The sequence below is a fragment of the Platalea leucorodia genome (assembly GCF_965183815.1).
Source record: "Platalea leucorodia genome assembly, chromosome: 6".
Lineage (NCBI taxonomy): Eukaryota > Metazoa > Chordata > Aves > Pelecaniformes > Threskiornithidae > Platalea > Platalea leucorodia.
The window spans coordinates 18587326-18658822 of NC_138828.1; the positions used below are offsets into that span (position 1 = coordinate 18587326).

Below are 71497 nucleotides of genomic sequence, written 5' to 3' on the forward strand. Positions count from 1 at the left end.
GATGCATTTGTCAGCCGGCTTGTTTGAGGCTGCAGGAGCTGAAGGGCCTCGGATCCAAGACTCAAAAGGGAAGGAACGGGAAAGCAGGGGAGAGGCAGGCTCGATGATCTCTTTCTAACCTTCACGATTCTATGATTCTATGATTTTGCTTGCTTTACAACACACTTACTGTACATGAGACTTGAAGTACAGATACCCTGGAGGGGGGGCTCTAAGGGCAGAGCTGCAAAAATAGTCGATGAGAGAAGGGCTTTGCATGGCCCATGCTACAATGGGAAGTGGAAAGGGGACCGTGGGGATTCGAAACCCGTGCGTGCGGGGGGGAAAGGGACAGCGAGGGGGGATGCGCGAGCTTGTGGCGCGGCACAGCAAGCTGCAGCTTAGTGAAAGGCAAGCAAGGAACCTGTGTGTAGAGAGGAGGGAGCGAAAGGTGTAATGCAAGGGGGAGGCCTGTATTTAGCCCATCTTTGACTTTGCTTGAAGGTTGGTGTCACTTGGCTGGAAAAGGAGTGATTTTGCAGCTAATCTCATTCTTACAGCTACAACCTTAAGAGGAGGCTGAGGGGAGACCTTATGGCTCTCTACAGCTACCTGACAGGAGGCTGTAGCGAGGTGGGGGTCGGTCTCTTCTCCCAAGTAACAAGGGATAGGACGAGAGGAAATGGCCTCAAGCTGCGCCAGGGGAGGTTTAGGTTGGCTATTAGGAAAAACTTCTTCACCGAAAGGGTGGTCAGGCACCTGACCAGGCTGCCCGGGGAAGTGGTTGAGTCCCCACCCCTGGAGGTGTCTAAAAGCCGTGTAGAGGTGGCACTTGGGGACATGGTTTAGGGGTGGACTTGGCAGCGCTGGGTTAACGGTTGGACTCAATGTTCTGAAAGGTCTTTTCCAACCTAAACGACTCTATGATTCTGTAAGTAATTGCAGAGGGCAACGAAAGGGTCGCTTTTCCGTTCTGTCAGCTCCAGGGAACTGCAGCAGCCACGCGGCACTGCAGGCTGTGCGCCATCCACTCGGCGGGGAGCACACGCTGGAGCGAGCACCGTTTGGAGAAGAGGACAGGTTTGCCCGTCTTTGGAGAGGAGACACGTTGTACAAGTTGCTTGCAGCGACAGTCAGGGATGGCCTGAAGTCTTGAGGGGCAAAAGGTAGGAAATGAATAGCAGGCTTCGCTATTAAGGACAAAGGAATGTAAATTCTTGTTAAGAAATCTCCACCCACTGTGCATGCTATAGGAAATACAAGACAGGAAGATTTCTGCCCCAGTTTTATTTTTATTTTTTTTTTTTTACAACGCCTGCTTCAATGAAAGATTGAAACAGTCAAACAGACATTATAGGCTCATACCATTTACAATATTTACATAATATACATTTTTTTTGCTCAATGGGTAATTATAGCAACTTGGAGCAAAAGTGCAAGGGAGAAGAATCACTGTGTAAAAAGTTAAACTTTCCTGTTGATCACGTTGCAATGCCTGAACTAACGGAAGTAACAAGTGGGGTAAATGCACTTCATAGTAAGCAAGTGTAGTTGTCACTTCACAGTGACAGGTCCTGCTGAGCTTTATTTACACCAAGGCCAAGCCAGCAGGAAGCTATTACTCTATGCAGAAAATCGATGAGTGAGTTCACAAGTGATCCTTTCTTCATTTTAACATTGAACAGCAGAATCGCAGTGTTGAACTTTCTATTGTGCAAATAGGTAGCAATTAATTTCAAATGCTCTGTTGTATTAAATCCTAAAATATATTTTAACTTCCTTATTATACATGCTATAAAATCACACTAAAAAGTTCAAGTTTCCAAAGTAACAATTACCTTTCTCTCTATATATTCTATATATAATTTTTAAATTTTTAATTTTTCTTTTTTAAAAATACCCAGATAGATATACCAGCTCCAGTACGGCTGTGTTTTTTCACCTACCAAAGTCCCGTACATAACCAAAGCCTCATCTGAAAGTCAGTTTTCCAGGTATGCTACTTTGGTCGCCCTCTCATTTTCCCTTCCCTTCTTCTTAGAGCACCTTCCCACATGCCCCACGCCCTGGCTGGGCTACCGTTTCACCTCAGGCTGTGCTGCCCTTCCAGTGGAAGGGCTGGAATTCAGTCCCCTCCAATTAATAAGCCAAGTCACACGGCCACTGACGGACAAGCGGCTGGTGACATTTTTCACCTCTTGGAGTGTTCCTTCAATACAGTACTGCAATCTCCAGGTCGGACATAATTTAATTCTGTCAAACACCTAACATCAACAGGAATTACTTCAGACCTGGATTTCGTTTCATAGCCATGTACGGGGTGCTTTTCCGTACGCAAGCTGTACACACGCTACAATGGCCTAAGTGCAAAACAGGGAGCACGGTGGTCTCAGCTGCATGGTGTTCAACAAAAAGCAGTCTGAATTTTACAGATACAGTTTATCACTCACCCTACTGATTTTCTCCATGGTTTTATCCTCAAGTAGCACCAACCATTTACAATTTTCACCTTTAATATATATAGACATACACCTTTTAATATTTTATATATATATATACACACACACACATATGTGGCATCGGTACATTCACCGCAGGAGAAACTTATTTACAATTAGTTGGAAAAGTTAAATTGTATCAAGTTACAATATACCAAAACAAAATTGGCATTTGTGCTTTCTGTTTGTACAGGAGTCATTTTTGTCATTTCAAAAAAAAGTTTATATTTTTATTTGCATCAAGACATGTCACATGATGAAAAAGGTTAGAAAACAGCTAGGATTGAGAATTAGAGCATCAGCTTTCCTCATGTGCCCCATGAAGTCTACAGAATAGCTGCTTTCTATAAAAATTCTCTATTCGAACACCTGTGTGGTTACCCCAGCTTGCTTGAGGATCTTCTCAATAAGTAATAACACACAGCAGAAGAACCATGCATCCTGTCTTGCACTGCGCACATTCACGAGATAAAAGTTTCTGCCTTCACTGAGTAACATGTTAATAAAACAGCACGTAAACTTCACTTTTTACTCAGGACCTCAAAGTGCTTTTAAAAAGAAGGAAATCCCCCCATTCTACACAGTAGCTAAGAGGCACAAGGAATAAGGCTTGAATTACTGTCTTCAGACACTGACCAGGCCGTGGCAACCAAGGGCTTAAACTCCAGCTTCTCCCCAATCTGTTTACTGAGTTGGAGAATCCCATCTTCTCAGGCAATCTCTACTCTGGGATGTAGACGCTTGTTTATAATCTGTAACATTAACCAAAAAACTAGCAGCTCCACAGCCCAAACAGCCCAGCCATACTTCAGGAAAGGTACTTTTCTCTTGAAAGCATGAACAGTTTCATAAGAAAGCTGTTGAATTAAAAACAGAGCTAAGTTTAACCTTCATAGCGATTTAGTAAATACAGGTAGTCTGATACAGCAAGCTGTAAGTACCTCTTTGACTGGGCTAACAAGTATTTTCTGGCCAATTGTAATTTCAGCACTGGGCTACATAAAAGTGACCACCTGCCTCATCTGTTTACGCTTCAGTAACCACTGGAGACCAAAAAAGTATTGCTAAGATATACAATATTAAATAACTCACTAAAAACTAACAGTGAATTTTATTTGGTTTTGGGTTTTTTTTTTAAATACAAAGCCTGTCAGGCTGGGTGCTGAAGGAAGACTGCTGCCATCCACTTCAGAAAGTAAAATATACAGCAGGTGTAGTGTTACTTTGCAAGCAGTCTAATTATTTTAGGAGTAAGAGATCTTCTGTGTCCTAATAGGAAGTCACAGCACATTCACAGTCATTTCAGGAAACATTCACCTCTTCTAGACCACAAACTACTCTTCCTTTAGCTATTATCTATGTGCACATTTGCAATGCTTTTCCACAGGCTTCTTGGAAATGGAGGTTTCTTCTAGTCCTCCGTTTTGACAAACTACCCTCTCAGAGACGGCTGCAGGATCCCTTTTCCAACAAGGTGAGATTTCAGGGTTTTATACACGCTTAGTTGTTGCTCAGGCTGAAGTATCAATAGCTGTTTCAGTAATTTGCTGGGATTTGGACCCCTGTCAGTGAAAAAAAAAAAAATTTTGTGAGCAGCAGCTCTAAAGAAACTTTTTGACAGCTTTCCATTCTCCCCTTGCTGCACAAACAATGCCTTCCCTTTTCTGGGGACACCAAGTTATGGATTTCTCCCAGTCTAGCTCAGAATGCATGGGCGAGCATTTCTGGCAAAGCACACTCCTTAGCGCAATCTGAACAGAAACTAAAAAGCATTTCTTGTATTTGCTGTCAAATGGGGATATTAAGAAGGCTTATGACAAATAAGATTGACTGATTCATCCTTAATCACTGTGGTCAACATTTTTCATCAACAGATCTTTTTCAGTTTAGTATCTGTTGCCAGATAAGCTGTGTACTATTGAAATAAATGGAAAGTTGGCCAAGTTGGTAAAGAAAACCACAAATTAAACCAAGCTTTTCTAAATAACAGCCTCATCTTCAGCTAGTTACCTATTTACAGTCTACTTCTAAGATCGACCGAATACGAGGCAAAGAATCTGTTGCTGATTAGGTATCTAATAATTATTTAGCCATATGGATTTACAAAATGAAGGGCATGTATCACTTTGGACACCTACAGCCCCTTGATCCCCCCTGCCCCAGGAACTAAAATGACTGACTGTAAGAGAATTGTCATTCCCATGATTTCTTCTTGAAAGCTGGTGTGGTTCAGGGAAGATGAGCAGTATTTTTAAGAAGTTGTCTCCTTTCTTTAACCACAGCATTTTCATCTTAAACAAAATATCCCAAGTCAAGTGATAGAAATATTGAAACTTATAGGAAGAACTGCAGTCTCACAACCTACAAGGTCTTCAGGAACCACACAGGGAAAGCAGATGCTGCAGCAACCCTCCTGCCCAAAACCCCATCCTCATACCTTTCTGTAATCAGTAAACTCTAGTAAAACTTTCTGGTATTTAGGGTACACGGGTTACCTTTAACAGCAGTCACAAAAACATTAAGGCGTAGCTTGAACCTGACACAAATCCTAGGCAGTGACATATGTTTTCTTAACAGTTCTGTATTTGAAATCGTTGCATAAATCAGATTTAGAAACCTGCAATCTCCGCTATGCTAACCGTGCAGAACGTAACTCATATGAAGTAACTATGGTACAGCTCCTATGCAAGCTTAAGTAGTTAATACTGTAAAAAGCCCATACCTTATGAAACTGGTGATATAGACGTGAACAAAAGTGGCCATCAAGTACTGACAATCAAAGCGATCCATTATCCCACCATGCCCAGGGATTGTGTCTGCGAAATCCTTTTGGGTGTGAAGGACAGGGAGGGGGGGGAAAAAACCCAAGATGGTCAGTGATTGCGATGAAACACACTAACGATCACTTGCTGCTGTCACTTGACAGCAGCACATTAAGGCCGCAATTAAGCTACGGTTTCACTGCACTGAGCCAAAAGTTCGCAAGAGCCTCCTTTGCTAAAGGAGTTTTTAACTGCAAAGGTGAGTCAAGGGGAGACAAGAAAAAGAAGAGATGAAGCAACTTGTCCACAGTACCACACAGCAGGACAGCGGTAGGTCAGGTGCAGGTTTGCCAGTACTGAGTACACTTGCATGCCTATATACGCTTCATTTTGTAGCACGCCTCTTAAGCTAATAGCTGTCGTTTCTTGCCTCTGCAGAATCTAGTTCTCCTCTTTAATACTTCTGTTGCTTTATCCTGTACTGGTAGCTGCTGCTGAAGCACTTGTTACCGGGGAATATTCCCTGGTATTTACTATATTTGCTACAAGAGAAGCAGTAACCTGAGGATTCTTTCCACTTCTAACACTGGCTTTGCAAGTCGTACTGCCCATTCACCTGCCGTTTTTTTCCGAGGGTTCTTGGTAACCATAGTTAAAAACCATCATGTGTGCATACAATATAAATATATTTAACAGAATCAAAAAACCCTGTAGTGAAAAAATTATCACTACTTAAAAAAAAAAATATTTCTGATGCGAACAAAGCTCGATCCGCTACATTTGTGTTACCTGATCTTGTTTGTAGAACAGCTCTATCAGTCAAACTACCCTCATATATCCTCTGTCATCCACACTCACTTGTGCACTCGCCGGGTGAAAACCCTGACCTTAGTCACATGGGGCAACTGCCAGCAAGTTAAACCAGTCCTGTGCCGGTGCCACTCCAGCCCTCCAGCGCTGGGCAGGCATGGAGTGTCTAACCCAACCTACGCGCTGCCTTCAGTAACAATTCTGCAATATCCCTGTCTTCCTGACAGTCCTTTGGTCACCACCTTGGGGCCCAGAAGTATTAAAAAAAAAAAAAAAAATCTACTTTTTAATGTTCTACTTTAAGAATAAGTGCTGCTTTTCAGAAGGATTTTTTTCTCCAAAAAGCCCTTCTTCACACAAACAGTCTTTTGCTACCTGGATGTACAGGTACGACAGCGCACGAGGCTGTAGCTAGCAAAGTGCCGGACAAGCGCCTTGGACCAGCACAAGAAAGAGGTAGGTACAAGCACACGTACGGGAGTTCAGCACAGAGAGGTTCATATGCTTCTGTGCAAAGCACATGCCAAAACTGGTGGACATAGGGAACAACAACAAGAACAACAACAAGCAAGAGGATAAGAATTACAGCAGTCCTACCAAGACATAAAGAAGGTCGGGAGAAAATTTGGGGCTGCCCTCTTCCCATTACTCCTGCTGCCACTTAATACCAGCCAGGGACAACACTGCCACAAGCGACAGCGCACACCTTGCAATAAACAGAGGTTAGCACGTCCCATCGTTTGCCAATACACACTCTCGTTACAAGGCGGCACTGCATTGGCAAAGGCAGCCAAACATCTCATGCTTTGGTGAACCCAACAGGTCAGCATCTGCGTACAACACAAATACCGTCGGTAAAACACAGCCAGTCACAATCTGAAGGGCAAACCACCGTTGGTGCGTCTTAGGCATCTACAGATTGCCTTTATGTCAAGCATAACATCTCACATCTTGCTTCTCTAAACCACTTCTGCAACACGACTTGGAAGAGTAGTTACCAACCAAAATATGAAACCAAATTATTCTTAGATTTCCAACACTAAAGTCACATGCTGATTATGCAAAGTTTTAAGAATAACACGTATACCTGATAAAACTAAGTACTGCTGCTGATGCTTAAAAAACAGCTCAAACATCATCACACCTTAGCAGAAACACTAGGTACTATAACGAACAATTAAAAAAAGAAAAAAAACCAACAAACCCAACCCAGCAATTTCTCTAATTCAAAGCAAAAACCAAAACAAAACCAGCTTACAGGAGTCATTACACACCTTGATTTTGAAAGCTCTTTTAAATCCACTGGCGAAGAATCCTCCGAATGGCCCAAGTAATGAGGCAAATGTTGACAGTGCAATGCTGTGCATCTGAAATGGGTACATATTCACCGTTTCCTACAAGAAAAATAATTAGCACTGTATTTCAATATGTTTGATTGTAGGCATTTTAAGCTTAAATATTTTAAAATGGGGCTGTTACAGAGCAAATTTCCACAAAGCTCCAGTTTTCCTGACACAATACTGTAAAGAAAGGAAAAGTGGACACACTGTAGAAAGCTGCTGAAAGGCCTGGCCTTGTGAACAGGGTGAAGTATTTGGGGTTGCCAGAGCAGTTAACTTTGACAAATTATGTGGTTTTCAGCCCATCCCTTAGTTGATCATAGGGAATACAACCACTAATTCCATAACGTATGATGGGACTCTCTAGTCTTTCCTAGCTCTGCTTTTCCAGCTCCATTTCCTGGAAACAAAGGATCTTTCCACAAATTCCTATTATTGTTCTAGTAAGTGGCCCAATGCTCTCCACAAACTTGTCACCTTCATGCAATTCACTGTCACTTCCTTCAGGTGCTCTCACAAGCTAGATATGAATTTTGCACTAGTCCACCATACTGTCACCTTTGCATACATACGGCAATAATGGAGATAGAAGGTTTATCCCCATTAATACTTTTTGGGTTGTATTTAAACAGATATTGTTCCCCCCAGCCTGTTCACAGACTTGAAATATGTTTTGATCCATTCAAGTTCTTACAGATAAGGGAGACTTCATTGGCAACAGGAACCTATTTTCCTTCCTGACAAAGATTAGAAAAAAGGGGTTTTTTGGTTGGTTGGGGTGTTTTGGGTTTGTTGGGTTTTTTTGATTGGAGTTTTTTGGTTTGTTTGGGTTTTCTGGTTTTTGGGGGTTTGGGTTGGGTTTGTTTGTTTGTTTTCTGTAACTTAGCTTTGAGCACTTTCAGGTCAATAGTACAAGCTCCAGCCTTTGAGGGAATGCTATGCTGGCCTCCTGCCCGAGAGCAGAGCACACCTCACCTGGCAAGTCTTGATAAACACCATCTGTAGCTGAAAAATCCTGTACCTTGTGTTTCTAATTTGCATCACAGCTGGCCAACACCAATTAACTTCTTGACTACTTTGTGCAGTTATCTTACGACATCTTTCTTTTAGGCTAAACTATTCAGCTGGTCAAACAGAAAAGTTTATGAGTTGGAATTAAGTCAATTTTGTTGGGAGAACACAAGGCTCGACATCTTTTGACGCCAAGCAAAATGTCTTCCAAACATAACATGTGGTCATACTACTGAGAGAGAACATCAGGAACTGAGTAACAGAGGGAAAACCAAAACCAGACTGTTGCTCAAACAAGTAGATTGAATTTGACTTTCTATAAGGAGTGCTAAAATTCTAAATTCTCTCCTCAAAAGGCTTGTTAGAGCCTGGCAAAAGTACTCCAGAAGTGCACGTGGAACTACCATCTCTTTTTAGGGTTAACTGACAGCTCTCTATTAGACTGGCACAGAGCTGGGCATTCCCATCTCCTTGCCCTTTACCAAAATACATGATATAGCTGGACACAGTAGGGTTTCTCTCTGCTCAGTCCACATTATGTTTTTGTGCAGAAAAATTCTTATTAAATTTGCAATCAACCCCACAGTCCCTGAAGCAACAGTACGTTCATTTGGTATGAAAATATTGGAGCTCCTAGATGGAATCTTACTTTTCTAAGTGTCAACTGTACCCATTAATTACTTTTAGTCTTAGGTTTGGTTGCTGCAGCTTCCAGTTTGTGTTTTCTTCTTGGAACCACATCAACTTTTCTCCTTCAGTGTTACACCTATGTCACCACAGGTAAAGCCCGCTGCCTTCCCTAGTGCTGCGCACTCGCTCTCTGTGCTGAGCCATGGCACATGCGAGGGGAGCGCTGCAGAACCCACTTGTTCTGCGTTTATCCCAGTCACCTCCTCTTTGCCTTAAAGGAAAGACAATGACAGACTGCTTTGTTTCTATTTGGTGTTCTCTTCCTGTCAGAGCGCCTGTGGAGCCTGTGACTTCGGAAGCACTGCTTTGTATAGTAGGATAATTGATGACCCATTTCCTGACTGGTAAAGATTCAACAGCTCACTTCAAAGAATTTGCAGGCTGGCTGTGAGGAAAAGGGTCAGTGACTACGTTACATGGAACTATTACTGGTACTCCTTTTTCACTCAGCACGGAAGTAATGGCACCAACGCACAAGATGCCATGTGGTGAAGAAAGTACGAGTCCAATGCTAACAGCAGTTACACACGCTGAAAATGGAATGAAGTTCTACAAGATTACTTAAGCTTGCTACTAATCTGGGTCATAACTAGCCTTTGTCCACTTTCCACAAAAATTGAAAGGTTGCTCTTCAAAAATAGGTTTGTCTGCAAAATGCTTAAGTGACACCCATTTCCAGCACCAAGAGAATACAGGCCACAAGAGCGCAGGCGGGTTTGCTCGGGTGACTCCAGCAATGCATTTCAGTTCTGCTTGGGTGACCACCTCCCCTATCTGAGCAACAGAGGCGCTCATGGCATCGATTCGGTTCTTACCCTTCAAGCCTCACCAGCATTCATGTATCTTTCTAAAAAGGCTTAGAAAACTATTCAAGCTGGGAAGTACGATTTCTGTTTTAACCAAAGCCTTGGTTTTTTCCTTACCCATCCCAGCACAGCCTGAAGCAATGGTGGCACAGAGTACTTCTTCATCTGAAAGAGCTCTGAAGGTTCACACTCTGTCACAAATCTGTTGCTTTCACTGTTGTATTCCACAGGGCAGACAAAGTACTGATGTTGAGCCAAAAAATAGGAAAACTGAAAAGCAAAACAAGAACTCCTGAAATAGGCATTTGTTGTTACAGTCAAAAATCATGCTGTAATGGATGGCTTTGTCATCGCAAGCTGAGGATAATGAAAATCTTTTTAATAACAGAGCGACCCAGAATGGATTAAAATTGGCCTGTTTAAGTTGGAGAGTGCCTCAACAAGGCAGACAAATGTGGATGTTCAATGCGCTTAGTGATGATTTCCCAACTTGTTTTCCTTTTCACAGGTCTCAGATTCATATCTACTGCACATTTCTGCATTATAAAATCCCAAACTGTTAGCCACTCATCATTTCTTTGCAGTTCACTTCTCCATTAAAACTTGAACTATCGCTTCTACCAAGTTTGGCAGTTACGAGTTCTGCTGACCTTGGTGATAAATTACTTATCAGAACAGTTACTGTAAAGTTATTATCTTCCATGCATATCATCAGTGTAAACGGCTTCTCAGGAGAAATGTCATTATAAAGTAATACAAAAGTACTACTTTACAAAGCATAAATAATGCTATCAAGAAACTTCAATTTCAAAGTAGGGATGCAACTAATAGATAAAATAATTTCAGATATAGTAACAGTAATGGCAAAAATGGTCAATATAACCTATTCAGGAGAGGTGCAAGCCTTGCCTAGCCTTTCCAGCTAGTTACAAATTGGCAGAATTCTCTAGCCAGAAAAACCCCTAACTCTTAGGCTTTCAGCGGTTTGACATGACCAAATTTGTCAGTAATTTTACTTCAAGTAAAAACAGGAGGTTGAAGACTGAACCTGTACAAGGAAAGTCTCGTGGTTACTTACAATAAATCCAAATACAACTGTGGAAAAGAAGCCTCCAATGAACCCTTCCCAGGTCTTCTTGGGAGACAGCTAGGCACAAAAGAGATAGCATTAACCTCATTAGTTGCATCACTGAACCCTTTTTTACTCTATTTCTGGACCTTGTTTGTGAAAATTAAGCTCCTACTTGGTTTGTCAAAGGTATGTGTGAAATACTGAATGTCAGCAGCTGCAGCCACTGAACATGATAAAGAGAGGAGTATGGCTAGGACCTGTCCCAGGCAAGGAGAGGGGAAAGGGCCACAGTCTGGTTGGTGCCACTGGGCAGCTTGAGGGAACGGAGAGCTCCCTTCCTGTCTGCTGCTACCACCTGGAGGCTGCTGCCTGCCTCTGGCCGCAGCTGACCCTGATTGAACAGCTGAGTTCCTTCAAGCAGAAGGCTTGGAAACCTGCACAAGCGTGCTATGGCTCTGTGGAGACCTCTGCTAGCAACTGCATATTTAGATAGCGACAGAAGCCTGCGTGTGAGACAACTACTGCTGGGGACGCTCCTGGGGAGACACTAGCTTCCTACAGACAGACTGGCAAACTAATACAGCAAATAACTGCAGGCCTAGAGAGACCAGCATAGCAAGCTATTTTCTTCATCAAATTCTATCACATTTTCAATTTAGGAGCAGCTTAATATCAGAACCAACTAAACACCCAGAAGTTAACAGGGCAACATCACGAAAATAATAATTCATGGCTTTCTGTGGGGTCTAGCATATTCTACCAGAATAGGAAGATTACTACTTGCGCCCTTCTCAGTGCTACATCAAAAAGACCAGACAAGGAACAGGTTTATATGACCTAGCAGCTTATTTCAAATTACAGTTTCTGGACAGTAAGCATGCAGTTAAACCTGCATATGAAGCCCAAAAAGCAAGCGATTATAAATGATGATGCAATAGACTTGAACTGTATTATACTGTAATGTCAATATTACGTTCACATTAATCCCGTTCCACTTACAAATCTTCAGAAACAGGACAGTCAATTTGGTTATTTTTTTAGCAAAGATGTGTATCATGCAGTACAGCGGAAAGTATTTTTTCCATGAACATGTTTCTGAACAAGTATCAAAAATGCTATAAATTGTAAAAGCTTGTTAGTGAGGAAGTGCCTAAGGACATACCTTAATTAATGGAGTTCTGCCAAAGAAGAATCCAAAAATGTAAGCGGTAATATCATTGCAGATAACACTTGAAATTGGAACCAGAAACCTAGAGAAAGACATTAAAGTTTCATGGAGAAAAAGAAAAGCTGCCCAAACCTAAATACATGACAGAAATTGAAACAGCAGCATTTCTTTCTGGGAAATTTTTCTGTAGTATTTAGAAGGAATTATGTTTCATAACTTATTCACCTAGCTCCCCCATGAGCCACACATTTAGCTAGACTGGTTTTAGTCTTCAGCCGATCAAGACCATTACAGACCCATGTTAGTTCAAGTTAAAATATGATTTTGGTGCATAAGCTTAAAATGTAAACAGGCTGGCTTTTTGCTTATCAGGCTTGAAGACTGGTACCACAGTTAAGAAGAAATCAACAGATATAAACATGTTAATGTTATTGGTAACATCAAAACAAGCAAATTCCTTGTGAAGTTTAATGATACCTAAATTTAAAAAAAAAAATCCTTTTTTTTCCTCTTGTCAGTTTGGAGCAGCCTGTGTTAGCTTTCTAACTGTTATTTGCATGCAGACAACATCTGAATTTGTTACTTACTCAAGCCTATTAACCTCTTTTTTTCCCCCTTTTCAAAGCAGGGATGTATTAATAAGCTGAAAGTCAAATTTTGTGACCATCTGCCAAATTGCCTAGCACCACTGGAAATAAGAAATAGTAGGCTAGCAAGGCAACTAGGTTCAGTTTTTGGCACATGAACATGATCACTATGAAAATAATTTGTTTATACAAACTTTGTCAAAGGCTTTGCGTTTTCTTTCTAACTATGAGCACGTCTTTTCTGCAATAATCTCCCCAGTTGTACATATAGCAGGAAAAGAAAAAGGAGAATATGCAGTATTATGTCCTTGGAAGAACACAAATCATCTTCCATGTGCTTCTTCCTTCTTTCTCGACTTGTAATTTACCCTGTCCCTAAAGAACAGGGGGGTGGGAAAACACAGCCTCTCTTTGGGGAGCGGTTTTAAGTAATCAAGTTTAACTGCATCATCAGAATTTAATATATTGCTGGAAATGGGGCATTAAGATGACTCAACGATACCCAAGATTTAAACTCTTTGAATACTTTAAGCAATCTGAATTCATCTGAACAGGTAAGGCAGCAGGGAAGGCAGCCAGATTGGGGATTTCAAATTAAATGGTCCAGCTTCAATAGTTGTGAGCAACGTGAAGCTCCTAAGCAATTGAAAAAGAATTGCTGGATATTCATCCATTCAGCAAAATGCTATGAAAACGATTTCACCAAGCTTGCAAGCAATCCTATTCCTTGCAAGTAAATGAAGTAGTTGTTCAAAACTATCATACTTGTGGCTGTCAATCTAGTTCGAGAGGTTTCTGCTTCCTCTCCTGGATCCTTTACCTCATTGTTCCCAATTCCCCCGACTCTCCTTCCAACTAGACATTAAAGCTCCTTTAATTCATGCTGCTTTAACTGTTCCCACGATTATTCCCTAACCAGATCTATGTAAAAGAACCAACCTTTCATTGCAAGAGAGTTACAAATCAGTTTATTACTGTCCCCTTACCAGATCATGCCTTCAAAGAGATTTTGGATGACAAGATGAGATTGAGTTACAGTGATCAGCAAAGTGACATGAGTCCATGCGAACTGTTAACAATGCAACAACACAACGGTTAGTGAAAACACCGATCCATACACCTTGATAAATACTGGCGTGTCAGCTAGAGGAGCTTACTTAGGAGCTCAGAGGAAAGACCAGTTCTAGTGATAATGCAAGAGATGTGTGCATACAGTATATCACAAGTCAGCTGGCTTTCTGAAGCAAGTACTGAAACTTTAACAGGTTTCCCTATCACTTACCTCCACCCAGAATTTTTTAACATGCAGCTTAACATCTGATTTAATAAGACATACACCTTCAGCATGAAAGCAGCAAAGAAATGTAAGCAATGTGATATTCTGTATATACATATAACAGACACGTTAGAACTGTAACAATAAAATGGCAATGAACTACTCATGAAAGAGTCATGTTACACAGATGTGGATATCTCTCGTAACAGAATACCAGTCCTCTTATGAAACATGAAAATTCTCAGGATTAGTGAAAACAAAGTGTTAATTTTTATGCACACGGTCATTTAAACAGTCATTTTCCTCAGTATTACTGTACGTACTTGGTGTATATTCTGAAGCACCAGTGTGCAATAAAGTGGTTTCCAAACAGTTTACCAGTAAAGATTCTACAATAGATTTTATTTTCAAAAAATTTTTGAATCAAGAACTGGTAGTTTTTCCATGAAACACCAAATTTAAGCACTCTAAATATCTGGGCAATTTAACACTCGTAATGCCCTACTTCTTCAATTTTCTTATCACATGTGTTTTCCTATGGCAGCCAGCATCTACTTCCAGTTAAGACAACTCAAGAAGGCTGAAAGAGGGGGTGCAAGAACTGACTAAATGTTTCTGAAAATATTACCTGCTGGTTAATTAAAGCACCTCTGCAGCAAAATTTTTAGTATTTTTACAGTGATATTGGAACACCACCTAAAACCAAATGGCTACTCGCCTTGTCTGTCCAAACACTGTGTTGCCAAACAGTGGACACACAGCTTCCCTCTGTTTTACTGCAATTCTTAGCTAGTCACACCTTATGTTTTCTGGGCAGGCACCAAGTCATATGACTGACACCACATTTTTTCTGCCTTCTTTCCAGAAAGGAAAAAAGGAAAAAAAAATCATGGAAAATAAATATATTTACCATGTGCTAATCCGAAGATGAGGACGTTTTTTGCAGATTAGAAGATAAAGACCACCTCTCCTAGAAAAGCTGCATCTCCCTGTCAGGCAAGTTCTCCCACAAACAGGGCAAATTTTTGAGTAAAAGATTTTTTACATGCTCATACAGGGCTCAGCTAAGTCCTGGTCTAGAACTAGGGATCCTCAATGGTAATGTGCTACCTAAAGCACTGTAGAAACAGAGGGGTTAACTGCATTCCTAGAGCTTTAGGAAATCTTTAAGGTCGCACAGTGCCCTGACTGCTCACTTTCTTTAAAGACAGGAGCAGTACTGCATTACTGTTTCACTGTTGCTTCTAATCATTCTTGGGGGGGGGGGGGGGGGCGCGGTGTTCAGTGGCGTTTTTTGGGTTTGGTTTGGTTTTGGGTGGGTTTGGGGATTTTGTTTGGTTTTGTTTTTTTTTTAACCTGTGATGTTACAAAATTAGTTTTCGACCTATAAGTTACATGTAAGAAAAAGATTCATGCTCTTGATTAGCTACTACACTGTTTATTAGGTGGACAAATACAAGAGATGAGAACACTGGTTTCTTTTAATAGATTAATGATCTATTGAGGCACAGCAGAGCAGAAGACCAGAACTGCTGTTAAATGTCACAGAATAAATCCTCCACATAGGGGTTAAGATCAAGTGCCCTTCATAGTACTTCAGTGGGGCCTCTACCAAAGTAACACTTGAGTCACAAGAACCACTTCCCACACTATGCTGAACTATTTGGCTTCAGACCTGGGAGGGAGGTGCACACCCCTTTCTCCAGGAATCTCTTTCGTATCCGCCTGTCTCTAAGGGAAACGTACCATGTTGTACATGCACAAGGCCTCACCAATGACAGCTTGTATTGACTGAAAGGCCACATCCCATCATATAATAATAATAAGCTGCAAGGTGAATAGATACTGAGCAGCCCAACACCACTTGATTTCATGTTACTGTCAGTTTAACCACATTTTCCACACCCCTCTTCCAAGCCATTTTATGAACATAGGGACATGACTGTTTCTAGTGACATTCGTAACGTGAGTGACCACAGCAAAGTGGGTAATACACACCATGTAAAACTGCAGACGATAATGTTTCTTCACTAAACTCAAAACAAACATGCAGAAGCCTGTAAAACAAAGCAAGTGTAGTTTGTACCATCTTATTTAATTACACTGAACTGTGATATACCAGTAATTCTCTTCCCCTGAAGCAGCTTTTAATCTCTCTGCTGCTAGGAGTGTTTGCTTGTATTCAGTTAAGCGTACATATAGAATTATTCTCATTAAGAGCACAAGATTTAGTTAACATCAATAGAGAGCATCCATTTCATTATTTACAAGGTCCCATCACAGACATCAGTTTCTAGGGGAGGAGACCATCACCTTTAAAAACCACTCAAAAACCAGGTCGACAAGCTGGTTTTGAATAATTAACAGAAATAATTGAAAGGAAAAGACCAGCTTGCCCCTTTTTCCCAGACAGGCATACGGCTGCATGCAACGCAAGCGTGAAGTGCAGACGTTGGAGAATTCAGCTGACTGAAAGGAACGTTCCGGGTGGCTAACAGAGCACCTCTTCTCCCCTAGGGCAATCTCCTGCACCAACAGGGGCCAGAGGCCCTCAAAAGACCCTTAACCCTGGGGACAGCCCCTCAGTGACCCCACGATCCCAGTGCGACAGCCGCCAAGTGGCTCTGCTATGCTCTGCCTCCTGCTGTTGCTCATGACTGGCTTGTCTCATTTCTCCCCTCGCCGCCCTTAGGTGGTCACGAGGCATGAGTTAAGTTAGCTTCCTCAAGCCAAAGCCAGCTGAAAAAGGTCAAGTCTTGCAAAGCTGGTTTCAAGTTTGCGATCTAAGCACAGAGTAGAATTTTTATCTGGTTTAAAAAAAAAAATTAACAGTAGACAGAATGACAGGTCATCATGAAGATCAGGTTTCTTAATAGATTTTACAAGTATTTGTAGCATAGCAGTCTCCTGTCCCTTAGCCCAACCTGAGTCTTCAGTTGATTTAATTTTAAGCTAAAGTAATGTTAACTGCATTGCTGAAAACAATGTGGACTATATTTACATGTTCACAAAGCGATACCCCTGAAGACAGCCAGCTTATGTCTCTTCTTTCTAGAGAAGAGGCTTTTAAAAAGTCTTTCTTTGGATAGGGAGGAAAATCTATCCATGAGGCAAGCATGTGAATATATTTCAGACAAAATAAAGCCTCAGATATTTTGAATAATCAGTTTAAAATATATTGGTAAATCTTGCCGTAGACCTAGCAGAACACTTGCACAATAAAGCATCAACCCAGCACAGCAATTACACATACAAGTCATCTCCATAGACTGCCAAAATAGTGTTCATGTATTCAGGTACTGAGCCCCAGTTCTTCAGTGATCAAAATTAATTCATGCCAACTTCTCTTGAGCGCTATTAGCTCAATTTTCTCAAGATCATGTACTTGTTTAGGCTGCTTTCTTCTTCTCAGTGAATGCAAAATTTACATTCATCTTTTCACAGGAAAAATGGAACTGTGAACATCTCATTTCCACAAACATCAAGAGGAAAAAGAAACTGAAAGTGCATAAAGCTGGGGAGTAATTATTTTTTTAAAAAAGAAATAAGCACAGAAACAAATGCAGCACAAAGTTCTTTCATTTTTGCAAGTTCCTACACTTACCTGTTAAATAGAGTGCAAAAGATATAAATCTGTGGTAACGAATTAGGAACTGAAGCTGTTCTCTTCTCTGAACAAATGTAGCGAAGTAATCAGCTACAGTCTCTCCATAAAAGAAGTAGTTCACACACAGCAAAAAATACCTACAACATACAACAGCTAGCAGTTATTTTAACAAGATAAATATATATTTAAGTGTCATTCTTAAAAACCAACTAAACAAAAAAACACAACAAAAAACACCATACAAAAGGAAAACCAGAAGGGTAGAAAAGACATGCGATAAAAATAAAATTCAAGTGTAAATCCAGTCTTATACTTCTGGGTCGGTGTCTCCTCTGACAAGCCAATTTTTGTAATTTACTTCTAAAGCAACCGCACTAGAAAAACAAACACATTTTGCAGGATACACTTGGAAAATTCATTTCATCCTTATCTACAGTATTGAATACTCCATGCCCACGCAAGTCCTTTTCAGATATTCTAAAGGTAGAGAACAAGCATCTGCTATCATCAATATTGACACAAGCAATTCTGCATATTCTTTTCCTGTATCCTAATAAGGGTAGTTTGTGATTTCTGCCTTACAAAGAGGAAAAAGGTACTTGCATAACGAATTCTCTGAGGTTATAGGACAGTGAATCTGAGACGGGGCTGGAGGATCTGAATGCAATTATACTTTTGCCATCTGGCCTGAAGATTCTCATCTGAAAGAGTTACTGCTGCATCTCCTGCTCCACTCCACCACATACTTTGCCTTTTAGCTTTCTTGACTGAGCAATAATCTTACAGGGTTAAATCCATTAACTAACTAGTAAATGCACCTATTACTACAACTTTTTCAAAACAATTTTGTGGGAGTATGTCTACACCCAAGGTTCAACCGAGGTGAAACGTCACCTTCAGCCATCTCTTTTTGAAGGATCTTCAAAAAATTCCTCTCAGTCAAAACAGTCAGCACTCAAGTAATTCTGTCACAGGTTTCCATACAAGTTCAGTTACTCAGATTTCCAGAGTTAAGTCACAACAGGATCCTCAAATGCCAAGGCAGCAATCAATAAAAAACAATAAATAGTAAATCCAAACCCACCAGGAGATGCAGCTCTCTAGGCAACATACTCTTCGGCTTATTACCAAAGTCAGCCGCAGAAGATAAAAACTTGTGATTCAAGACTGGATCTCTGGATAGTCTCATAGCCATCAGTATTCATTCTCTTCCCCCTAATAGATGTTAACGCTCACTTTGCAAGGCTTCACATCTCTAAATAAGCCAAATAGTTGATGTTCAGACTACGAACAGGATTCTCTCATCTCATTGAAATGTCTTAATATTTAAGTCTCAGTGGCAAGATGTTGGACTGAAAGGAGCTTTGATGTTAACTAGTGTGGCAATGCAGAGGAGTTGATTTTGAGCTCCACGTATGCAAGTGACGGCGGACAACTGCCAAAGTAGACTAAGTGGCAGAGTGCACATCTCCTCCTCTAAAAATTTTGGCAAGACCACAGAATCATTCATGTATGAGTCTGCTCTAGCTGTAGATCCAGGAGCCATGGAATAAAGTGGACAATAGATCAGTCCTCTGGATAATCCAGGAGTGACCAGAGGGGAACTGATTAGCATTTACAGAGGAGCCGACAGCAGGAATCCACCACATTACACAGTAAAGTTGCTTCTAGAAATGGGGAAGCAATGTGACAAGAGACAGCCTAGATATTTCAATTCCTTAAAAAAACCAAACCCAACACAAAACCAAAACAACACAACATAGGTCATGTCTGAAGAATTATGTCCCTAAGCACCTTAGAGACTACATGTGCCCAACACCTTCCCCTAACACTGACTCTAATCAAAAGCCTTTATTTTGCCTCCCAGAACTCAGAAGAAGAGTTGATTTCCCCAGTTCTATCCAGCCCTATATAAGCTGGACATTGTCACAAGTATCCGGGATTTGCCAGAAAAATTAAACTCATCTTTTGGCTTTCAGAAGATCCCTCAACACTATATTTATGCAGTCCTGTGATTAAGTGCACGATTGGAAAGGATTTAAAACTTATATGTTATTATTTTAATTCACTGTGTGTGCGAAGAGGAGCCTTTAAGGTACCTGTTCTATTTATTTCTTGTGCAAGGTTAACAGCCACAAAAAACCAAACCAAACCAAAACACAAAAAAACCCCCAAAACAAACAAACAAACAAACAAAACAAACAAAACAAACAAAAAAACCAAAACCATGAAGCAGTTCAGGTAATACATATGAGGTGATTATTTGGCTATGCACATTTTTAGATATCTTGCACACACTCAATTCTGACTTAAAGCATATATGCATGCATACACATATGTATACATATATACATATTTATAACAAGGAAAAATAATTGAAGTAGTAAAAGGCCAACTGACTTGTCTAAGTTCACAGGTGGAAGACGACTACAGAAGGCTGCATCAGAGACAGCTGTCAAGTTTTATGTCTGCACATGACCGACAAAGCTATCATTCCGCCATGACCGGATATGAAGAACATGAAGATTTAAGTTTAACGTCCCTGCTTATTGATGTTCTTGCTTGCTACTCACCAGCTGAGGGATCTAAACCATGGTAAGTCATACGAGTGGTAGACTCTGTAACCTATAGTAATGATTTCATGGTAACACTTCACTTGGATGCTTAAGACCTAAAATAAGAGAAAAAACTATGTAAATATGCTGCAGTTGTTTCTTAAAGGCAGTAAGTAGTACTGCAACCTGCATTAAGAAGAGAAATTATTCTGAATTCAAATTCCACACAGAAAACGGACAGCTTCAAAGCAAGTCCAAGGAAAACTAAAGCTCCATTTAAACCCCCCGCAAAACCTCAAAACCACTAGGCAAGCTGAGAAAAAACACATTGGGCTACTGTCCTGGTTTCGGCTGGCATACAGTTTATTTTCTTCCTAGTAGTTGGAATAGTGCTGTGTTTTGGATTTAGGATGAGAATAGTGTTGATAACACACTGATGTTTTAGTTGTTGCTGAGCAGTGAGTACTAAGTCAAGGACTTTTCAACTTCTCATACTGCCCTGCCAGCGAGGAGGCTGGAAGTGCACAAGAAGCTGGGAGGGGACACAGCCAGGACAGCTGACCCAAACTGGCCAAAGGGCTATGCCGTACCATATGATGTCATGCTGAACAAAAAAATCCTGGGGGAAATTGGCCAGGGGGCATGGCTGCTGCTTGGGAACTGGCTGGGCATCACTCAGCAGGTGGTGAGCAATTGCATTGTGCGTCACTTGTTTTGTGCATTCTTTTATCATCATTATTATTATTTTCCCTTCCCTTTCTGTCCTATTAAATTGTCTTTATCTCAACCCACGAGTTTTACCTTTTTTCCAATTCTCTCCCCCATCCCACTGGGGAGAGTGAGTGAACGGCTGTGTGGTGGTTAGCTGCCTGCTGGCTTAAACCACAACAGCTAGCTGCAAGAATACGCTTGTGAAACAAGGGAAAGCTCCTGACTTTTCTTCCTTAAAACATTTTGGCAGCAGCAGGTCAGAAGTACTTCCTGTAAAGAAGGCTCTTCTATTTCTTTTAGCTAAGTTATATCTTTAAACTTAGTTTAAGAAATATTTTCTAGGCCCGATGGAAAAAAAACTAGCTGTGCAACACAACTTGGACACCCAGGTCTTCCACTTGCAAGCGTCTCATTAAGGGCAATTAGCATTGATGATTAGAAGCAAAGCTTGTCTAACCCAGGTCTAAACATCACACCCTCCACAGCTTTCATTTTGTTTTGCTGATTTCACTACAGTGCTTGCCCATGCAAGTCTGGTGGTAGGTCCTGCCAGTCTTTGGGCTCCAAAGGACTCTCTGCCATTTGCTTCTAATCCACAGTCACCAAGCAGATCGCCCTGCCCAGATACCCAGTATTGCCAAACACAGGTCATCAGTAATCCCGTGCAGGGGCAGGAGTAAGAACCTACCCACGCGGATTGCGCACGTCGGCATGCTAGGCTTTGCAGTATTCTCTTACCACCTGCATTCATGAATAAATTTCATCTTGCTCAACATGCAAACACAATTTAAAACAGTCTTACACCACCTCAGTGAATTAATTTTTAAGCTCCCCTATCTCGTGCTCTTTGTTCTGCTTGGCCTATGTTTAAAACTTAAATGCTATACGCAAGAGCAACATTAAAGGATTGCACCTTACAGTGAAAAAGGACACCGGGGCTCAAAGGCATGGAAGCTTGTGCCTGTTACCTTAGTAGCAGGCAAACGTAAAACATGCCTCCCAACTTTTTAGAGCAGTCTCAGGGCTTGTCCTCCAAACACCGCTGGATTACCCTTCCCACAAGTCTCTGGGCATTTTCAATCTCAGAATTAAGATTTGGTTTTAACATGACAACTTGTGTTTAAATGTAAGCTATTTCATTCCAGTGAAGTGAAATAATTCATGAACAAAACTGTTTTTTCCCTCCATTCTTCTTTTTACATAGTCTCAAATGCCCACTTTATGAACAGTTTATTACATTAGAAGACAGAGTTTTTGCTTTACGGTACAACAGAGGCAGAACTCTATTCCAATTCTATACTAACTTTAATTACTTTTGCTTCATCTCTTGATAGCTTTGCCCATGATTACAATCTCAGAGTATATAATGAATATACCAAATCATGCTGCAAATTGATTAGTTCCTTGTTGGTTGTTATCATCATTCCCAAATGTAACAGACTACTAAAGGAAGGACTGCAAAAAAAATTATCTCTCTACAACGACCTACACTTTAAAGTGGCTTTTTTTGTTGTTTCTTCACATACAAAAAAAAAAATCCTCCACCAATGAAACAATGAATTACTAGTTTGTTATGTCATTCACTTGAAAACAGGAAATATAAACCAGACTAATTCAGATGTAGACCATACGCAGATCATAATACTGGAGAAACAGCATTCCAGTCTCTCAAGACAATATAGGAAAAAAAAGGGAGTTTACGACCTTTGGAAGAAGGGGCAGGCAACTCAGGAGGACTACAAGGATGTCATGAGGTGATGCAGGGAGAACATTAGAAGGGCCAAAGCCCAACTAGAACTTAATCTGGCTACTGCCATAAAAGATAATAAAAAATATTTCTGTAAATACATTAGCAACAAAGGGAGGGCTAAGGAGAATCTTCATCCTTTATTGGACGCAGGGGGAAACATAGTGACAAAGAATGAGGAAAAAGCTGAGGTACTTAATGCCTTCTTTGCCTCAGTCTTTAATACTCAGACCAGTTGTTCTCAGGGTACCCAGCACCCTGAGCTGAAAGACAGGGAGCAGAATGAAGCCCCCATAATCCAAGGGGAAATGGTTAGCGACCTGCTACACCACTTAGACACACACAAGTCTATGGGGCAAGATGGGATCCACCCAAGGGTACTGAGGGAGCTGGTGAAGGTGCTCACCAAGCCACTTTCAATCCTTTATCAGCAGTCCTGGCTAACTGGAGAGCTCCCAGTTGACTGGAGGTTAAGCAAATGTGACACCCATCTACAAGAAGGGCTGGAAGGAGGATCCAGGAAACTATAAGCCTGTCAGTCTGACCTCGGTGCTGGGGGAGGTCATGGAGCACATCATCCTGAGTGCCATCAGGTGGCATGTACAGGACAACCAGGGGATCAGGTGATCATCAACCCAGTCAGCATGTGTTTATGAAGGGCAGGTCCTGCTTGACTAACCTGATCTCCTCGTATGACAAGGTGACCTGCTTAATGGATGAGGGGAAGGCTGTGGATGTTATTTACCTGGACTTTAGTAAAGCCTTTGACACCTTTTCCCACAGCATTCTGCTGGAGAAACTGGCTGCTCATGGCTTGGACGAGTATACTCTTCACTGGGTAAAAAGCTGGCTGGACGGCCGAGCCCAGAGAGTTGTGGTAAATGGAGTCAAATCCAGTTGGTGGCCGGTCACAAGTGGTGTTCCCCAGGGCTCAGTACTGGGGCCAGTTCTGTGTAATATCTTTACCAAGGATCTGGATGAGGGGATCGAGTGCACCCTCAGTAAGTTTGCAGATGACACCAAGTTGGCCGGGAGTGTTGATCTGCGGGAGGGCAGGAAGGCCCTACAGAAGGATCTGGACAGGCTGGATCGATGGGCCGAGGCCAACTGTATGAGGTTCAACAAGGCTGAGTGCCGGGTCCTGCACTTGGGTCACAACAACCCCATGCAACGCTACAGGCTGGGGGAGGAGTGGCTGGAGAGCTGCCTGGCGGAAAAGGACCTGGGGGTGTTGGTGGACAGCTGCCTGAACATGAGCCAGCAGTGTGCCCAGGTGGCCAAGAGGGCCAGTGGCATCCTGGCTTGTATCAGGAATAGTGTGGCCAGCAGGACCAGGGAGGTGATCGTGCCCCTGTACTTGGCACTGGTGAGGCCGCACCTCGAGTGCTGTGTTCAGTTTTGGGCCCCTCCCTACAAGAAGGACATCGAGGTGCTGGAGCGTGTCCAGAGAAGGGCAACGAAGCTGGTGAAGGGTCTGGAGCACAAGTCTTATGGGGAGCAGCTGAGGGAGCTGGGGTTGTTTAGCCTGGAGAAAAGAAGGCTCAGGGGAGACCTTATTGGTCTCTACAACGACCTGAAAGGAGGTTGTAGCGAGGTGGGGGTCAGTCTCTTCTCCCAAGTAACAAGGGATAGGATGGGAGGAAATGGCCTCAGGTTGCACCAGAGCAGGTTTAGGTTGGATATTAGGAAAAATTTCTTCACTGAAAGGGTTGTCAGGCACCGGACCAGGCTGCCCAGGGAAGTGGTTGAGTCCCCATCCCTGGAGGTATTTAAAAGCCGTGTAGAAATGGCACTTAGGGACATGGTTTAGGGGTGGACTTAGCAGTGTTAGGTTAACGGCTGGACTTGATGATCTTAAAGGTCTTTTCCAACCTAAATGATTCTCTGAATACAATCCAAAAGGTGTTTCACAGGAGGCCATGAAAAAAGCAAAAGCACATTTCAACAGTTAAATAAACTTAGAGTAAAAAATCAAAGCAGAAGCACCATTTCCAGTGTTTTAGAAGCCACATCCCTGCCTGTTACTTGCCATGACTGGGAAAGATAGTTAAACCATTACTCAATAAAAATACCAGCAATAAAAATGATGGAAAGAAGCAGTAAAGGCTGACCGGGTATGCAGGGTGGATGAATATTTTATTATTATTTCACTTCATGACCTAAAAATGCACTTTATCTCTGTACCTTGGAAAGGGATCTAGCTCCATTCTACAGATAAACCCAAGGCCAGAAGGCAGCCCCGTAGAGAAGCAGGGAATTAACGAAGCATGCCTGAGGAAAGCCTTTCAGTCCCAGTCACAGACAGCAGACCAGAGCTGCCTGCTTTCCTCAGCCTCAAAAAAAAACCAAAAAACCAACCTCTTGTGTCTTCATTTTTTTGGGATTTGGGGGTTGGAGGGGGGATTTTTTTGGGTGTTTTTTTTGTTTGTTTGTTTGTTTGTTTTTTTAAAACAAACCTCAAAGAATGTAACAGTGGTGATGGGAACCGGACAAGGAAATGGATGACAGTAGCTTAGTAAACTTCAAGGCAACAATCGTTCAACTTCTTAGAGTTACTTTAATTCCTACTTAAAAAAAAAAAAAATTACAGTATGTAAGAATTCCTTAATCCACAAGGCCCAGTTGTGAATCTGTCCAGTGTTTTTCAAAAGTATTTACATTTCCGCAAATAAGAGACAAAGTGCTCTGAATTGTCTGCGCAGTTTGCTTCCAGCTGTCTTAGGCACGATGAACGAAGAGAGCAAATAATTCTTGCATGGCAGAATGTATTTAAACAAACTTACCAGAAGCATCAGCATAAATGATCCCAGGTATATGACCAGAAAAAACACAGAAATCATAGCTAGAGTGAGAATTCCACGAATCCACCAATTTTTCCATCTATTTAAAAAAAAAGAGGGGAATAAAAAGCAAGCAGTTATAAATGAAAGTAAATGCCACTTCTTTTACTAACTAGAGATTAAAGCGTATTAGAAACAGTGGGAGTTCCAGAAATTTTCGTCCTTATAAAACACATAGCAAGAAACACGGAATCAACCAACTGTCCAACTAAGCAGGAAACACAGTAAAAGAAATTAAAGTTAGCTGCCTTTCTTCTTCCCCCATGCTCCCCCCCACCAAACGTCATTTGCAATTAAATGGACCAACCCCATATTGAAGCTGCTGTGAAAATACACCAGGACCCTCAAAAAGCATCAAGAGTCAGCAAGATTGATGGGGGCCAAGCCATGTAAAGGCTTACATATGAAAGAAAGGCTGCTAGGTAAAAGCATATGATGCTTTGAGGAGTAACAGACACAAAAAAAAAAAGAAAAAAAAAGAAAAACACAAACAGGTGATCACCAACTTTCCATAGCGGCAAAGTAGCTATTTTGCCAGGTAGAGGGTTATCTATTTATTGCAGTCCTGTGCTCTTGTGAGCACTGGAACCAGGACAGGAAAACATGTGACAACGAGGAGTGATGCGTCAAATGCACATCAAATGATGTACTCTTTTGCCCTTGTAGGCCTTTGCAGCTGCTCGTGGCTACCTAATCAAAGCAAAATAGAAATTCCCGTTACCATAGAATCATGGCATCATTTAGGTTGGAAAAGACCTTTAAGAACATCAAGTCCAACCGTTAACCTATCACTGCCAAGTCCACCACTAAACCATGTCCCTAAGCACCACATCTACACAGCTTTTAAATATCTCCAGGGGTGGGGAGTCAACCACTTCCCTGGGCAGCCTGGTCCAATACTTGACAACCCTTTCAGTGAAGAAATTTTTCCTAATATCCAACCTAAACCTGCTCTGGCGCAACCTGAGGCCATTTCCTCCTGTCCTATCGCTTGTTACTTGGGAGAAGAGACCGACCCACACCTTGCTACAACCTGCCGTCACATGGTTGTAGAGAGCGATAAGGTCTCCCCTCAGCCTCCTCTTCCCCAGGCTAAACAACCCCAGCTCCCTCAGCCGCTCCTCATAAGACTTGTGCTCCAGACCCTTCACCAGCTTCGTTGCCCTTCTCTGGACACACTCCAGCACCTCCATGTCCTTCTTGTAGGGAGGGGCCCAAAACTGAACACAGCACTCGAGGTGTGGAATGTCTTCTTTGAAAGAGAGGAAGAGGAGGAAAAAAAAAAAAAAAAAAAGTTCTTTTTAAAAAGAAACAAACAACTGGGAAGTTTTTGCTGGCTTGGTTTTTGTGGTGGTTTTTTTTTGTTTTCTTTTTTTGTTTTTTTTTTTTTTTTTTATTTCTAGAGTAACCAAAATGTTATTTCCCATGCCCTCTACACTCCCAATCCCCTGCCCCCAAAGGCCAGTATCAGGAAAAATTAAGAGCCCAGTTCATTTAAAAAAAAAAAAAAAAGTTTAAAAAAAACCTCATCACACGCCCCACTCTGCCATGAAAGTGTTTCTAGTTACCAATAGTCTGTATTTTATTGTTCATATTACTTTCAGTAAGTTTTTCTCCTCTTTTGCCCATGTTTTTCCCTTCAAGAATTTTGCCTCTAAATGTACACTGAACCAGTAAATCACAAGTTACTGCTAAACACAGAAAACCCTACTATAGCTTAAAGAAATTCTTTCTCATGTTTTGCTTTGTATCAGCCTTAGTGTTTCATTGCAGCATCAGGAGATACACCTGATTCAGGGGGCACTGTTAGTTTTGCATCATATTCCAGTTTTAATGTAAACTCCAACTATATTAATGTGATTTTCAAGGATGCTATTCATCAGCAGGTTAATGGCAGCTAAAGACACTAATTGGATTTGCCTTAAGCATCAGAACAAAGGCACAACGGGCTTTATCGCAACAGATGTTTTCCGTTCCTCTATGTCGTGAACTATAGAGTGGCAGCTTGCTCCTAGTGGCATATCTATAGTGAGCAAGACTCCTTAAGAAGAATTCAACTTCCCTTAAGAACAATGTTAAAATACCACATAGTATCTTGAGGGTGTTGACAAGCGCAGCACCGGAAAGACAGCTTCAGTAAGACAACAAGCTCCAGAATTTAGGAAGCCACCTGACAAGTTTATTGTATCCTAACTCTCCACTGGAAAGTTACAGATGCTATTTCCTCTCAAGGCCAAATATAAAAAGAAACAATATTTCTGGGAGTTACAGTGCAACTCATGTTGAGCACTATGACAACAGCTCTGGTGGGACTGCCAGCTACTAAACTAGCAGGTAGTTTTCAATCTAGCATTCATAAAGCACCAAGAATTTAACTTTGCTCTCAAAGCACCTTTGTGCAAACACTCCAATAAAGAATTTCAAGCATGTGAAACAGGAAAGGTTTTGCCTGTGCCTCTTAGTATCACCATGCAAGTGCCCTTTGGAACGAGTCTGATTTGGAGACTTAAGACTTGCACAACATTTAACATGGTAAGAGAACTCTGAAAGCGATAGGAACTAGATACTCCTCGCAGTGTGATGGCAGTAGAGAACATCACATTCTGCTCACAGCTGGTGCAGTTTAGAAACATGCTTTTTGAAACCTGGGAACAATACATTTGTTTATAGCTGCCAGACATCACAACAGAAACAGACAACGGATTAGGAAAGGAGCAAGTCAAAAAAAATGTAGTTTCTCACTGCTATTAGAGATACCTACTGGAGATTAGGTTTTTTTACAAGGACCTGGAAGTTTTTAATCGTGATCTGGATTGGAGATCCTTCTTCTGACTCTTGCAAGACCTAAGTTGCATCTAAAATATACATTGTATATTGCTTGGTTTGTTATGTTGAGCGTACTTATATACGATACACACATTCATTTTACCAGGTAGTTTTTTGGTATGTGATCTGTCACACACCTAACTGCTCTTTCATTGCATTAGTGAAAAAAATTAACGTGAATTGCCACCTCCAGAAGGGTTTGACTGATCAAGTGCTGTAAAGGGACTGTATAAAAAAATTATAGTAAGGACTTTATTTGTTAGCCTCCATGAATATGCAGGCCTCCATAATTATCTGTCTATCTATACACATACACCCCCCCCCGGCATTTGCTAGCCCTTAAGCTCTTGTGAACAGGGGCTGCAGGCAGAAAGCTAGATTTGAAAAGAGACAACAGGAAAAAATTAAACATTGCTTTAAAAGATATGAAAATAAAAGCTATGTTGTATTTAACGGTAAAGAAAAATTATTTAGAAGTGGAAATGCTGTCACAAAAAGCTAGCAAAGCTCACCCAGAGAATTTACAATTCTTCCCTTTTCATTCATACACAAACACCACACCTCCCCCCATCACACAACCCTTGGATGTAAGAAATCAGTTTATTATAACTCCAAGAAACAGTTATTCTGGATATCAAACACAGTGACCATTCTTTAGCCCATTTTATTGCAATGCTTAGACTGAGCAATGACAAATGTTTATGTAAACTGTAGCTAAACATTGCAGTGGTTTATTTAGAAGTGCACACAGTGGGCAATCTTCAGAAATATTACACTGAAGGGACTATCAAAGCATAAATAAATCAATGATATCCAATAAAAATTTATCCTTGAATTTTCATGTGTATCATATGACATTTAAAACTGCAGTACAATCTGTAAAAATTAAAACTGCAACATAATCATAAGAATTTTAGCCAGCAGCTATTAAATTTGAGAGCTGTTTGTTTTACTATACCTGGCAGACAAGCCTGATAAAGCCCTTTTGAGGATTTCTGGAGTGCTGTCTGTTGGTGGAGGAACATCAGGAACATCTGAATCACTTCTAAGATCCAACTCACCAAGTCTTTCTTCCAAATCCACTTCCTATGACCAAAAAAAAAAAAAAAAAAAAAGAAGAAGAAAACCAACACAACACAACATACAAGATTATTAGTTATTATGTCAGAAAACAGTATTCAGAGTCATCAACATTACTTTAGGAACTGATAATATCTACATGACCTTCTAAAAAGACAACAGTGGTGTACTAGTGAAACCGTAGATGTTGTAGGAGACAAATGTATCCCAATAAATGTTTCTAAGAAGGGCCAGTACTCAGATGTTGTGACATTACCTCCTGTGCTCAAGAAACTTCACAATGTGGGCCCTTTTTCAACCCACGTATCTAAGCGCAAGAACATATGTTTCCAGAAATACTACACCTGACAGAACACATGAGTTTAACAGAAATCCCCAACCCTCTAAGACATTCCCTCACCTAAATCTCAAACTAACCTTTTGTGGAATAAGGAGAAGGGTCTTCTGGTGGTTTAATATCAAATTAAGAAAAAAAAGAAATGTAATGCATGAAAAAACACTCCCTTTGTACAATGAAAAGACGCTGCGGGCACAGCCTCACACATACGCTAGGACTTGAACCCTCTGGCTTGAAAAGAATGATCCAAAACCAAACTGTGAAGTGACCAAGTGTCCTATGGACACAGTATTACTCAGAATAATTTCTTGTAAGACTCCATGACTGCAGTTGTTTCTTCAGTATTCATTAACGACCACTCAGGAAGACATCATCTAGACAGACTGTCTAACCCAAATGCAAAATAGACAGTACATATTTTGGTGACAATGTACAAATTGTCACTAACCATCAGAGTAGACTGTCAAGACTATTTTTCCCTCGGTTAAACCCAGCACTAAGGGTGCTGATGATTTACTTAACTCGTTCTAATGTTACAAACACCACAACTCCAGGTAGTCAGAAGGCTGCACTCAGCCCTGGCGCAGCAGTAAGGCAGAGAGCTGTCTCTAGCTCAGTGTCTGGCTCTCCTGAGACCTGAACTTCCTCCTGACCTGCCTGACTTGCCTCACCTCCTTGCAATCCCAAACAGCTTCCAGCCGGCCCTGCCGCCTCAGGTTCATCACTTCTTAACAGCTCTGGGGACTGTGAAGTGCTTGGAAGCTTTTTTCACCACCACTTTACTGCTATTTCTCAGTCTCCCTCTCTTTCCAACTTCCTCATCGCAGATCTCGGTTCTTTCTCCTTAATCTATTTCCATGAACGTGACTGCTTTTCTTTCCTACATAATATTATTTTCGTCCCTTGTTCTCAGTATTTTTGGCATTTTGGAAGACAGCAGAAGTATATCCTCCCTCTCGCCCCCCCCATAAGACACCACAGAAGTAAGGTGGCCTACAACCCCAGCCACCGCATGGTTACTCTGTTTATAGGCTATTGCCTCGTCCTCGCAATCCGTTGGCCTTTCCCAGGAAGCTACACCTCAGTGTAACCATTGCCTCAGTGACTGACCTCTGCAAACGGCACGGGTGGAACAGATAAAGCTTTTCAAGCCTCGCCGTCCAACGTCCAGGTCGAAGCCCACAGGCAGCAGCCGCGGCGGCGGCGGGCCGGAGCTGACCAGGGTGCTGCAGCCGGCCCTCCCGCAGCCCCGCCCGGCGCCGGGCTCGCCCCTCCGACCCGCCCCAGCCACCGCGCTCTGCGGGGACGCTCGCCCGGGACCACCACCCTTTCCACTTATAAACTGCTTTTGTCTTTCTGGAGCCCGAGCCCGTGAGCTGGCACTATACACACGCACAAGGGAAACAGGTAACAACAGGAAGAGTAATTCTCTTTTTTTCAACGTTAGGCCTGTGTTTTTCTCACTCACTTTATGTACCGCACACACGCCCAAGATGAAATTCTTGAATGGGGTTTACATCATTTACTTCTTTGCAAAACACGATCAATGCTTTTCCTATTCCTTGAAACCCCACAGTTGAATAATTATTAGACAGACATTGTCTATAATTAATGCAAGTAAAAAGAGCAAATACTCCAACTGTGGTCCAGACTTCAGAAAGTCTGTAGAACATCTGAAAAAAACACATAAATAAATAAAAAATTACTGTGCTTGCAACCTTGTTATTCAGAGATGTTTCTCATAGTGTTGTACCACAGCTCAGGAAATCAACTACAGATGCAACTGGGGCGGGAATCAGGGATCTCTCCCAAAACCAGGTTCCAACTCCTGTGACCTGCACTGGGGTGCAGCCAGCTGTCTGTACAGTTCTAGAAGACACGACTCACTGTGCAGAGGATGGGCAGTAATCCTGGCCCTAAGACCACGACTTAGCATCTTTAATGCTAATCCTTGCTGCACATGGTAGAAATGTTCTCTCTTTTAAGCACTTGGAACTAAGAATACCCCCAAACTTTTTTGTTCCATTTTTGGGCTTTTGGTATTGCAGAAAATGTTTCCATACTCAACCGGTGTTTAAACATTAAAAAAAAAAACAACAAAAAACCAAAAACCAAACACACTTAGTTTTATCCCTGTGATATTTAACACACACCTGTCACTTATGCACCTCATTAGAAGCAATGTTTTAGATTTGCCGTTTCCAACATCTGAATTCACAAGAGCACGGCATTTTTCAGAGTATCTGAGCACCTTGAAGAAGGAGCCTGTGCTTATCTGATGTGTTTTTCAGTACCTCATGCTTCATACTGCCGCTACCGGGAGCTTGGCTGGTGCAACCTGAAACTTGCATAGAACTTGGTGCATTTGGTCATTTTTTAGCTTTACATTACTATAATAACCAGTGGGAGACAAACCCCCAACTATCTTCAACTTCCCTTTGTAACATGCCTCAAAAATGACCTTGAATACTTTATTTTCCGGTTAATTGCTATAATGGCCACAACCATTTCCTGAATAAGCCATTTAATTTGCAAAGTCAGAAGCCAAAGAGGAAGTTGTTAACTAGAAGCTAGTTAATTGTCTTCTGCATCGTGAAGTGCTTAGAGAACCCCATCACTGGGGGACAAGCCTTTCTTGCTAATTGTTTTCTTGATTATTTTACATGATTGATTATAAACATTCCAGTTTATAGCCATGAATAACAGCAATCATGATGGAAGGAAACACTGAGTTAATCACTATTAAAGCCCTCAAAAAAAAAAAATCAAGAGTCTTGCTTCTTCAGCTTGACCTTGTAGAAGCAGTGTTGGAGTTCAGTATAAAAGCAAGCAGCGCTTCCTTCTCCTGCTCTTCAGGTTTGGGATTTGAGCAGGCTGAATACACAGTAACAACAAGGGGTATTAATTGAAATTCCATGTGCTTCCTACTGTGAACAGGTATTTACAAGGTTTTCAAAGGTTAATCGAAAACAGCAGAAGTCGTACTGTCCTAAGTGACTAAGACACCTTTCAACCCCAACTCCAAATTAAATGTTTGATCTGAGGTATTTTCACTTTTTTCTAGAGTTCTCAAACTGCAGGTGACAGAGCCTTTTACATGCAAAACATGTGCTACTCCTGTCTCCCTGATTCACATCCAAAGTGTCTGTAACGGATAGATGTTGCAATGAGGTCATTGCCTTGCTTCTCTTCCTTTGAAGGCACATGTTCCTTCAAGAGAACCTATCTGATCAGCTCATAGAATACAAGTCCAACAAGGCTGAGACAATGCAGGCCTAACAAGTACAGGGAAGAAGGCAAACATGACGGTTATTCACACACTACAAACAGCTCAGCGCATAATAAACACACCTATCTGACACACTACGACACTTGGTTTTCATCGTTTCCAAAGTACCCTGAGACAAAGGTTTATTTAGTTGCAGGGCTTTGTTTTGATTTAATTTTGGTGTTCTTAAAGACAAGACTTTCACCCTTAAGCTAAGTCTTCTGTACAAGACCACAAATACTTGGACATACAGAGGAGGAACTCAAACAGTCGAGAGCTCGAGCCTCCCTACCAGGAGTTCAAAACATGCGACATCTTGCCACAAATTAAGCTTCCATGAGGATTTCTGCTTGCTGGCTACTTCGCAACTGCTACCAGAACACAGCCGTGTGTCATGCAGAAAAAAATAGACACATCAATCTTTCATCATCTAAAAGGACATACGCATCTGAATTGCTCTTTTGTACCACACGCCCTCCACTACAATTAACACGTGCCGAGTGAACCACGCACAAGAATTATTCTAGTTACAAAGGCACTTGCAATGTTTTGCTTGTACTGCGTTTTTTCCAGGACACAATAAGGAACTCCCAAGTAGACAGCAAATATGTTTTTCTTGGAGAATGCAGCATCTACATGAAGAGCAACTGAGAAAATGAAGACATTTTCCAACAGCTAACATGAAAGAAGTTAGCAAGCAAAAGAATTTAATTATTGTCATTTTACGTGTATAAGTGTTACTTTAAATAAAGTTTTCTCCTCCAGCTTCGACCTTTCTGCAGTCTCTTTCACAAGTTTTACAATGAAGTCAATAGTTCAAGTAGACCACACTGTAGCATATTTAATTAGATGTACCTTGATACCTTCCTCTGAGGTCAAGATATCAAAGTGTCAGAAGATCCCGAATAATGAAACCTTTTTTTCCGAGCTCTTAAAGCCTGACATGCAGAAACACAAGCAAGAGAACTGCACACACTGAATCGACAACTGAAACCTACAGATCCTTTACTAGCTGCATTAGTACTAATTCACCACCACTTCCAAGAAAACAGAGGTTTGGAAATAGTCAGCCCTTATTATTACCACCATGCTTGTAGCAGACAGCAGGGAGGTTAGACTTCTCTGTGAAAATTAAACAGATCCATTTTCTGGATATTGTAGTAAAGTAGTAAGTCAAATGAAGTAACTAAGTGATCCATGACAGGCTCTGTTGTTCCGCCATAACCCATACTGCCATCAGGAATTTCATTCAACTCCAAGCGGGCTTGGAAGGTTTTGGGCATCAAAGACCCAAGTCCCAAACCCAGCTTCACAGGTCTGAGCAACTTATCTAGCAATTGATTCCCTGGAAGGGCTGTCTCACAGAACAGAAACAGCTTTTTCAATACGGTAGGAAAAACAGTGGTCAGTGATTTTGGGCTTGTTTTAGTTACAGATAGTTAACAATGACCCTAGGCAAACAGGCACTTGTTCCCACAGCCAGCAATGCAACACGATTCCACTACCTCGTCCCCGTCCTACTCCAACAACTCTGCACAGTACAAAGAGCAATTACTTCCAGGATACACTAATTTTTTTTAAGCATTTGAAAGCAGTGTCACTTGCTTTTTAGTAAAGAATGCAAACAACTGGAATTTTAAAAGAAGCACGAAGACACACAGATCAATCTGTAAAACTTTAACTGACTTAAACATATTAAGTATTTGAATGCCAAATCATTCCTCTTGCTCCCAAGGGCCACAGAGTATTTATGAAGGCACTTTGACAAGACATTCTTAGGGAAGGAGCGTCCCAGGGCAAGCAGCAGCAAATAAGAAAGGGACAACCAAAAAATCACTCCTGCATGCCACAGGACAATGCAAAGAAACGACAAACTCGTGAAATCGCAAAGCCCTACAGGGCAAAGGCATGTTCATGGGAATTTTGCAAAAAGTCATCAGCTCAACAAAGCTAGTGAGCAACTAAAGACACCGAGACTTGCAGAGCTTGGGAACTTCAGGAAGAAGCTTCACAAAGGGCATACCATATTCCTTCATACAAAACCAAGGAAGTTAACTTTCATTTGAAATTATATGGATGTAGAAATGGCTACCAGTTGTTTCCAGTTAGTGGTAAAAAACCCATGCAAATGAGAAAAAACCAGCTTCACTGAAATTCAGTAGGAAACGAGTAAGAGTAACATGAAAAGTATCAGGTTACATACTGAAAACAGGACTAAAAGTACAACAGATAAAACCCTCCAGCCATATTTAGTGTTCGTGGAGTTCTTCAGCAAACACAGAGCGCTTCTCTACTTTGGCAAACAAGATGCTTTAAAGCATGTCGCCTTTACGTATCTGGAAGTCTGAATTAATCGAGTCAACAAGAGCAGAAACAGCACAAAGCAGGTACCACGTGAAAGGAGACAAACAAGTTTTCTTCTTCATTACAAGTGAGGAAGAGGGTGATGTTTCTGAGCTGCGTACTAGGAAGCAGTGGAAAACCACTGCATCATGGCCATCCTGAGTAGTTATGAATAAACGAACAAGTTTTGGGTCCAAACGCGCAATTACCACGCCAAATAGGTCATCTCAAAATAGCCAAAGGACAATAAGCTATCCACTTGTTGTAAAGGTCAGGCAAGAGGCAGAGCAGAAAGATAACCATCTAAGAAGGCCTATAATGTGGCACCTGTGAATCCAGATGACCAGATGCTTCCCATCAAATCACCTACAGCAGACATGACTCGTGTACTCATATTCAAAACAGAGACCCAAACTGTGACCCACTGACAGAAAACTCAGTACAAAATGTTGGTTTATCTTCTCAGTTACCAATGTCACTAAAGACAGTTTAATATGTAAAATCAACCCTTAACATCGCTTCTGAGCCATGACAAAGGTCACCAGTGCTGTGCACATCGCAGATAGGTTGAACAACTCTAACAGGAACAAGGAGGGTCCCCCAAATAATCCATCAAAAAGTCTTCTGTGCAGTGGAAAAGGCTTTCCCTATCTGACAGCTCAAGCAATCATCACAAACGGATGCATATCGAAATTCATCTTCTGTAACCAACACCCTAGCTGCACACACAGCAGCAGAGTCCTTTCTGTTCAACATCATCTGAAACTGGATGAAACACTAGACTGTCAAGCAGCTAAAGTAAAAGCGCAGCAGGCCTATAGGCAAGAACAGCATTTTCCTCTCTGGAAATCACACAGGTAAACCAAGAATAACATTAGCAAGTTTTAGGTGCCCCCTTTTGAGGCCTGGAGGGTAGAGGCTTTGAATGGGAAGAATTCTTTGAAGGCAGCTCACTGTGCACCTCAGAAATGAACTTAGCCTACAAAATAAAGCAAACCTGAACAACGCCACAAAAGGACAGCTTTCTGAGCACACTGCTACAAGAAATCATGTTTAAAAGCTAATTCTCATCTATAGAGAAATACTCTCTGCGCAGGTATAGCCAAAACGTTACCTTATTTGATCACAGCCCTCAACGCAGCACAGTACTGCAAATTTTCAAGTTCATTGGCTTTGAGTTCACGCAACAAAAGCGCGGAATAAAAACTGCCTATTGAGTTTCACTTTCCAATTCCTTGCCACAACGCCTAAGGCAGACTGCACGCTCTGCAACTTCGACATCCGTGCAGGTTTAATAAATAGTCACCGATGCGTGAGCCCTCCACCATGTACTGCAAACTCAATTTAGCAATCAGAAAGCTTTTTTTTTTTAATTCCAGTTACCAAAAGGAGAACATCTCTTTCATTTTATTCAGACAATTAGCAACTGGGATGTGCTTAGCTTTTGTAGAGATAAGCCTTAACTCCGCAGCAAACAAAAGAACAGCACTGTGGCTGTTTTGCCACTATAATGAACCTGATGCATAGCCTTCGTATTTTGAAAACCTCTTGCCTTAGCAGAAATGTCATACTGTAAGTCCTTTCCAGGCCAGAGGTGAATGCCTATCACTTAAAAGGCCATAAAACAGAAATAGCTGCTGGGGAAGTGCTGACACAGCCTCTAACCGGGGCCGATCGCCGTTCCGTGCCTGTTTCCCTGCTGCCACACCGGCCCAGCCACGCCGAAGCGCGCTCCGCGCCCGGCCCTGCTACTCCGGCAAGCGGAGAACTACAACCCGCAGCCTGACAGGGTCAACGGCGTTCAGCTTTTGCTGCGGGCCCGGAGAAGAACCGGACGCTCCCATTTCAGTCTCGCGGGGGGGGGGGGGAGGCGGCAGCGGGGCAGGACACGCGTGGGCCCCTAACCCCCGCGCGGCGGGCGCCGAGGCCACTTGGCACGCCGCCCGGCCCCTGCCGCCGCCACGGGGAGCGAGCAGCGGGGTTACGGCGCGGGAGGACGGCGGTCCGAGGCAGGGGGCGCGGCGCGGCGCCCCACGCGTGTCGCAGTCAGGGCCCGGCGACCCCTGGGGGGCGGCAGCATCGCTTCCCGCACCCTGCCCCTCCCCTCGCCGCGCGCACCGGGGCGGCAGCGGCGCGCGCCCGCACACCTGCCCCAACGGCCGCCAACGGCCCGCGGCCGCGCGCCCTCACCTTGTCGCTTCCCGCTGCCTCCTCCTCCGCCGCCGCCGCCTCCTCTTCCTCCTCCTCGGCGGCCGCCCTCCGCCGCCGCCGCGCCGACATCGCGCCGCGGGAGCCCAACGCCCACCCGGCGGCGAGCGGGCGCAGGCGGAGCCGGGCCGATCGGGACGGGGAGGGCGGGGAGGGCGCGGAGGCCGCGCCGCGGAGCCCGGCGGCCGCCGCCGCCGCCGCCTCCTCCTCCTCCTTCTCCGTCTCCTCTGAGGGCCCCGGCGCTATCCGCCCCGCCGGGGAGGGGGGCGCTCTCGCTGCGGACGCCGCCGCCGCCACGGCTCGGGGACGCGGCCGGACCCCACCGCCCCGGGAGCGGAGAAGCGCCCGCGTCCCCGCGGCGGCGGCTGGGGCGGAGAGGGCGGGGCCGGGTCGCCCAGGTGCGCCCGGAGCTCCGCCCCCGGCACTGGCCACGCCCCCGGCCGGCGCAGGGGGCGGGGCCGCGCCCGACGGCGGGCGGGGCGGGGGGTGTGGCCGGCCCCGGCCCCGCCCCCGCGGTGCTTTCCGCCGCCCCCGCGCGCCGCCTGCCGTGCCTCCCCGCACAGCCCGCGGGCGGGGGCCCGGCCTGCTGCGGGCCGGCGGTCAGCTCCCGGGGCGGGCATCTCCAGCAGCCCTGGTACCACCCCTGCGGCGGCACCCGTGGCCGCCGGTGCTGCAGCCCGCACGGGCGTCGCTGCTTGTCTGTGGAGTGCTTTGCGTTCCTCTGGGATGCTTCTGCCCCGCTGCCGTGTGCCCGTTTGAAAAGGCGAGTTCGGTGCTTGCTCCGTTCCTGCCCCACCACGCCACGCGCCCCGCCAGGCATGGTGCCACCAGCCTGTACAGAAGCGTGAAGCAAAGAGTTCACAGTCAAGAAAAATGCTCTGCAAGGGCAGTTGCACATGCTCTGTCACAGATATTACGCTGTCAGCTCTATCTTCCTCTCAAAATAGCCACTGTTTGCTAGACAGGCTGCCCCAGGAGCTGCGCAGAGGCTGGGTGTGAAAGGCACACAGTGCACGGGCCCTCTTCACCAGAGCTGCCCCCGGGCGGGAGGCATCGGGGGCAGGCCTGGCTGCGCAGCAAAGCGGGGCGCATCCCCTGCAAGGACAAGCAGACCCTGCTGAGCACCGCGACCTGCTGAGCTGTCTGGAAATCACCCCTGTTTGCTGAGATTTGCTACAATTCGGTGTCATCCCGGCCCTCTGGTCCAGTTCAGATGATGGTGTCAGAGTGCCTCTCAGCTCTATCACACTGCTGTCGGGTGATCAGGAGAGCAAACACTACCTTCGCTTCCCGAAGCCTGCTGAATCCCTCTGGCTGCCCTGTTACAGCGCCTGTCCTGCTCTACCGTGTTTGTATGGCTACCGACGGTCTGGCCATGGCAACAGCCAGCTGCCCCAGAGCATTCCCATAAAGACACTCAGTCTGGATGTCACCTCGGTGTCCATATGCTGGCTTACTGTGTCTGCAAACACAGGGCCAGCACCTCTTGCAAGGCAGTGTCTAGCCACGTCTGCTGTTATGTACGTTATCCCTATGGTGACCAGTTTCACCGAGCTTGATTGGTTTTATTTCATGATTTCATTTTATTTTGTAAACAACATTATTATTATGGCCCTCCGAAGGTATGCTCGGCATGTTGTTAATGACAACGCCGCGGTTCAGGAAGTTAGAGCGAGCTGCTGTGAGCGGTCACAGATTATGGCGTTGATAAACCAACTCTGACCTCACTGATGACAAGCACGGACCCTTCGGTGTTCAGGAAAAACAGCCGTTTCTGTGAAATGTTTTACCCATGCACTGCTGACAGTGTCAGGAGGTAGCGTGCCTGCAGCGTCCCCAAGCACGCACAAAAACCTGGTGTGCTAAGAGGAGGGCTGCTCCAGCAGAAGGCAAAGCAGAGACCCAGCGCCAGACCAGACAGGCCACAGAGGCACAGCTTCTGCCATCGGGTCCCTTATGGACAAAGGTGACAGCGGCAGCCCACTGCAGATCAGCAATATGGCCATATGGCCTGGATCCTCCAACACTTCACTCTTACTAAGTATAATTTTAAATTTATTTCTCCGTAAGTGAAATATTATGGGGTAAAATGGAGCCAAAACTCAACTCTCTTTCCTCAGAATATGAGAGGGTGGGAAACAGTTCCCCAGCAGGGAAGAAACTTAAACCATACAGGGTGAGCTGGGCACAGAGTGGGTCCCAATGGGTAACGAGGCATCCTTTCCACTCTATCCTCTTTCAGCATGCTGCTACTATTGAGTTTTCCCTCGCGAGCGTTTCTCCAGCAAAGCTTTCAGAAGAAACCACAGTTTCCCTTACTTCAAGTGCAAGACACGCATTTACTCTGCTGGCCCTGCAATGGGACCATCTGTCTAGGGGAAAGCATCAAATTTTATTTCCTCTGTGCAGCGAAAATAAGAAGTGGTTTGTCTGGTCTCCGCAGCTTTGCCGCCCATGGTGGCTGCGGTGCATGGAGCAGACATCCAGGCTGTTCCCCCAGCGCGCAGATCCCACACGTGGGTCAGTAGCCCGGGGTGGGGTGGACACCGACTGCCCTACAGCCACCACAGAGCGGCCGGGTCTAGCTGAAGAAGTACATGCCTTGTTATAAACCTTCCTGGTAAACCTGGCCTAACAAATACAGGGCTGAGAATGACTAGATGCTACGCTTTTGCCACAGAAAAGGCCCATCTGGTCGACAAGACAGAGACAATGCTTCAATACCTACATAAAGATCATTAAGCAGATCTTTACGTCCTATCTGGGAGAGGAGTAAGACCCTCCATTTCTCCTATATCTTTGCTCCATCCTTAACCTAAACAGTGAAGGCAAAAAGAATTCACCTAGAAAAGCTCGGAGGAAAAAATATTTGTTTAGCAAATGGTGTGATGGAAGAAAGTAACGATAATGGCAAAGGAGGAAAAGGTGAAGTACTCGAAACATATTAATGAGCAGAGGCCAGGCGAATGCAAGAAGATGAGTCACTGCATTTCGGGCATAAGAAAGAGAGTGAGCAATGAACAACTGGTGACAGTGGGGTGAGGGAATGAGCAATCTTCTGGGCAGGGCCACCAGGAGAGGGAGAATTAAAAACAAAGACCAGGCTGCAGTGGGATCAGGCGGGAACCCAGCCCCAGCTTCACTCCTTCTCTCTCCCAGCCGGGTGCTCCTGCTGCTGCCACGCACCTTTTCACCCGTGGAGTGCTCAGAAACGCGAGGAGGGCCAGCGAAACAGCTGTATCGCAGCGTTTCAAGCCTCTCCAGCCCAGGGGAAAGAGGCAAGCGGCTCCCAGAAGAGCTGCAGGGCAGGGGGCTTAGAGAGCAAGCAGAGCGTGGTTGTCCCGCTTCTCGCTTCTTGGTTGCAGCCCCTTGCTGTCGTGGGATCCCAGTGAGTCTCTTGAGTCGCAGCTGGTTAGACTGGTCGGATGGGAATTTTCCAAGTCAACACCCTGTTACTCAGGTTCCTTTGGGGCAAGTAACTACACTGGCTGGAATGTAACATCACTGCTCCAAATGTTGTGGCCCTGCGTGGTTTCACAACGTGTGGCAGAAACATTCCTGTTCTCTGCGCACAAGGGCATTATCACGTCAGCCGCCGACTTTTCTGACATGCAAATATTATCACCTGTCTTGTATGGAAATTCAGTATCTTGATGTGTGAGGCCTCGGAGGATTTCGTTGCTCTGTCTTGCCTTTGCCTTCGCCTTGTATTCCCACATGAATTCAGTGGCTGAAAGCTGCCAGCAAACAACCCAAACCCCAGCGACCTGGCCCAACATTGTCTGCAGCGCGGGAAAGCGCCTAACAAGCACATCCCTGTACTTCCCGGGTGCCCAAAGTTAAGACACATCACCTCCCGCGGCCACGCTCCCCCCTGCCCCGCACTCCAGTTCTGCCTTGCCTGCGTAGCCGGGACCTGCCTCTCTGCTGCCTGCCTCGACCTACGTACAGAAGGGGGAGTTCTCCGCAGGCAGACGCAAACCTAAAGCCCTGACATTCAAACAGTTATATAAGCCCCGTGTTAAAGCACTTACATAAGCTACATACAGCCTCCCGACAGAAAGGCAGCCGGCTAGGGGCTGTTGTCATCTCTGCTGACTCCGCTCTGAAAGCCCCTTGTGTGGGAAAGAAGCAGAGCGGGGCTGCTTCGTTGCTGCTGCAGCAGAAGCAAATGGTCCCCCGTCTGCTCGGAGGCTGAGGAACAGAAGGTACCTGGCTCAAAATGCGTGCTGGAAAGAACGGCACATCTGCAGATGTAACACTGAGGAGCCCTATTGCTGGCAGTCTCGGAAACAGAAGTTGTTCGCAGCTTTTGGGTTTTTTAAATGGATTGCTACTGTTGCGCAGAACAAGTGAGACAAGCGGCAAATGTCGATACCTACTGGTCAGCATAGACAGCAATGTCAAACGATGTCAACAACAGCTTGATATCCCCTCAGATAATATTAATTATGAAAGATATTGTAATGTGCTGCATTTAATCAATTTATAATCTTTCTGCATCCCTAGATCATTATGAAGACAATAACCCCAAGCCAGAAAGAAGCAGAGAGAACAGCGATACAACAGCCTCAGATCACGCTGAGTGTTTGTTCTCCAAAGCACAAGGCAAGCTATTAATACCCTGTGCTCCCCTGACAAAACCGAGAGCTGCAAAACACTGCCTGTCGCTGCCTTGAGACGGCGCGTGGGAGCAGGGCGCTGAAGCCCAGGTGCTCGGGATACGCTCAGAGCTGAAATTCCAGGTCAGAAGCTCGTTATTACACAACCTGTGCGCTCTGAGATGAATCCTCCTCCAGCTCTAAGCACTAAACTCAGATGCTGAAAAAGAGGAAAGCCGCACTGGAATGTAGGAGTGTATGAGTCAATCAAGAGGCTGCTTTTCCCCCTCTAAATGAATACAGCATGAGCTTTAATACTGTCTTGCTGGGTTTAACATGGGTCAAAAGCCAATGATACTTTGCCAAGGCATTCTGAATAGAGCATACATATCTATATTTTAGTAATTTAAATCCACTGACAGCACTGAATTGTTCTTTTGTGTTTAATTAACACGTCATGTAATCTGTTTACATTTGCTAGTCTGGCATAAAAGCATCATAGTCCATGGTATTTGTGGTCGAGAATTATTTGCTTATTACTTGCACATTTGAACTTTATAAAGTAGGCCACTTATATGCCAGAAAAAACAAAACAACAAAACAAACTGACCTCATTATTTCCAAAGTAAGCACCAAAGTCTGAGGAGCATAATCTAGTGACCACTGTGAAAGGTCTGGCTGCAGAAACCTTTGCCCCAGGCAGCCGTCACCTTCTGTTTGGTCCAAGTGGCTGAGTATTGCACAGCTACTGTGCTACTGTACTTATTCTTGATCTCTCCTTCCTACCATAATCCCTGGGATGCTCTTGCTTTTTCCCAATAAAGGGTTCATACACGGTGGGTGTTCGGCAAGCTGCTGCTGTTTTCATATAAGATGTGAAATTAATTCTTGAACTTACTTGTTGCGGCTGTCTGAACATGCCATGAGTCTGCAACACACCCTTGCTGTGCGATTTCACATGCACTGCATGTTATATTAGCCATGCAGATCCTTTCTTTTAATACAAACCTCTGTTTGGAATACCATAATTCATCGGCTTGGAACTCTTCACTGCTGGCAGGGATATCTTTTGCAAGGAGTGTGTGGGCATGGAAGAAGGTGGGGACAAGCCTGATGAGGAAACGGACTGGCTGATGCCAGGGTAGAGGCTATACCTTGCAGCTCCAGCCGGGTGAGGCTGAAGGGGTAATCACTAGATCGTTTAAAGGGACTGACAGCACCGCTCTGTCAAAATGCGAGTGACTGCCAGAGAGAAAAGAGGAGCTGGCTGCATTCTAGACAAGTCCCATGAAACATAGCACTGACAGAATCAGCTGTTCCCCACCAAATTCAATCTAAAGTCTTTGGAGAAATTAGCTTACCCTCTGGGTGTTTTGGGCAGGACTGAAGAGCAAACCACTCTCCGTGAGGTTTTATAAGATGCTTTTAGAAAGGCCTCACTAGATACACACTAGTTCCTTTGGGTGACCCCACAGCTGGGGCTGCCGCACGGCAGCTCACCAGCACCTTCGGAGCGGTACCAGCCTGGCGGGGACTCAGGGGGTGCTGGGACACCCGGTGCCTCAGAGGACAAGGTCGGGAGCCCTAACCCACAGCCTGCAGCGGGCAGGGCAGGCGGGAGGAAGAGGAGACCTGTTGCCTCCTACACAGCCCCCACACTCTGTTTGGCAAAACCTCCTTCCCAGGAGAAACTTGGCCACGCAAACTCATTGTGCCCAGTGCACTGCCCAGCGGTTTCACTGGAGGTGGAGACCATTTATGTTAACATATATATGGTTAGCACCAGCCTTAACGCCACAAGTGCCTGCATCTAACAGCCAGCTGTCTTCATCTGCAAGAGACAAGCCCTTCTGCATGATCTCAAGGGGACTGTGCTTGTGCCCAAACTTTATTTTCCCTCTTCAGTCTCAGGTCATTCTGGTTCTTTCTGTGTAACTGAGCAGACTACAAAGCTCTCTGACGGCTGGGCTCTCAGGGAAGGGGCTTTCCTACTGCACTATGGGCAATCCCCATTTTGTCCCGTTGCAACAGACACATCCTCCCTCACGTGCCAGACGCAAGGCCGAGCCCCAGGCCCATCAGTGGGTATTCTGCCATCTTCTTGCGCCGAGGCAAAGCTGTTCTGCCGTTTCAGCAACATCTTCTCCCATTCTCAGGTCAGAGTAACGCTTCCACGTGAAGTATTTACTGTTTACTTGACTTGTGGCGCACAGAGCACAGCTTGCACTTGTCTCTGCTTTCTGTCACTGGATTTGCTCCCCTCCTTTTTATGCTGCTTTCAAAAAGTTTTATGTCATTTCATTTAATCAAACTCTAGTATTACCCACCCTATTACTTTCGAGTTCATAAGAAAAGTTCATCTGAGGTATGAGCAGGCATATCACCATTGATTTTCAGCAGTTTATGAAATATCACTCTGTTTTGCCAGCAATACCATCCTACTGTCTTATCTCAAGGGACAAGCGGAGCATTATGGCACGCTCAGAGTGTATTTTATAAGTGGCGAGCAGTTGGCAGGATGCAATTAAGCCAAGTATTACAGTCACGATCTGGAAAGGTTGCCCTGTAAAGTCCTGGTTTGCTGCCATTTTGTTGTGGTAGTCTTCAGATTGAAGTACATCTTGTGCTTTACAAAGATGCTCCTACATATTCACTTAGGTGAATTATCTGAGAGTTATCTTCCAGGGGTATGGTCATAAAATACACTAAAAATTACTGACTGGTTATACCTTTGGCATCTTTGCCATCTTTCTCCAAACCCTGTGGACCGGAACTCTGTTACATGAGACCCTGAGCTCTTTACTAGGGGAATACAGGTTGAGAGAAGTGTCTTCCCCTCACCTAAAAAGAGCCAAGAAAAAGTCAGCTAGACGGAGACTCAAGGCCTCTTCTCTTTTGAAAGTTTTCAGGATTGTGGTTGAAAGCCCCTCAGCAAACCTTGACTGTGGATTTCTGGATGTGCGCCACAGCACTCCTGCTCCTGGTCTCACTTCTCTCCTCACTAAGTCGCCAGCACACACGGGGGCAGCTGCTGGCAAGTTCTTCTTATGCCTCTTTTTCTTACCTGGAGGTGCCAGATTTATTGGAAAAGCACTTGGTCCTGAACAGACAGCTTCTTCTAGAGACATGCTCTGTGCGCTAAATGGGCCAAGGAAGCTGGGGTCAATCAGCCTACTGCCTGTCCCCCAGGCCCCTCAGCTGGCTGCCTGCCTCGTGCTGAGATCATGGCGAAGGAGAGATCTGCAAGACCAGAAGGATCGGCTACTCGTTGCCCAAAAGAGGCACCACCAGTTCTGCATCTTAGCATTTTTAGCTCCCTCTGGGGCTCTGACCAATGTGGCCGGTCCTCAGTCAGGTACTGCCGGAAGAGCAAGAGCCGAAATGGGAACGGAGAGCAACCACAGCAAGTGGCTTTCTTCTGCTTCTACTGTTGTGCCAGACGGCTGCCTGCTTACCTGAAGCCTGCAGTGCAAGGCCAAAACAAGAGAAAGAAGTCCAGAACCGTATCTTCAGGTTCACTCACTCTTCGATCCAGGTTTTTTTCATGCAATTGCAAACTAAATAAATTCCCTGTTCGCCAATTCAAGAAGACTCACTTTCAGCCAGCTGCTGTACCAACACGCTCAGGAGGTACTTTCTGAACAGCATCCTTCATGCCACCATGACAGCTAACCAAAGCTAGTACTGGAAGAAATTATTTCACAATAGCAAAGCATCAAGAACACACTTGGAGGTAGAAGAGACAAAACCCCTGGGTATCTTACTGCAGTCAAGCATTCCCTGCTGCCCTGTCCTCAGTACCACTAGAAGTTCATGCGAGCTGCAGAACCTGACTCCTATTGACACCACTGGTTATGACAGATGAGAAGGAAAGCGTGAATGTGAACAGGAGCCAGAGCCAGTAGAGATGACTGAGAAATCTGTAGAAAAATGACAATTTCCTCTGTGGGGCAAGAAATAGTGGCATGCTTTATCCCAGGAGTCCTTGGCAATGCCACTGCAAACTGAGGTGGGAAGGTGGATTCAAACTCTCACAGTAGGAAATTGCCCCTTCTGGCTTCAGGCTTTTTATCGGTCTGCGTCTCCTTCTCTGGAGAGAGGAAAGCACAGGGAAAAAACCAAACAAACCTGAACAAGCCTCCTCTCCTAAGGATCCGGCTTATTACAGAAAAATCTGACCATCAGTCTTCCTGCTTTCCTCAGCAGCTCCCAGGCTCCACAGCATTCTCCCCACCTTCCCCATCACACCTCTGGAGAGCAGGTCCAGCCCTCCTGCGCTTCCCTGCGGCCGCAGGGCCAGCCTGGCAGCCCTGAGCGGCTGCCGGCCAAAATCCCACACCGTTGCCGGGGCCAGTAAGGTGACCTGGGGTTTGCAGGGCTGGATGGTGCCACATGTTGATGGGAGGGAGGGAAGTAACTCCTTCCCGCTGCTCAACCTGCTGCCAGGCTGCTCTGCTTCAGCAAAGCCCAAGGAGAGCAATGGTGCACACCTAAAGCAATGGTGCACACCTAAAGCAACGGTGCAGCCTACAGCCCTGGCCCCACCCAGGACGAGACACTCTTGCCCCTTCCCTTATGGCACAGCAGCCTCTGCTGGCATGGGGCGGGCAGAAGCATCGTGACCTTCGCGATTATGCAAATAGGTTTGTATCTTCCCTTATTATATTCTAATCAAGTTACAAAGCAAGCAGCCGGCCTCTGTGCAGGACATGACATGGTCAGGCTTTTCGGTGGTGGGAAGGGGAGCACAGGGTCTGCTCTGCTGCTCTGCTGGGGCAGGGGGACTGGCCCAGGCAGCGCGTGGTGACTCCCCTCGGTATTTGCCCGTGCACCGAGAGTAACCAGCCACTTGTCCTCTTGTCACTGGTTTGTGCCAGGCCAGGACCAGCATGGCCGAGACAGCGGGGCCTTGCTGAGCCCACCTGGGTTCAGAGAAGAAGTGAGGCAAGGGGCTTGGAGCAAGGGAAGCTTGGTGTGACCTGAGTGCATTATGGTGATTCACAAGCAAAGAGCTTAGGGGCGGCAGCTCAGATAAAGTTCATTATTGAGATAAAACCCCTGTAGACCAGCTGAGGTGTTTTTTCAGCAGGCTGTAAGAGAGAGGCCGAAAGCATCAAGCTGCCGCCTCGTTCCTCGTGCCCTTCCCTGAGCAGGGCGTCTCTCTTCCAGCCTTGCTCCTCGGGAGGCTCGGCCAGGCGAGCCGGGTGCCGCTGCGGGGCTGGAGGAGAGCTTGCCTCCGCCGGACCCCCGGCCCGGGTTGGTGGGACCAGGACTGGGGAGGATGGGGAAGAGAGGGAGGCCCTGCCTTGCCCTGCGGACGCAGCGCCGGGGTTTCCAGCGCCGGAGAGCCGGCGGGGAGCCGGGGCAGGCCGGGGAGAGCGCTCCTCGCTAGGGGGAGCTGCCGGAGCGAGCACCGCGCCGCCGGCCGGCCGCGGCCCCGGGACCCCGCCTGGGGCTGCCCGGCCCCCCCGGGCCCCGGCCCGGCTCCCCGAGCCCCGGTGCCTGCACGCCGCTGAGGCCCCTCGTCGCGTTGCTACACTGAAGCCGAAACGGAGCAAGCGAGATTTGTTCTTAAACAAAGTCGCGTTACGAAGCACGCCGCGCTCGGTCATTTTCTCTGTCATTTACTCTGAATCTGCTAATCAATGCAGCCCCGTCAGCCTTTGATGTGATGGAAAATGCTGAAATATGATTTTCTAAAAATCATAAAAATATGCACATAATGATAGCTACTGCCGCCGCTTTCTCCCTCCCATCCCCATTTAGATCATCAATTTAACGATTTCCAGTTCCCTGACAGTGGACCACCCTGTGCCAACAATTTCTAAGCAAAGCTCTCTCTGCTGATTTCCACGGGGGGCTGCTTAAAGATCAATAGCCAGCGATGGCCTACCGTACATATATTTGTCTCACAGAGTGAAAGAAACTGTATAAAAGCTCCAGCTATGCCAGTTACATTTCCATACATTTTTGCTGTTAATGTGAAACCAAAGTGAAGCCAGACATTAGTTTTAGCCTTACGGCATACCTGGTTATCCACATCAAGAAAGCGCTCACGTGAATGCCAGGGTAGCGCCTGGACCCCTACCCAACCACTGCGGCCGTCGGGATGCTCACTGCCCTGCGTGTGCTTGGGTGGCTCGACCCCGACGGGAGCCGGGGGATGATGGGTGAACTTCTGGCGGGTCTAAATTGGTGTCTTTATCCACACCTCATGTGCACATATGCAGCACAGTGGGACATTTCTGTGCAGCAATGCACGATGGAAAGAAAAAGGAAGGTGACTTTGGAAGGGTGGCACCTTCACAGCCCTTAGGCAAAGATACATGAGGGAGACGGAGCACCAGTGCCCCTTGTCCCTGCTGTCACACATCTGGCCTATGACACATACATTTCAGCATGACTGTTAACAGCAGGTTTCTAAAATAGTTTCCTTGCCTGTGTCTGGTCAGCCACACGCGTCCAGGCCTCACGGGGTTCCCCAAGCCAAGGGGGGAAGCCAAGGAAATGGAGCAGGCCACTCAAAAGCAGTCACGCTGCAGACTGAGGTGGGCAGAGGCAGCAGCAGTCCCCGGTGCTGCTGCTCCCATTTCCAGTGGAAAGAAGGGCCATCCCTACCGCGAGGACAACGATCCTTCGCAAGCATGAGGCTAGAGGGAAATACCTTGTCTGACCGCCACGTTGCATCATGGGCACATCCGTGCCGGCTGCAGCTCTCGGTAGCACCACACGGGAATAGACAAACACGGCAATATTGAGAAATCTGTTGTGCACTAGTTAGGATAAACAGCGACCTGGTAATCGGTAATGCCACACGGCTATTGCTAGCAGGGCTTTGTAGCCGGGATGCCAGCGGAGGGCTGGGTGCACCTGCAGCAGGTCCCTGCAGTCACATTAAATAGATATATGTTGCTTTCACACTGCAGTGTAACAACGGAGGTGGTGGGCAGTCTTTGGAGGTGTAAGCTGGACAAATTTCAGGTAAGGCTTGTAGTGCCGAGAGGGGAGCGTGCGGCGAGGGCAGAGCCTGAGCAGGGCCCGGGCCTGGGGGTGGGAGAGGGCTGGGAGCAGGACTGTGCCGGGAATGCTCTCCGGTGAACCTGTGGATCCCGGACAGACGGACACTCTGCACTCGTCATCCTCTCCTCCTGGCTTTCCCCCAGCAGGGGTCAGGCTGGACCAACGATCACAAATCAAAAGTAAAAGTAACTGCTCTGCTCCGGCATCAAATATTTTCAGTGCTCCAGAAAGAAGAAAAATATTTTGCCCTACTGAAGATATGGAAAAGGCTTGAACATCTCATTTAAGAACAGCAAAAGAAACATTGAAATGGCAACAGAGGTGACTGTAAGCAGCAGCCTGCAACACCCTCCTTGTCCTTACAGCTGTTTTAAAAAGGCAATGACCAGGTCCTGTTTCCACTCAGTCTCATTACAGTCTCAGCCTCCGTTCCCAGTTGTTCTTCAGTGTAAATGGAAACAGAAATTCAGCCAGGATGTGGAAACCACAGCGTCAGAGCAGCAAAGTGACATGAGTGTGCCCTCAGAAGCGACTGGAAGCCCCCGGGGAAGGCAGGGCTCGCAGCACCCGCCACCGGCTGGAAAGGGGAAGCAGTTACCCACAGAAACCATTCCTGCGCGGTCAGACCACATCAGTAACGCAGAGCGACATCAGTCCCAGGTTGATGTCTCCAGTACAGCCCCCAGCTGGAGCTGGCAGCGTTTCGTGGCCCTTGGCACTCTGAAAAGCAAACCGGGGGGTCCGCAGCGGGGTCATCCGCGAAGCGATGCCTCTGCCTCCGGCTGTCACCAGAGGTCTGCAGGCAGACACTCTGGGACCGGAATGCTAAAAAGCAGGTGAGATGTATCCAAAGGCCTGGCTCCTGAAAAATTTTCGGGCCAGCTTTGCCTTGGTTTATCGCCTAGCGAGAGAGAACACAGAGGATGGCATTTCATGCGTGGAATTTTAATGATAACTTTATTATATTTTAGTGTATTATTGGCTTGCGATTTTGTAGTCTTACAAGAAATTTCCGTTTCCACATCTCCATTAAATGTCTGATTCATTTTCTTGGCTCGTGGTAATGCCTGAAAGCTACATCACTAAAGAATCAGTGCTCTGCATTAGATAAATATAAGACCGAGTCTGATTAACCTATTAACTATTTTTAATTAGCTTTTACTGTTCTTCAGATATTCCGTGTTTTTGAGGAAGCAGAAAGAGAATGAGAACACACTGGTACTATAGAGCTGTATAGAGCTAGCATATGGACCGAGATTATTCATCATCATTGGCAGGAGCTCTGCTGTAGGGAATCTTGCAACAACATCACAATTTCCCTGCTAGAGTGAATGCCATAATGGACACATTTGTGGCGTGAATTATGGGCAAGAGAGAAAAATTTTAAATCTTTATAGCGTTTTTATGCTCTGTCTTCCTTTTTGGTAATCAGATCTTGATTAAGAGTTGGAATTAACACCCAGAAGAACATTAGGCTTTCCTGGCTCAGTTCCCTTCCACCATGTAGGGCAGGCAACAAATGATTCGGTGGCTTTACAGTGCTGCTACAAGAAAAAGGTGTCTAAATACCTATCCATCACTCGAAGAAAGTAACTGACTGCTTGCTTACAATGAAGAACATACGGTAATGGCAAAGCATTTTATTTGCTAAATAAAGCAATTTCGTTCCGACAGACCCCTCTCCCCGCCACGATGACTTCCCGGGGCAAAAGCTGGGCAAGGTGGGGTCCCCGGCATCTCTCCCCGCTGCTGGAGGCTGAGAGAGCCCTGGGCAGGGCAGAGGCAACCCTCCCTCGGCGGCACCAGCCCGGGCACGGCTGGGCACCGCAGGGGCACGGTGCAGCAAGCTGCAGCTCGGCCCCCCTCTCATCAGCTTGAAGAGTATCTGACCCTGCTATGTCAAAGCACTTTGGACCTTTTAATTTTAGGTGTTCTCATGTTTTGTGGTTGTTTTTTTTTTTCCTTTCAGGTATGCTGGGACCACTCCAGCCACCGTGAATTTCGGAGGCGCAGCTGCTCCAGCACTCGTACTTCCCACGCCTCGAACGAGCAAACAAATACCCACAGCTTTTTCTGACAACGCTCCTTCTCTATACCTCTGAATTCGTACCTCTCCTTCGCCTCCGCTCCGTGCGACCGGGGGTCTCCATCGCAACTCCAGCCCCGCCGCCTCCTCCGGCCCGTGCCCCCTCCCCGCCCCGGCGCCTCCGCTGCCCCTGCCGCCCCACGGGGCTCCGCCGGCTCCCTCCCCGCCGCCCGGCCGCGTTCCCCGGGCAGCGGCTCTTCTCTGGCGGCTTTCCCTCCTCGGGGTGACGGCTCTAACTTGGTAGTTGCTTTATCTGCAACAAGGCGGCGAAGCGCTTACGATGAGCCCTCGTCAAACCGGTGAAACGCAGCCAGGTGTGAAGGAGCCGCGGACCCCCGCGGTACCCGCGTGTGCCCGGCAGCGAGGTCCGCGGCGTTTGCAGGCTGCGGTGTCCTCACCCCCGATAGCGAAGTTTGCTGTTGGGGTGCTTTTGACTCCCAGCGCTGCCGGGGGTGCTCAGGGTGCCCCCCACCCCCTGCTCAGCCGCTGAGCCCCCGGCACAGCCCCCGGCTGCCCGCCGAGCCACCCTGCCTGCCTGCGGCTGCGCTTAGGAAAAACAAAGACTGGCCATGGAAAAGGAACTAAATCCCAATATTTTCAAATATTTCTGGGTGACAGTTATTAAAGACACAGAAAGGAGGTAATGCTGACGGCTGCTTTTGAAGCCGCACTGTTTCTCGAGCACGGGTCAGCCCTATTGGCGCCATCGCGCCTGTGATGCTATTTTTAGGGAAGAAGTTGGACGAGGCGGCCCCCAAATAGACGCTCTTTCTCGAGACGCCATCCCTTCATTGCAGAAGGGAGGGAAGAGAAGCGTTTTGCGCGGGAGGGACTGTTTTGTCCTGCTTTCCCTAGAAAACCGCCCCGGAGGCGCCGGGCGGTGAACTCCCGCTTGGGCCGGGAGGGAAGCGCGGAGCGAGGGGAGCCGCGGGCGCGGAGGCTGAGCAGGGCGCTGGCCCCGGCGGCTGCCCGCAGCAGGGGCGGGGGCCGGCGGGGCCGCACTGCAGGAGGAGCCGTCGCTGCGGGAGGAGCCGTCCCTGCGGGCTCGGGCCCCGCTTCGCCCCCGCCGCCAGCGCGGACCCGCGGCTGAAGGCGCCGCTGCCGGCGGCCGCCCCCGGCAGAGCCCCCTCGGGGCGCTGCGAGGAGGCAGGCGGCGGGTCCGGGGCGGCGGGGGAGCCCCTGTCCGCCCCCCCGAGCCACGCCGGGGCAGACCCGGGCCCCCGCGCCGGCTCCTCTGCAGGCGGGAGGAAAAGCGGCTGCCCCGGGTGCTGCCCACACGGCAGGGCCGCCCCGCGCCTCCCTCTACGCTTCCAAACCCGCTGTAATTTTTCTCCCCCCCCCCATTAAAATGCAAATCGGTGCCTTTCAGAGGGAGCCCCCCCTCCCCACGCCCGCTGCCCGAGCCCAGCCCCGGCGCGCCCGGGGCTGCGAGGCCGCCGCGGCCGAGCGGTCGCCGGCTCCACCGAAACCGGCAGGAAAGGACTTTTTTTGGTTTTACTTTTAGAATATTTGAGAAGTGACCCAAAGACCAAAAAGAAAAACAAAACAAAAAACCCGGAGAGTTAAACGCGAGCTTCTCGGAGGCGCAGTTTGCGTGGCTGTGCAAAAGTTACGGCGAGGCACGATCCTGCTCTCCGCGCCCTTTCTCCAAGTGTATTTTTTTCCCGGCTTTGTAAATTAAACTAAAACAATTCCAAGCAACAGGAGATATTTAGAAATAGAAGGAAACACCGTCGCAGGTCGAGGATCAACATGCTTCCGCTTTATCTAAGATCCGTAATAACAGAAAAAAAAAATCGAAATCCCACACCAGCCCCTTTTCCCGCGCTGGAGGAAACAGCGTTCCCCGCAGGCACAGGCACTCGGGCACAGACAGCACAGGGTAACAATTGTTTAGGGTGTATTTGCACCGCTCCTCTCTCCGCGGGACGCTCCTTAGGGGCCACATGGGATTTTTTCCCTCCCAGCCCCCGGCGACGGGAAGAGCGGCGGGCAGCCGGGGGCGCTGGGGACAAGCGTCGAGGGGGCTCGGCACCGCGGCCGCGGGTGCACAGCACCGGCCGGCGGCCGGGCAGGAGGGGCCGGGGGCCCGGCGGGACGAGCAGGCGGTTCCGACGTGCAGCGGGTACAGGGAGCACCCACGCGGGGCCAGAAGCGTGCGGGGAGGGGAGGGGAGGGCCGCGCCGGGCCGGGCCGGGCCGGGCCGGGGTCGCTGCGGCCGCACAGGGGAGGCGCCGGGGCCGGGCCGGCCCGGAGCGAGCGGGTCCGCTCCCCGGAGTCGTTCCCGGGGCGCAGAGACAGAGCGGGGGAGAGAGAGAAAGGAAAAAGGGAGAAGAAAGGAGAGAACGAAGGAGAGAAAGGGAGAAAGAAAGAGAGAGAGAAAAGAAAGAAAAAATAAATAAAGAAGGAAGGAAGGAAGGAGGAAAGGAAGAGAGAGAGAGAGAGAAAGAAAGAACGAAAGAAAGAAAGAAAGAGAAGAAAGAGAAAGAAAGGAAGAAAGAAAGGAAGAAAGGAAGAAAGGAAGGAAGGAAGGAAGGAAGAAAGGAAGGAAGGAAGGAAGGAAGGAAGGAAGGAAGGAAGGAGCGGGGGATGTGAATAGATAAAGAGAGGGAGAAAAGGAGAGAGAGAGGAGGAAAAAGAGGAAAAGAGAGCAACAAATTGCGAGAGAAAGGAGAGGAAAAAGAGAGAGGAAAGGGGGGAGAAAAAGAAAAAGAAAAAGAGAAAAAAAGAAAAAAGAAAAAGAGAAAGTCTGAAAGGAAAGGGGAAAGGAAAAAGCAAAGGGAAAGGCAAAGCAATGGAAAAAAGAAAGGAAAAAGGAGAGGGAAAAGGAGAGGAAAAAGGGAAAGGAAAAAGGGAAAGAAAAAGGAGAGGAAAAAGGTAAAGGAAAAAGGCAAAGGAAAAGGACAGGGGAAAGGAAAAGGAGAGGAAAAAGGTAAAGGAAAAAGGGAAAGGAAAGGAAGAGGAAAAAGGAAAGGAAGGAGGAGAGGAAAGAGGAAAAGGGAAAGAAAGAAGGAGAGGGAAAAGGAAAAGGAAAGGAAAGGGAGGGGAAAGAGGAGAGGAGAAGGGAGAAGAGGGGAAAGAGGGAGACGAGCAAAGGAGAGCGCGGGGAGCCAGGCGAGACCGCAGCCGGCGGCGGGGCGGGCGCGGCGCGGGTGGGCAGGGCCGCCCGCCGCCCCGCCCCCGCCCGCCGCCGCCGCCGCCGCGCCGCTGCCGGCCGTGCCCCGCTAAAGGCGGCGGGGAGCGGGGCGGCGCGGCAGAGCGGCCCCGGCCTCGCCCGCGCCCGCAGCCCCGACAGCCGCGCCGGCCGGCAGCCAGCCCGCCCGCGGGAGCAGCGCCGGGAGGGATGCGGGGCGCCGGGGAGGCGGCAGGGGCGGCGAGCGCGGCCCCCGCGCCGCTGTGAGCCCCGGCCCCGGGCCGGCAGCGGGAGAGGAGATCTACACGCGTATACGCACCGGCCCTGCGCGTATACACGCACCTACGCGCCCGCCGACAGCTGCACCGCTTTCCTCCCCGGGAGCGGCCGCCGCGGCGCAGCCCTGATGCCCGGCGGGGCGGCGGGGCCGCCGCTCGGGCGCGCAGCTCCCCGCTAGAGGCGGCGGCCCCCGCGGGCTGGATGCGCGGCGCCGGTGCGGGCGGCACCCCCGGGCCGGCCGCCGGGGCCCCGCGGCGCTAGGGGCCGGCCGGGCCCCCCGCCCCGGCCCGGCGGCGGCGGCGCGGGGATGCTGGCGCTGGGGCAGATGGACGGCGCGCCCCGGCAGGGCGCCTTCCTGCTGGGCAGCCCGCCGCTGGCCGCCCTGCACAGCATGGCCGAGATGAAGGCGCCGCTGTACCCCGCGTACCCCCTGCCCGCCGGGCCCGCCTCCTCCTCCTCCGCCTCCGCCTCGCCCGCCTCCGCCTCGCCCTCGCCGCCGCTCGGCTCCCCCGGCCTCAAGGCGCCCGCCGCCGCCTCCGCCGCCGCCGCGGGCGGGCTCTCGGCGCTGGGCTCGGCCCCGCCGCAGCTCTCGGCCGCCACCCCGCACGGCATCAACGACATCCTCAGCCGGCCCTCCATGCCCCTGCCCGGCGCCGCGCTCGCCTCCGCCTCGCCCTCCGCCTCCTCGGCGGCGCCCGCCGGGCTGCTGGCCGGGCTGCCCCGCTTCGGCAGCCTCAGTCCCCCGCCGCCGCCGCCGCCCGCCCTCTACTTCAGCCCCGGTGCCGCCGCCGCCGCCGCCGCCGTGGCCGCCGGGCGCTACCCCAAGCCGCTGGCCGAGCTGCCCGGCCGGACGCCCATCTTCTGGCCGGGGGTGATGCAGAGCCCGCCCTGGAGGGACGCCCGCCTCGCCTGCGCCCCCCGTGAGTACCCAGCGTGGCGGGGCAGCGGGGGGAGCGGGCCCGGGGAGCCCCGCCGGCAGAGGAGAGGAGAGTCCGCCCCGCCGCTGGGGAGCCCCGGCGTCGCGGCGAGACCCTGCCGGGCCCCCCCGCCCCGGGCCCGGCCGCGGGGGCTGGCTTTGCCTCCCCTTCTTTTGTTTTTGTTTCTTAAGTTCGCTTCGCTTTCTCCCTCCCCCTCGGTCGGCGCGAAACCCTGTAAAATGTCGGCTGTTGCCGGCGGAAAGAGGAGCCCTCTCGGGGGAAGGCGGCCGCGCTGCCGCCGGCCTTCGCCGTCCCCGCCGGCGACTCTCGGGGCCGGGGCTGGTTGGTTGTAGGGGCGCGGACAAACTTTCCCCGAGCAGGACTTTCCCTTACCGCCCGCTTGCGCTGGCTGTGGCTTTTCTAGAAAACAATATCGTTTGCCCGCTCAGATTTTCGATCCTTAAAGGAAAAATATGCGGGGGGAGCCGGGCGGCTGGCGGCACCTTGCCCGGGCAGCGGCGTGGCTCCAGGCCCCCGTCCCCCAGGGCCGCTCGAGAGCGAAGCGCTGTCCCAAATCCGTAGATTAACGTGTCTGTCCGTGCCTTCCCTTTCTCTCCCCCCCCGCCAGATCAAGGCTCAATTTTGCTGGATAAGGACGGAAAGAGAAAACATACCAGACCCACTTTTTCTGGCCAGCAGATTTTCGCCCTGGAAAAGACTTTCGAGCAGACGAAATACCTGGCGGGCCCGGAGCGAGCCCGGCTGGCCTATTCGCTGGGGATGACGGAGAGCCAAGTCAAGGTGAGGGCAGCGGCTCACGCACGGAGCGGTGCGGGGCTGGGGGAGCGCAAAGCGCCCGGCTCGGAGCGGGGAACGAAGGGGCCCCGCCGCCGAAACCGGCTCCGGCTCGGGCGGCCGGCGACGCTGCGGGCCGGGGCGGCCGAGCCCGCGGGGAGCGGCGAGGGCTTCCCCGGCAGCCACCGGCCGTTCGCCCTTCGTTACCGTACCGGCGGGGCTGAGCAGGGTATTTTAAAGCGTATCTTATTTAAAAACCAAACCCAAGCAGGACCGAGGAGCCCGGTGCGTTCAGCCTGAACGCCACGGGGGTGGCCGCCGTGCTGGGAAAGCGCCGGGGGGGGTCAGGTCCCTGTCCCGCACCCCAGGCAAAACCGCCCGGGCCTGCACCGCCGGCCGCGGCCCCGGGCTGCCGGGCAGGGACCCCGCGCTGTCCCGCCCCAGACTCTCCGTGGTAGTGAAACTCTGGGCTGTGGGCAAAGCGAGGCGTGAGGAGCTGGGAGCCGGGGCTGAGCCCTGCGGGGACGTGCGGGGCGGCGTTTGCTCCGCGGGCGCAGGGACGCCGGGCGGGCTCGGCCAGAGGGGCCTCTCGGCGGTGCTCAGGCTTTCAGACTGATCTAGAGACCCTCCTTTGTCGCTGCGAGTATGTCCCCATGGCTGCGAATAAATTATTGCAGCCTCTACAGTGAAAATAACCCCCTCCTCCGGCAGCGCCCTGCAGGAGAATAAATACATCTGGCGAGGCAGGGGCGGCTGGGGAGGGATTCAGCCCAAAATGTGCGTTCCCCCCCCGCCCACGGGCAGGGAGCGCCCCGGGCCCGCTGCGGAGGTCGGGGGGGGCCGGGGGCGGCTGTCCGCCCGCCCCGGGGCAGGACCCGTGCCGGGACGGGTGGCTCCGGCCGCGGGGAGCGCGGTGCCAGGGGGCTCGGCCGCTTTTCGTTGACGGGGAAACTGTCTGATGGCGGGCGAAGCGGGAGCCCCCGCCGCGGGCGGGGGCCGGGGGGGCGCGGGGCGGCGGGGCGGGGGCCGCGGCGGCGGGGGGCGAGCGGCCGCGGGTGGCGGTGCCGGTGGCGGTGCCGGTGGTGGTGACGGTGGCGGCGGGGGCAGGTCTGGTTCCAGAACCGACGGACCAAGTGGCGGAAGAAACACGCGGCGGAGATGGCGACGGCGAAGAAGAAGCAGGACTCGGAGACGGAGCGGCTGAAGGGCGCCTCGGAGAACGAGGAGGAGGACGACGACTACAACAAGCCCCTGGACCCCAACTCGGACGACGAGAAGATCACGCAGCTGCTGAAGAAACACAAGCCGGGGGGCGGCGGGCTGCTGCTGCACCCCCCCGAGGGGGAGGCCTCCGCCTAGCCCGCTCCGCCCGCCGCCGCTCTCGGAGATGTACAGATCTATTTTTCTAGACTCTACGCGCCCGGGAGGAGGAGGAGGAGGAGAAGCCGGCGGGGGAGCAGAGAGGACTGCGGCGGAGCGGGCCCCCAGCGGGCGCGCCCGTCCCCCGGCGCCGCGTGTTATTGTAGGGTCGCGGGCGGCGGGGAGCGGCGGGGGCTGCCCCGGCCCGGGTCCCGCTCCCGGCGATGCGGCGGCCGCCCGTTTGCCGGCTCTTTGTAAATAAACCGTGAGTCACCGCGACCATAGGCGTTCCTTAACTGTGAATATTTAAAATGTAAAATACCTTCTTTTTTTGTACAGCGGGGGCCGGGGGCGCCGCCCCCCCCCCCCCCCCGGCCGGCCCGGCCGGTAGCGGGGGCAGCCCCGGAGCCCCGCGACGGGCGGCAGCGGGGCCGCCGAGGAAAAAAGCCTCCGTGGCTGCCGCCGGCCCCTCCCTGGGGCCCAAACTGCAGCCGCCCCGCGTGCTATTTATTAGTATTTTTTGAAAGACTTTCTGTTGCGGTCGTCGTGCAGAGGGAGGGGGGGAGAAGAGGGCGAAGGGACAGAGTTTGCTTTCACTTACACCGTTTCCAATCAACCGCGTGTTGAAAAAGTAGCTGGTGGGAATCGTCACAACCACTTTCAGTCAAAATATAAAATTCATTTAGTTGCTGTAATTGAATTTAAAGTGTGTTTTCTTTTGTATCATACGGAATACTATAGAATGTAAATTGTTTTCTTTTTTTTTTAAGCTAATAACGATGATATATCGTGATATAGCATCTTAACCTTTATTAATTTATATTAAAAATAATTCGGTTTGTAAAGAGAAGAAAAGCCCTTTGCAAGACCAGTTAAATGTAATGCACTTTCTGTTTAAAAAAAAACGATAAATCAATTAAACCCGTTTAAAGACGTCTGCTGCTTCACTAAAGGGTACAGATAATCTGATCTCATCAGAGATTAAATAATGAAACCACGGTACAGGAGCAGGAGAAAAAAAAAAGATAATTTTCAGGGTCTTTTGTTCAATCTCAGTAGTAGGGTTTTTTGGTTGGGGTTTTTTTTGTGTGTGTGGTTTTGTTGGGGTTTTTTGTTTGTTTTGTTTTTTGTTGTTTTTTGTTGTTTTTTTTTTGTTGTTGTTTTTTTTTTTTTTTCACGATGGAAGTTGCCCACTTTGCTGTGGGGGTTGAAGAGGGGTAGGAAGACAAGAAGCGGCGGCTGGTTTGGGGACGGGGCTGGCGGCTCCTGCCGGCGCCGGTCCCTCCGGGAGCGGGCGGGCAGCGTTTCCAGCCGGGCCCCCGAGCGCTTCGTCTCAGCCCAAATTAGGCTGTAGGAACTTTTAAAGCGGCGGGCGACTCAAGCTGTTATCGAGGGCAGGGTGTTACCGTTATGATGGGAAAGAAACTGCTTGCCGAGAAGAAAACGGCGAATAAAATCAGAGCCCGGCTAAGGGTCTAAAGTAAACAGTTAGACCCAATACCGAAACAACTGGTTTAAATTGAAACTCATTATCTAGACGCGATCATTTCCATATCTAAACGGACCAGAAACAATCGCTTTTTTTCACGGCTGCAGCAGAGCAAACAGAAGCGCTGACATGAGAGAGAAAAGGGCCAGCTATTCTGGAGGAAAAAATAAATAAATTAGTATTCTTCCGTAAATTTGTGAACCATTTTCTACACGACGGGGTGGAAAAAAAAAAAAAAGGAAAAAAAGTGGAGCGGGGTTTTATTCCGCTTTCGGCTCAGACAACGCCGGGGCCGGGAGGGGGGAGCGAGCCCCGGCGCGGTGCGGCCGCCCGGGCTCTCCCGGGCCGGGGTGCGGGGGCTGCCCATCGCCCCCCGGCCCCCCACCCCCCAAATCTTTCCCGACGCGTTGTAAAGGCAGGAAGGGAAAGGCCGGGCTGTTTCCAGAGCGCCGGCTCTCGCCGTTACGATTTCCCCGCGGGTTTTGCCGGGGCCATGGGAAAGGAACGAAAATCCCGCGGGGCCCGGGCGGGCAGAGGCCGGCGGGCAGAGCCCGGCCCGGGCCCGCGGCCTCCCGGGTGCCCCCGGGCTGCCCCGGGCACCGCCCGCCCCGCAGCACCCCGTCCCCTTTTCCAGTTGACTGCAGCACCGACTGAGGCTTTCCAGTTAATTTACTTCTGCACGGAGACCCAGCTGGCCACCAGTTGAAGTTGGCACCGTCAAACTGGAATCGCAGGGGAAAGAAAAAAAAAAAAAAGAAGCCGGGCTCTGATCGCTTGGTTAGGCCGGTTTTGTCCGGGGCGCTGGAGAAAAGAGCAGGTTATTCACACGAGCTCCGGCCCCCCCTTTTCGGGGCAGGTTTTGGAAAGCAAACCCGGCTCGGCGGAGAGGCGCAGCCTCCCTCTCCTCCAGGACGGGAGTTTTTAGGAGGCGATCCAACAAGGAACCTCGGGAGCGCTGCCACGGACATCGCGGCGAACAATTAGGAGGCAAAATGTCAGCGGGCTTCGCGGGGCGTGCAGCTCCCCCCGTGCGTGGGGCCCGGCCGAGATCAGCCGCAGTTCAGTCCTTCAGACACGCAGGAGTTTGCTGCGTGACGGTATAAACTCAGGGATAACGACATTAAAAAAGTACTGCGCGACCCCGTCTGCGGAGCCAGGCGGGCCGGCAGAGCCGCGCCCCGGCAGCCGCCCTGCACCGGGCCCGGGCCGAAATCTCCGCCGGGAGCAAGCGGCCGCGGACACGCGTGGGGAGCGGCGGGCGCCGGCTGCGCGGCCGCTAGCGAGGCGGGCGGTCCTCGGCTAAGGGCTGAGAGACCACCGCGGGCTGGTCCCGACAACCCCCTGCGCAAACAGCTTTTCCTTTTCCTTCCTTCTGTATAATAGCGCCCTCGGGTTTAAAGCCCGCTCCCTCCCGCCTGCGTGTGCGGGATTTCCCGGCTCAGGGGAAATGGAGGCGGCTGTTTCTGGGTTTACCCTGCCTCGGTCCCTGCCATCTGCCTTCTCCGGGGCGCAGGAGACACCCCTGGCTGTGCAATCCCAGGGTGCCGAAAGCATGCTCCCTGCTTTTCCAGCGCCGCTGCTTTCCCGAGCTGCTTCGCACCGGGAACTGGCCGCGGCCCCTCTCCAGCCCCAACGAGCATCACCTCGGGCGGAGGAAACTTTTTTTTGCCCGCAGAAACGCACCGGGCGCCGGTCCCCGTTCCGCGCCCTGCGACCGCCGCCGGCACCGGGGGCTTCGGGGAGGGATGGAGGGAGGGAAAAGGGGGCCGGGGCCCAGCCCCGCCGCCCGTATCCCGCTCCCGGCCGGCAGCTGCTGCCCGCGGGAGACATGCATATGGATGCGGGACATATGGACGCGGGCAGGATCCGCACCGCCGTGCCACAGGGCCCCGAGGCCGGCGGCCCGGGCTTCGCCCCGGGGGAGGCGGGTTGCGGGGGGAAGCCCGCGGCGGGCGGGAGCGGCCGCGGGGGAGGAAGGGCGGGCTCTGCCCCCGCGGGGGGACGGAGCGGCCGCTCGCCTCGGGGCGTGTGCGTGGGGGGGTCCCAGCCCGTAGGGCACCGCCACCCGGCCCCCGACGGGCCCTGCGCCAGCGCGGCCACAGCCCCGAGGCCTTCGGGCTCTTCCATCCCGGCGGCAGCTCCCACCCACGGCCCCCCGCGCAGGCAGCAGGCGAGGCAATGCCCGCACCCCTGCCAGAGGGATGCCCGGACCGACAGCCACGTCGGGACAGCCCGACCACTCCAGCGAGGGCTGACCTCTCCCACCCTTCCCCTCACGCGTGTTCGCCTTTTATGAGCTCCTGACATCCCGTTATCGTTCGCCACTCCTCAGCGATGCTAATTCGCAACGCTTCCCGTAGCAAGCACACGCCGGTTTCGCCCCCGCTCTCCCGCTGTTTGCCGCCGTGATGCCGCCCCGGGCTTTGCTTTCGGCACCCCCTCCCTCGGGACACGAGGCGTCCCGCACCCCAGAGAAGCCGGGGTTTAAAAGGCGGGTGCGGGGCTTTCACCCCCGGCCCGGCCCCCCCGAGCTCCCTTCCCCTGTCGAGGCCGCTGGGGGAGAGGGACCGGCGCTGCGGAGCGATCCCGCCTTCGGAGCCGGCGTCGCCGCACGCAAATTAAAAAGTAAGATGAACTGCTCCCTCCTAATTGCAGCTCCGCGTTTACCTTCTGCACCGAGAGGTATTTTCCAGATACATGTTTCTGGCAGCGTTTACCAGCTGTCTCGAACAGCGGTTACAAGTCTCCGGGAGGGACGCAAACATCTGCCGGGGAGCGGGCGGCGGCGGTGCCGCAGGGAGCGGCGGGCACCCCGCACCGCACCCGCACCGCACCCGCACCGCACCGCTCCGCACCCCGCGCCGCACCGCGCTCCGGCAAAGGCGATTCATAAGAAGAAAGTTATCGATACCACAAGGACGGGGGCGGGCAGCACCGCACCGCTCCGCACCCCCGGGGGTTCAGCCCCTGCCCAGCGGCCCGGGGCTGCGGGAGCGCCTGGCGCTGGCCCTGCGGCCACCGCCCGCTGCCGCACACCCGAGTGCATCCCCGTAATAACGTCCTCGATCATTTATTAAAAGTCGTGTCAAGCGAGCCCATATAATTCATCTTTATGCAAATACATCAATGTCAAGCCATTAGTGTATTGCTCGGGTTTTTTATTAAAGTGCATTCTTTTTAATTCAGCTCAGTAAAATACGAGCCCTATTGCTCAAGAATTATAGCAACTATTAGAGTAACATATGGGCAACATGCACTCAGAAAATAAAAATCAACAGATAAAGTGGCAGGGTCAGAACGCGGAGCAAACACTTAACAAAATGGCAGCGGGGTAATAGATTTTCCTCCCGCGCCCCCGGCGCTGGGGTGTCAGGAGGAGCGGGGCGGCCCTGCCCGCAGCCCGCAGCCATCCCCGCCCGGCCCCGGTCCCGGCCCCGGCCCCGCGGCGGCTGCGGGAGCGCAGCCCTGCCCCACCGACCCGCACCTCCGCTCCCCCCCCCCCCCCATCCCGGATTTAATGAGAGAGTTGCCCACATCCTCATCACCCCAGCATGGTAATTGAGCAGATCTATTAACTTGTTACACTAGATTTGTTTAAAGAGACTATTACACAGTCATTTAATCAATTTGTTACACTGGAGGTCCTGACTTATGAGACACTTGCCGTATGATTCCTTAATGACTGAATTAATTTGTTTTAATAAAACCAACACTGTGTACAAGCACATTTCGAGAAATGTAATTTTGGAGACGGAACAGTCCAATGCTTCATCTGATTAGGTCTTTTCTATGGTTTATCAAAGTCGTGAGTTGCCGTCATAAACTGCATGTATGGGGTATTTTTCTTTTTTATAGCGTCATTAATTTAATATGGATCATTAGTTCTTTATACACATGCATGTTCTGACAAATGTACCCAATGAATAATGCACCTAATGTGTTTGGGCTCAAATGCATCACGCCATAAACAGAAACCGCCGCAAAATAAATAATAACAATAAATAACAAATAACGATAACGACAATTAATACGGTACCGGCCCCGTTCTCTCCCACCCCGGGGCCGGTTTCACCGCGGAGGGGCCGGGGCGCCCCCCCGCCCCCCCCCCCCCGGCGGCACCCTCGGGCCGGGCCCCCCGCGGCCGGAGCGCGGGAAATAGATTTACGGTGAATTAAGGTTATCCCGGGAGCAGATGTAGGACAAGAAAATCGGGTTTGCTCCTGATGGAAACTGACGTGTGCGGAATAAATGTAAACAAACGCGAGGGTCCCCAAGAAAAGGAACTTGATGGTATCGATTATGTAAAAGAATCGCCACATTACAAATGTTAATGTACTATGTTAATGTACTACAAATAGCCGGCGTTTAAGGTCCGACTTTGCGCCGAAGGAGGAAGGGGCAGCCTCGAAACACGCTCCGGGAAGCGGGAGGACAACAGGAATACAGACGGCGCTAACGACAATAACGCCGCTGATGATGACGATGACGATGATGATGATGGTACCCCCCCCCCCCCCCCCCCCGCCACGGCCGCACGCCCGGTGCCCGGAGGCGGCGGGGCACCCACGGGCGCGGCGGGGCACCCGCGGGCGGGCTCGGCTCGGCGGCTCCCAGCCAGAACCGCCGCGGTCCGAGGGCCCGTGAAGGACCCGGCCGCCGCCGCGGGCGGGGCCCCACGCGTGACACACGCGGGGCAGCGGCCGTGCCAGCGTCAAGAGCAAAACCGACTTCTGCACAGAGCACCCCAGCGCCTTAATACCGATCAGAGGAGACGCCCGAACAGATTGTTTCCATCTAAATTCTTACACGTTGCCTTTGAAATTCTTTGCCCTGACAGTGTGTTTTTTTAAGTAATTTCCACCGGTGACCTCGTGATCCAGGGATCCAACTGGGCACCTACTCCTTTTTACACACGAGCACGTATTTCCCAGAGCGCGGTGATAGGCAAAGCTGAGGCCAAAGCCTGACACCGCTGCTGCAAGGGGCACCTCCTGGCCCGGGGCCAGCAGCCGTGGGCAGCCACCGGCCTCACGCCGGCCTCTGCAAAGGGTGACGCCGGGTACGGAGCCCACCGAGCGGCATTATTTTGCACGCTGAGATATTTTGCACGTAGCAGGACTTAAAATGAAAACCTGAAGAGGCTTACTGCCGAGAAAGTATAACGAGATGGTGCAAACGCATCCCCAGAGCAGTTTTTCACCCTCCTCACACGGTTTCTCACAGATAGGCTGCCCTTTATCTTCAAAGCTACATCTTCTGTCCCCTTTAAAAACGTCGGCAGCACATCCACCAGCAATGTATGCAGTAGGTGTATTTAAGTAAATGGATTCGACCTTTTGCCCATTTTAACAGATGCTGCTCCTGACCACCCCAAAAAGCTTGTTTAAAGTTAACAACATTAAGCACTGGAGGTCACAAGGCCAATTCAAGGTCATTTTAATTCTGGCTAAAGGTTAATTAGATCACTGCATTAAAGCAAGAATAGACTATACTCAACTTTACTCTAATGAGGATGGACAGGTTTTTTTTATATACCTCTATGATAAGGACACAGGGTATATATCAGGGAAGAAATCTTGCTGTCAGTTCCACAAATCGGGTTACCGGAGCTCCTCTGGCTTTACACCAGTAAGGCATAAATGGAGCGCCTGGGCCATTTTAATTCTTTTTTTCGTTTGTGAGGTTGGGCACCTGGGTCTCCCATTACTCTTTTCCTTGTCCGCCCCCCCAGAGAGCCCGGGGTTGCTCTGCTCCGCTTTGAGGATGCCGGCCGCAATGTCCAAACGTGCACCATGGAGGCACAGTCATCGGAGCCACCAGAACTCATGGACGGTGAGGCGCTTGCCCGGGAGTGATATTCAGATGGCAACTCACAGAGCCAACAAGCCTCCTTTGAAAAATATCACAATATTGTACTTATGAGCGCTGAACCAAATGGGAAAGTAGTTTCCAATCCGGCAAGTGTTACTCAGCTTTCATAATACTTTGCACTCTGCACCGGGGCAAATCGAAATTTTTTTGAAGAGTTTATTTACAAAAAAATATCCGACTAGAAGAGACTATGGAAACGAGAGACCCTGGTTCAAGGGTGATTATCCCTTCTGAGGAAAAAAAAGGACCGCTACCTGTGTCTCCCTCCTCCCGAGCAAACCCTCTGCTGCTGGGCTGCAGGTTGCTCTGGTGTGGACTTCTCTCTGGATGGAGCTGTTCAGCTTTGAGTCAGTAGCTACATCAGAGCTGAGCAGAGAGGCCAGACGTCCCTTCTTTTTAGGTAAATACCCTCACTGCTGGGCCTCTAGCTAAACACGACTCTTATCCCTCATCTCTTCCCGAATTGGATGTGTAATTCCAATCTCCTTCAGATAAACTTTCTAGGGGAGAACTTAATCCAAACTATGGTTTCTAGGGGAAAGATGTGGTTTGACAGATAGATATTTTCCGAGCAAAAATCTGTTTTGTAAGGAAAATGCCTCGTCAGTTCAACATCCATATTTAAAATTGTGCTATAACATCAGGCTAGAAATTGTATTGATTATTAGACTACAGGTATTGGATGAATCACTGACAGGCAGGGATAATGGTCTGACTTACATTCCCAATACCACCAGTCCCCTAGAGCAATTGCCCAAGACCGACAGGGTTGGACACGCTCTAAATCTCCCACTCTGACTTGCCACAGGAGTGTGACCGGAGTCACTGCGACAGGGGAGCCATCCCAGGGCTGAGAGATACAGAGACGCAGCAAGGTGCCGGCGTGCCAGGCAAGGCACCAGAGGGAAAGAAGTGAAGAAGAGGGAGCTGGAGAGCTTATGTGCCAGACAGAACAACGGAAAACGTGAATTCGCAGCACCCAGTCACTAACGCTGTTTTCAGCTTAACAGCAGGGAGTGTGAACAGCACGATAATACCTAGCGAGGTACCCACAAAAGGAACAGCCTGAAAGCGGCCCCTTCTTCACATACTTCTGGGTACTGAAGACATCTACTGAAATCAGGATCGGGTTGTTGGCTATTTATGGCCAGTGAAAGGGCTACGTTTATTGGATAATTTATTTATAACGAATAATTCAACCAGTTTTATATGGAAGAGTTTCATTTGCTTGGGCTGTTCACTTGGGAGTCAGTGAGGCTGCATCACCCCACATTTTTCAGAGCGCCTTCACTTCCTAAATTTGGTTGTTCTGCTACTGAAGTTACAACAAAATCACCAAGTTCAAAGCTATTTACCTCTTCTTTTTTTGTCTCGACATAGTGATTTCAGACACTCACTGCTTGCAGACCACAGCATAAAACATCAATAGGAGAGAGAATTGCTCTTGTAGCATTTTGGGGTTTTGCCCTGTATTTTTAAATGTACTGCTTCCTTAAAACAGTATTATTCTCAGTACAGGCTGCCGGCCTCCTGCTGCCGCTCACTGCATGCTACATCCCTGTTGCCTTACGCTCTCCTCCCACAACCGCCCGTTGGATCTCACCCGGAGACTGCCCGCACAGCCTCCACCTGTCTGTGTGCAGACCCTTTGCAAGGCAGGGTTAGCTCCTGACTGCGCCGGCCACCTTCTTCCCCAAGACTTCCATCAGGACTAATTCAAACAAGCGCTTGCCCCACTTTCTACTTTCCCCATAGTGCAGGTGATTCAGACACAAGCCACAGATAGCACCTCCGCTGGACTTTCTCTCCCCAGTTGCCTTAGCTTATCAAGAAGCTCCCTTCAGTATTTATTTTTTTAGTGATACGATGTTCCTCGGCAATGGCCTTCTGGAAGAGGAGCTCTATGGACCATCTTCTTGCTGACATCCTGAGGGGGTACTTATAGAAGACTGTTGCTTGGTTTCTCTCTTGGTTTTAAGCATTTGCTTCACAGTACAAGGTTTTCCAAAATCTCACTAACTCACTCCCCTACTTTAAAAAATAACTGATAAAATTAATACTTGTAATGGACAATTGTGCAATAAATAAATGAATAAGCTGAGCTGTCGTGAACCCGATTCTCTGCTAGGAGAAACTATCCTTGCTCTGTCAGGTCCCCTGCTGAGGACCTTGGCAAGTGTCTTCTCTCTGGGACTGGCAAGCTCCTGACCAGAAACTCTCACAATATCTTTCTAATTCTGGCAGAACTGTGTCTTCCATTGAAAGAAAAATACTGAGGTCTAATATATATATATATATAAAAATATACATATAGGTAAAATAAACCTTTACCTATCTAGGCATATCCCTGTACACATCTTTATTTGAATAGCTGTTAATTGCTGATGTTCCCCAAGGAGGCCACCAGAAAGAATGTCAGGGGCCCTGCTCATAACCCAGCCGAATACCTGACTATTTAAGGTACTCTGGAGCTGCATGAATCAGAAAGAAAACAGCTCCCCCTACCCATTTTATTAGAAGGCAATAAAATCTGGTGGTGTCTCATTAAATTTAATGAGCCTTCATAAAATAACCATTACACTGTGGAGGTAATGAAAAGAATAACTATGATGGTTAGTAAATAAACCAGCAAAGGTGATACTATTAGATGTCCCAGCTACCTACCAGGTATCAAACAGGTAAACGACTCTCAGAATGAATTATGCTACCTTACAACCCTTTGCACCCACTGATATCTTCTTCTACACCAGTTTTGCGGAATTTCTTTCCCCTCTTCCCATATGACATCAGTGTCTTTGATGCAATGCCATGTGTTTTTATAGTGCTAGGCTGTAGGTGTAAAACCCTGAACAAATCAGCGCATAGATAACCTCAAAACCCACAGGTTCTGTGCCTCCCCATTTCTGAAGTTTCTTTTGAACTAGCCGTCACTTCTGAAAATGCGGAAGTTTCTGGGACAAAATCCTCATTTGGTATAAATCAGTGCCATCCATTCTGTACATTCTCTAACCACGGTGACAGCTGCAGGCACTAAGATTTAAAAAGGTGGCCCAAAGTCCAAGTCTTTCTTACCTGGCCCATGCACACCACAGAAATAAAAGAGTTAAGCTAATTATGGGATCAACTCCACTGAGAGTTTATGACTGCCCATAAAAAAGCAAGAAGAGGGGCTGAGTAGAGGCTAGCATAAAACTCCAGAAGGTTGCTGTGGGAAATGCAACTTCTGCATTTCTCATTTCACCCGAATTGGAACAAGGAAAGATTTCAGCACAGTGAGACTATTCATGGGAGCAAACGAGGAGGATCTGATCTGCGGGCTTGTTTCTATACCCTTCCTTCTGAGACTCCTCTTGCTCCTACCGAGGTCAACCGTAGGATTATTACTACTTCAGTTTCTCAAGTGTGATGTGTCAGAGTTGTATTACAATATCCGCAGTGTTTACTTCTGGATTTAATTGTGGAACTCAAATATAAATACTGATGCTTAATCTTTGTCTACATTTTTTTTTTTACATGAGTGAATCATACAGGATCCAAAAAAAGCTAAGTAATAACAGGGCAGAAGTTGTACTCTTCCATGTAGACCATTTATCGAGATATGACAGTTTTCCTGAAACTCGTAGCTCTCACCTCCTGAAAGGAGTTAAAACATGCATGTGTGCTTCTCTTTTGGGACGCACCATGTACAAAACTGGGCTGTGAGATTAGTAATTTTTGTTTATTGCTATATTTTGTTTCCTGAAACAAGCACAGTGGCTAACTTCCCAGATCTTTCCCAATCCAGAGATCTTGTACTGCCCTACGCAAATCAGGGGCAGTAGAAGTCTAACCTAAAAACTTCTTGAGGAGGCAACTGCCAAAACGCTCCACTGGATCTTATTCCCTACCCCTGCCTGGCTGCTTCTCTCCTGCCCCAGCTGAAGGGGATACAAACCTTCCCTCGGTTGCTGTTTTGCTGCTCCCTTATCCAAGAGAAAGATGAGCAGGGCTGGACCGTCCCGTGGTCCTGCTCTCTCTGCACTCCTGCGTGCACGCTTCTTGCTCGCTTGCTCTAGGATGGGACTCAACATGGGGGTACAGCACCACGCACCTCTGGGCACAGACTTCTCCTCTGTGGGAGGAGACCTTGGTACCAATGTATCGGCATGGAAAGCGGTCTTAACAGCGAGCCCTTTGGCTAACCCAGAAGCCATTTCTTATCAATTCACAGTCATTATTGTTATTTTATGGTAGAGGCAGTGCAATATTTGTTGAATTATAAATATTGCAGATCTATTTTTCCCTCCCTCCCCAGCAGTTCCCAAAGACATGTAAACCCATAGTGTGATTGCTCCCTAATCTAGTCGAGGTGATGAAATGGTGCCAAAACTCTCATTGCAATTTCATTAGCATATTCATGGGTCGCACTTTTGCAGTGTTGCAGAAACAACACAAATTGGTTTGTGAATTGTGAACTCCCCCTTCTTCGCCGCCGTCGTCATCTTTTTCTTCAGAATCACAAATTGCGGATTAGCAAGGCAAGTGTGCTTGGGTGACTTTGGGACCCGACCACTGAAGTTTGTTAATGTACCTCTCTGGTTTTCACCGTAGCTTTTCCCCTTGCCTGGCATTTTGTCCATTAACGGCAGAGTGAGAAGCAGGGCAGCCGCAGGGCTGCTAGCTCTGCCATCCTGTCCAACCCGCTCCACCACTACGGCTCCGTTTCCTCGCCAATAACAAAAAGGGTTAAATGCAATGGGCATAGGCGGTTCCAATTTTTGGATGAAAGGTACTGAAGAACACAAATTGCTCTGATCCAGTTTAAAAGCAAATGTGCTCTTTGTAAGAGTGCAGCAGGAGCGGCAGAACCCTCCCACTGCAAGGTCTCCCTCCCCTCCCCTGCCAGCTACTACAAATCTCTGAAGCCGCTGTCAAAAATGGTGGCAGCTTACTGGGAGAAATCCCCCCCTTCAGGGTGGAAAGGCGGGTGGGTATGGGCCAGTTGCAAAGATGGCAGCTGCTGTGGAAAAGGCGGCAGCCTTTACGGGGCCATTGCTGGGCTCCTTGGAGGGATTACTGGACACAGCCGCCACGTAGCCCTGGCAGGTGTAGAAGTCTGTACTGGCCACGGGTCACTATACGGGTGGCAGAATGCCATGCGGGGGGTGTGATCTGAAATGAAAGTTACCTGGAGCAATAGGAAACGTTATTCCACTTCGCTCTAGGATTGTATAAAACGGCAATAAAAAAGAACACATTGTAAGAGCACACAGAGAGCTTCCGTCAGATGAGGATGGTTATGTCACCCTGTATGCAGCGTGACATTGATGACACAGGAGATCCTGACTGGAACGAGAGCTCGAGAGCCACGCAGGGCACCGGGTGTTGCACACCCCTCTGCCCTCGGCACGGAGCACCTGTGACCGGCCCATCCCGAGAGCCTGGCACCAGCTGGGGCTACCAGTGCTTGGCAGCTGGGACACGCTCCTGAAAGGTCTTCTCCGACCCACCAGCAAGGCGTTTGACACCTATGGGGGACAACCGCAGGTCACAGCTCATGGGACAGTTTGTCTTTGCCAACTGCAACAGAGCTTGAGGTATGGGTCTCCCTGCAGCTTGACGGTAGGTTTGGATGCTGTAAGCTAAACGCTGTGGATTAGAGGGGGAAACATGTTTGCAGATGACACACCAGCCCCTGCCTTGCGCCGAGTCGCTCCAGCAGCACTGTCATTAAAGCACATTGGAGTACGGTACCCGCTCCCTGAGCACACGCGCCTGCGGCTGAATTTCACAATAAGCGATCAGCTTTTAAATACATTCCACTCTAGCTAAACATCCAAAGAGACCTATTTGTTAACTTAGCAGAGGCTGTAATTACATCTCTTACAGGGAAATCACTCTTGTATCCATGAGGTGTTATTCTGGTACTGCGCTTGGAAAGCCCGAGGAGCTCCTGAGCTCCATGTAGAGGCCAGTGAGAAGGGGAGGTGGGAACGCTGTTCCTGGGGGGCTTCTCACAGCTAATGGTCCTGTGCAACCCAAACCTGTTATGAACACTGGATGTGAAACACATTTGAAATGGCAGACTTTCAGATGGAGCTTGATTTAATTTTTCTGTGGAAAGATCACTTTGGACTTGCATTGTTCACATGAAATAATGAAACATTACTGATTTAATTAGAGCTCAGTTTTTCAGTCTGTGCTTTCTATATTGTTGAAATTGCATTTAGCATGGGACAAAACTACCAATAGATAAAGCAATTTAAAAGACACATCTATAGAATATATTCTCTTCCCCTTTTCCTTTGCCAGTTTCAATTCATTGCTCAATTTAAGTATGGAAATAATGTTTGTCAAAGATTTCCTGACACATGAATTCCACCAAAAAAAAAAAAAAAAAGGCAGAGAAAGAAAGATAAAAAAAAAAAGATCAGGGCATCTCCTGCT

At 48.5% G+C, this 71497-nt stretch overlaps 2 protein-coding genes across 2 annotated transcripts; one reads left to right on the forward strand and one right to left on the reverse strand.

Annotated features, from left to right (window-relative positions):
* Positions 1-3909: 3909 nt before the first annotated feature.
* CDS1 (CDP-diacylglycerol synthase 1) lies at positions 3910-37629 on the reverse strand (the record flags this gene model as incomplete). The annotated part of the gene is made up of 13 exons (XM_082315455.1): positions 37504-37629; positions 29244-29371; positions 25403-25499; positions 20180-20277; positions 17604-17743; positions 15998-16056; positions 13710-13792; positions 12131-12218; positions 10975-11043; positions 10014-10166; positions 7324-7443; positions 5200-5303; positions 3910-4039 (listed from the first exon to the last, which is right to left on the reverse strand). The coding sequence occupies exons 1-13, from the start codon at positions 37591-37593 to the stop codon at positions 3910-3912; spliced, it is 1359 nt and encodes a 452-aa protein (XP_082171581.1). The 5' UTR covers positions 37594-37629.
* Positions 37630-54947: 17318 nt separating this feature from the next.
* NKX6-1 (NK6 homeobox 1) lies at positions 54948-57711 on the forward strand (the record flags this gene model as incomplete). Its single annotated transcript, XM_082315468.1, has 3 exons — positions 54948-55560; positions 56186-56358; positions 57460-57711. The coding sequence occupies 3 exons, from the start codon at positions 54948-54950 to the stop codon at positions 57709-57711; spliced, it is 1038 nt and encodes a 345-aa protein (XP_082171594.1).
* Between the last annotated feature and the right edge of the window lie 13786 nt (positions 57712-71497).